Source organism: Cornus florida, unplaced genomic scaffold (assembly GCF_030987335.1).
Source record: "Cornus florida cultivar Cherokee Brave unplaced genomic scaffold, ASM3098733v1 CherokeeBrave_3.0.0_Hap2_Chr08, whole genome shotgun sequence".
In the NCBI taxonomy this organism is placed as follows: domain Eukaryota; kingdom Viridiplantae; phylum Streptophyta; class Magnoliopsida; order Cornales; family Cornaceae; genus Cornus; species Cornus florida.
In genome coordinates this window covers 72,540,678-72,612,766 of record NW_026775578.1, presented here as the reverse complement: position 1 = coordinate 72,612,766, position 72,089 = coordinate 72,540,678, and the positions used below count along the sequence as shown (strand labels likewise).

The 72,089-nt window shown below is 35.8% G+C and overlaps 1 protein-coding gene and 1 long non-coding RNA gene across 4 annotated transcripts; both read left to right on the top strand.

The window, feature by feature from the left end:
- The first annotated feature begins 20,577 nt into the window (after positions 1-20,577).
- Positions 20,578-27,325, top strand: LOC132268689 (endoglucanase 8-like). 3 transcript variants are annotated; one of them, XM_059769492.1, is made up of 8 exons: positions 20,581-20,742; positions 23,692-24,099; positions 24,305-24,397; positions 24,503-24,596; positions 24,657-24,718; positions 24,918-25,026; positions 25,179-25,342; positions 26,580-27,325. In XM_059769492.1, exons 1-8 carry the CDS (start codon positions 20,587-20,589, stop codon positions 26,907-26,909), a joined length of 1,416 nt encoding a protein of 471 aa, XP_059625475.1. In that variant the 5' UTR covers positions 20,581-20,586; the 3' UTR covers positions 26,910-27,325. The 3 variants fall into 3 exon arrangements, with proteins under 3 accessions (XP_059625473.1, XP_059625475.1, XP_059625474.1); XM_059769490.1 differs by having other exon boundaries at positions 20,578-20,742; positions 24,503-24,718; XM_059769491.1 differs by having other exon boundaries at positions 24,503-24,732; positions 24,947-25,026.
- Positions 27,326-38,318: 10,993 nt separating this feature from the next.
- LOC132268688 (uncharacterized) lies at positions 38,319-64,610 on the top strand. Its single transcript, XR_009469342.1, has 3 exons — positions 38,319-38,389; positions 64,372-64,479; positions 64,579-64,610. It is a non-coding gene; the product is annotated as an uncharacterized LOC132268688 (long non-coding RNA).
- Positions 64,611-72,089: the final 7,479 nt, after the last annotated feature.

The following is a 72,089-nucleotide window of genomic DNA, read 5'->3' as shown; positions in this document are numbered from 1 at the left end:
ATTTCCCTTTTCTTGTTCATTTTTGCCTTTTTGCCCGTTGAGGGGTCGAATTTTGTAGTAGTGGTATTTTTAAACCTTGGACCATTATAGCACATCCAAATAGGTAAGTTACGTTTGCGTGTATGGTCATTTCCGGGCAAACCTCCTTCTTTGGTGAAATGAGCCTCCTATGGACTCATTTTGAAATTTTGTTGTATAATTTGATCTAGGGGTATTCTAGACCTTTCACATAAGTTTTAATTTCTTCTTTTAACATGGTCGAATAGAAAATGTGATTTTAGGGGGGGTTTCTTCTTCGTATTTTTCTAGAAAATGTCGTCTTGGTACCAAAAATCCCTCATGAAGTTTCAGCTTCCAGTTTGCATTTTAGCAGCTTTTTGCCTCTCTTGACCAATTCTGATCTAGGGGCATTTTGGGCATTTTCCAGTGAGTTTTTTTTTTTAATTCTCTCACTTGTCACTTACAAAACTCAATTTAGGGGGGGTTTCTTCTTTGTGTTTTTCCAGAAAATGTCGTCTTGGTACCGGAAATCCCTCATGAAGTTTTAGCTTCCAGTTTGCATTTTAGCAGCTTTTTGCCTCTCTTAACCAGTTCTGATCTAGGGGCATTTTGGACATTTTTCAGTGATGTGTTTTTGAATTCTCTCGCGAGTCACGTAGAAAACTCAATTTTAGGTGGGGTTTCTTCTTCGTATTTTTCCAGAAAAACTCGTCTTTACCTCCGTTTCAAGCCTCAGTTCAGGACACTCATTTTTTTTTTTCTTTCTGCCAACATGTGCATGCCATTGGACGCCGACATGGGCACCGACATGGGCGCCGGGCGCGCATTGGGCATGTCATGGCCTTCGTCGGGCCGCCGTGACGTCAAAACTTCAAACACTCGTTTCTCCCTCATTCGGACTCCAAATCGAGTAAACTTTTTTTTGAACTTGATTAATTTTTCGCTGTCTTTCCAACGGTGTGCTCAGTTACACTTGGATCTTCTTGGATAATTACCAGTTTACCCTGTTAGCCTTAAGTGCTCATTTTTCTTCCTCATGCCATTTCTCCTTCGTCCGGACTTAAGACTTCGAATCATGCGATTCTTAAGTCCATCTTGATTAGTTTTTCGTTGTTCTTCCAGCGGTGTGCTCTGTGGCACCCGAGTCCACAGCTTTCAGAAATGACTATTTTGCCCCTGAGGGCTTATTTTTTATATTTTCGATCTTTGCTTCCGTATTTTGGATCTGTTATCGGGTCAAACTATGGTTCATCACAGGACGCACTGGCTTGAAAAACCAGGGCCGTCACAGGTGGTCTCAAAGCTCCTAGGTTTGAAAACCTTAGGACGACGGGTTTTTGGGTGCATATCATGTTTGTGTTGCCATGCTCTATGTGTTTAGTTACTTCTTGATAACTTGTTTACGTGCTTATATGGACGTATGTTTAGAAGTTTACCTTAACTATCATAGCATGATACATATGCTTGTTTACCTTAATACATTGTATATACTTGTAGATCTCAGCATGTTGTATGTGCTTGTCTGCCTTAGCATACGGTATATATTTGTCGGCTTCAGTACATTGTATATGCTTGTTTGTTTTAGCATATTGACTTATGCTTGTCTACTTTAGCGTATTGCATGCACTTGTTATTCTTAGTATGATAGTATGATGCATACATTGACATGCCTTATATGACTTTACTACTTGTGTGAGTATGTAGTCTATTGCTATGTTACATGTCAACTGCTTACTTTTATGTCTTGTTTAGGCATTGTGGGTTATTCCAGCTTGGTTGGTTGAGATTGATGCTAGGGCATCATCTCTTGGGGTTTCATAGTAACCTTGGTGTGGTGATGTCATTGGGGTCTTGTTTCTAACGTCATGGGACGACGAGTCGGATTGACTCGAGTCTTTCCTTGGGGATTGGAAGTTTTGTCTTCGTAGGCCTTAACGGCGAGGTTCCTGTGCCCTTTCTTCTTAGAGTGGTGGTTTTATTTTGTGTGGTGTTAGGATTCCACCTTGTGTTTGAGCCAGTCTTGGGAAAGACTTGTAGACTCTTTGTTTCAGGAACCTTAGTGTTCATTCTAGGAGATAATTCACTTCCTTGCTGTGAGGGATTGGACTCATCCGGGTTTTGGGATTCACTTTAGTGAGTTTGTTCTTCTGAGAGGCATTTCATCCCTTCTTGCTTGTGATTTTGCGGGATTGGTATTTGCATAGTCATTCCTACATGTTTATATGCCTAGTTGTTTTGTGAATACCTTATAAATATGTTAGGGGATTTGACTATTTGGTAGTTATGTGATGATATAGGTGATGTGTTTTCATTTACTATATCTACTTGTCATGCTAGCATCATAGGTGATGTGTAGCGTGTCTCTGATGCTTGACCCCTATGTGATAGGTAGCATACTTAATTGCCCTTGTACACTATGTGTTTAGTTGTTTGGTACATGGATTTTCATTACGTTTAGTATACTTGTACCTAGTATGCTTGTACGTTGCTTATTTTATTTCGTTTTGGTTTAGTATACTTAAGCCGTATACTTGTCTACCATAGATTTAGTACTGCTTAGTATACTTGTAAAGTGTATACTTGTGCATATACATATATTATATTTCCATTTTGATATTTCTTAGTATACTTATGAATGTATACTTGTATAGATATATATATGTTTCATGACTAATTGCTTAATTAGTTTATTTCTTTTATTATTCCTGCACTGTACTTGGGGTTGTATAACCTTGGTTGTCGGGATTGTGTGTGTGAGCTTGATCCGATGTCTTGATTCTTAGGCGTAGCCTTGTAATAGGTCAGCTTTAGCATGACGTGGAGGATTTTGGGTGCATTGTCTTATTGGGAGTCATTGTGACTAAGGCGATGATAATGTTGTTTGATTTGTAAAGTCCGATCCATTGGCTTGAAGGCATAGACTTGTCAGGCTTTGGATTCGTGACTGGTGTGGTTAACAACAGTGTTTTAAAACTTGTGGTTGTCACTTTTTCCAATATTGAGGATTTAAGGCCTTAAGCGTAGCGGTGCCTATAACATTGTTGTCAGAGTTTTGGATTGGCCAAAATGGTCTGGCCAGACATTTTGGACCATATTGCAACTCTCACAGAATGCCTGGTTTCCGTGGTGCTTTTGGTAATGATCATTTTGACATTGACGTCATTTGTATCGATAGGTTTCATGGGTAAGCTTGTTGGGGGCAGGTGATGAATTAGGGCTTCATACTGTCATGCTATCGTACAGGTTGTGTGTGGGCGAGTGTTGGTTGCCGTCGATGCTACCTTGCATTACCTAGCTAGTAATGTGAGTGTGGGCGGGCACTTGACACTGTGGATGCTACCACACCTTGGGTACGTTGTGGGTGGGTTCTAGTCAGTATTCGTGCTGCCATGTTACTTTTGGTTGTGTTCCTTGTTTCGATGTGTAGTTGCCTTGATCTCCTTGGGGTGGTTGACATTAGGTTAGTATGTCAATTTGTTGGAGAGGTGTCTCACGGTTCGTGGTTTCGTGTCCTTTCGTTGATCTTGAGACCTTTGGAGTTGTCCTTGGGTACTTTATGATCTATTCCTTGGTGTGACCTTGTGTATGGTCCTTTTTCGGTTCTTCTGGTAACGTTCCTGATTTCGGGGATGAAATCTCTTTAAGGAGGGTAGGTTGTAATGACCCGATCATTTCCTTCCTTTCCTTTTTCCTTAGAATTTTACAAATGAATTTTTTTCGTTGAAATTTCTTTTCTGAGTTCAGTTTCTCGTCGCCTAGTGTCGTCTCGAGTGCTCAAAAATGGTTTCTGAGACTCTTTCCTTTAGATTGACAACTTCCTTTGAGGACCGAGTCATTTTCACATTTTTTGTTTTTTGACACTATTCACTTTTCGTCTTTTTCCCTATTTTATCCTTTTCCCTATTTTGTCTTTTTCCTGTTTGTCACTTTCTTGGCATAACCTCACTCCTTGTGTTCGAAGTTGGTTTTTGACTTCACGTATCTTCATTCTAAGTGGTTTCTACGAAATACGTATATTCACTTTTGCAAGAAAGTACTCTGGTTGCTCCCGGTGTCCATAGGGCATGGATGCACAGTTTTTCAGAATCTTTTTCTTTTCTTGGGGTGTTTTTCGTAAATATCTTTTGAAGATATTTTGTTTCAGGGGTTCTTAAGAAAATATTTTTGGAAGATATTTTCATTCTGGGGCAGTTGGGCAGTTTTCACTTTTTGGAGGGGCCATTGTGCAATTAATGAAAGTTATTGCAAAATACCTCGTCTGGAGCCTGCATCCTCGTACAAGATTCATTTTCACATTTCATTGAGTCATGTACTCATAGAATTTCCTTCTGGTCATTTGTCTCCAGTTTCAGGGTTTCTGGCCCCAGTTGGCGCCGAACTTGTTCGGGGCATAACTCTCTCCTTGGGACTCAGTTTTTGACGCCGTTTCTTCCATTATTCATATTTTCTCATTTTCATAGAGTTTTAACATTTGAGCGCATCTGCTCAAATTTAACTTTTTCGAACCCGGCGGGGCCCGTTCGGGGCACTTTTTGAGATTTTCTATAAATAGGGGGACTTAAAATTTAAAAGTCATCTTCTCCCCTCTCCATGCACTACCAGAACCTGCTATGGCGGCCCATGGGGGCTGCCATCCTTCTTCTTTCATTTGAACCTTCTTCCCTTTGTTAAAAAGTCGAAGTGCCTTCGCGTTTTGTGTTTGTCTTGACCACGCGCATCTTTCCCCCTTATTAAACCCGTTTTTGGCCAAATTTTTAGTTCAGGTTTGAAGTCAAGTTATGATTTTGATGGGGCTTCTTGTGGGTTCATGTAGATCGTGTTGTCCCCGACAAAACCCTTCGGTATCGTCGAATTCGGAGCACTTTTTTTTCGGTGGGCTTTTGAGATTTTCATCTCAAATTGAGGTAGGGGATGTCTTAGGTTTATATTAATGTTGTATTGATTGTTATATGAGCATATACAACTTGTAAGCATGCCTTGTTCAAGTTATAGAATTTAATTTAATTATTTTCTTTGTTTAAGATTTAATTCTCATGATACTAAGCAACTTAGAATTAAATTGTGGCATGCTAAAAATTTAGGCCTTGGTATGGTGGTTGATATATATTAAATTGGGGTTATTTGAATAAGAAATGCAAATTTTATTTAACATTTATCTTTTGTGAAAGTTTAATTTACCTAGTTGTATCAAGTATGGAATCAACTTGTAATGTGATATTAAAGTAGGCCTTGGTAAGTTCTTTAACATATATTAAATTGAGGACATTTAGATATGTTTGAAAATCTAGAGAAAATTAATTAATTAGCTTAATTAATTTTATTTTTAAGTGTTGTAGTCACTTAAATTGATTTTGGGTATAATATATGTGAAGACTATGATATGTCCCTTGTCATATATTAATTTGAGTTTATTTGGGATTAATATGAAATCTAGAGACTTTTTATGTTAGGTTGAAAATTCCTTTTAATGTAGTGAAATTAATTACCTTGTGAGCATATTACTAATTCGATGTAGAATTAGTAGTTGGGGCCTTTTAAAATGGTAATTGGACTTAGCATGATATAGAATATCATTGACTTGTAAAGCTTGTTTAAATATATCTTGTATAGGTATATAGCTTGTTAGAATATTACAATTGTTTACCTTGAAAGCTTGTTACTAAATTGAAGCTTATTTAGTACTTGTGGCTTAGGATAGTAATGTGACTCAATTGTTGTAAAATATTCTTGCTTTGTATGTAAATTGCATATTGAGAACATGATATGTCATGTGCTATTTAGACTTGAACTCTAGGACATGGTTTATGTGAATTCAACCTTACTTGTGCTTGTAAATTGATTCCTAGACATTATTTGAGATGTATAAGTTTGGTTTAACTTATTGATTTTGCATAAGTTTTGAACTTATTATTTTTGGAGGCTTGTAGGGATCATACTCATGTGATGGCTAGGGTTTGGCACTAGTACGGATTCGTGAGTCTCTTGAGTCATATGAAGTGCGCAATAGGTAGTACCTTGTGGGTCGTAATTACCAGGAATAACTTATACACGTGCGTACTAGGTAATACCTTGCGGGCTAGTAACCAGGAATAACTCGATTGGTCTGCAGCCAAGGATCCTAGTCTTTCCACTATTTGATTTCGCATTAAATTTCAAGTTGTTAATCACAAATTACTTGTAGCTTGAGAATTAATGCTTGCTTTGGATATTTGAATCTTATTTAGTATACTTGAAACTGTATACTTGTTTTGTGCATTTAGAACTCGTATAGTGTACTTGAACTTGTATGCTTGCTCTGTGAATTTAGATTTCATTTAGTATGCGTGTGCCATGTATACTTGTCTGAGACGTATCTCTCTTAGCTTAGTATACTTGTGTCGATATACTTGATTTACAAGATTTTCATACAAAATGCATACTTGTGTAAATATGCTGAGACATCACATGACTTATCTTAATGTGGTTTACTATACTTGGAAATGTATGTTTGTATGTTGTATAACATGTTTAACATTGTTTAATATACTTGAGCATGTGTACTTGTATACCGTTGTTCACTTTGAAGTGCATGAGTAACTTAGGATGCTCCCTGAGTCTTATTTTGATATAGACGTTAGGTGGCATGAACCCCTTTGACATGTTTTCCCTTAAGGTGATATAATCGTAAAATGCTAGGTCGATGCATGCTCATTTCCTACGAGTAGCTTTATGTTATTCACCCACGTAGTGGGGACATTTTTTAGGTACAGGGACCTTGATTTGGGATGCATACTATGCCATGGAAGTTTCATAGACTTGAAGTATCTATTTCATGAAAATGTTAGCATGAAATCCTATTTGTAGCCTGATATGTCAAAATGTTTATATTTGATTCCATATATGTAATGTGTACATGAGTACACCCTTTACAATGTAGTTGACATATATGAGAAGAGGCCGGAGGCCAATGACATGTATTTTGTATCCTATGTAAATTTTGACTTCATGAAATATTATGAAAATATTTAAAAATGTTGAGTTTTTGCTTCACCATGGTTGCATCGGGTGTGGGAAATCTATTTTTATTCTATCATAGGGTCTTATAAATCATGTTTGAAATGTGGCCAAGGGCCAAACAGTAATTTGAAATCATTTGTTAATTTTGGTTTCCAAATTTCCCTTTTCTTGTTCATTTTTGCCTTTTTGCCCGTTGGAGGGTCGGATTTTGTAGCGGTGGTATTTTTAAGTCATGGACCATTGTAGCGCGCCCAAATAGGTAAGTTATGTTTGCGTGCATGGTCGTTTCCGGGCAAACCTTGTTCTTTGGTGACATGAGCCTCCTATGGACTCATTTTGAAATTTTGTTGCATAATCTGATCTAGGGGCATTCTAGACCTTTCACATCAGCTTTAATTTCTTCTTTCAACAGGGTCGAATAGAAAATGTTATTTTAGGGGAGTTTCTTCTTCGTGTTTTTCCAGAAAATTTCGTCTTGGTACCGGAAATCCCTCGTGAAGTTTCAGCTTCCAGTTTGCATTTTAGCAGCTTTTTACCTCTCTTGACCTGTTCTGATCTAGGGGCATTTTGGGCATTTTACAGTGAGTTTTTTTTTTAATTCTCATAGTAGTCACATTGAAAACTCAATTTTAGGTGGGGTTTTTTCTTCGTGTTTTTCCAGAAAATGTCGTCTTGGTACCGGAAATCCCTCGTGAAGTTTCTGCTTCCAGTTTGCATTTTAGCAGTTTTTTGCCTCTCTTAACCAGTTCTGATCTAGGGGCATTTTACAGTGAGTTTTTTTGAATTCTCCCACGAGTCAAGTGGAAAACTCGATTTTAGGTGGGGTTTCTTCTTCGTGTTTTTCCAGAAAAACTTGTTTTGACCTCCGTTTCTAGCCTTAGTTCTGGAAACTCATTTTTTTTTTTTTCTTTCTGTCAACATGTGCATGCCATTGGACGCCGACATGGGCGCCAGGCGCGCATGGGGCATGTCATGGCCTTCGTAAGGCCGCCGCGATGTCAAAACTTCAAATACTCGTTTCTCCCTCGTCCGAACAGCAAATCGAGTGAACTTTTTTTTTACCTTGATTAATTTTTCGCTATCTTTCCAACGGTGTGCTTGGTTACACCCTGATCTTCCTGGATAATTACCAGTTTTCTCTTTTAGCCTTAAGTGCTAATTCTTCGTCATGCCGTTTCTCCTTCGTCCGGACTCCGAATCACGCAATTCTTGAGTCCATCTTGATTAGTTTTTCATTGTCCGTCCAGCGGTGTGCTCGGTGGCACCCGAGTCCATAGTTTTCAGGAATGACTATTTTGCCCCTGAGGGCTTATTTGTCATATTTTCGATCTTTGCTTCCACATTTTGGATCTGTTATCGGGTCAAATTACGGTTCATCACAGGACGCACTGGCTTGAAGAACCAAGGCCTTAGGGCCAAATGCATACTTGGTGCAAAGTTGCATTTTTTTGAGTTTTTGACCCATTACTGAACTAGGGGCATTTTGGGCATTTTAAAGTGAGTTTTTTTTTTAATTCCCTTGCAAGTCATGTAGAAAACTCAATTTTGAGGGGGGTTTCTTCTTTGTATTTTTCCAGAAAAATTCATCTACTAGCCCGTTTTTACTCTCTGTTCTGACTGTTTCTGGAAAAAAAATGCTTGTAGCAGCTTTTTGGGTCCCTCTTGACCTACTCTATTCTAGGGGCATTTTAGGGATTTTTCAGCGTGTTTTTTTTCATTTCTTTCACGTAATCGGGTAGGAAACGTGATTTTAAGGGGGGTTTCTTCTTCGTGTTTTTACAGAAAAATTCGTTTAAGGGTCCGTTTCTAGCCTCAGTTCTAGAAAAAAAATTTAAAGGTTGCTTTCTGTCAAAACACTATTCCTGCCCAGATTTTCGTATCCGGAAAAGTTGGTTTTTTTTTTAAACTTTGAGGCTTCATATCTCCTTCGTCCCGACCCCAAATCAAGTGATTTTTGAGTCTAAGTTTATTAAATTTTGCTTTTATATCCAATGGTATGAATGGTTACATCCAATTCTATCTGCAAAGACCATTTTACCCCTTGCAAAGTACCCTTGCCACATTGATTTGAACCCAGAAGTCTATTTTTTTGAAACTTTGAGGCTTCATATCTTCTTTGCCCGGATTCTGAATCAAGTGATTCTTGAGTCTAGATTTATTAAATTTTCCTTGTCTATCTAATGGTATACTCAGTTGCATCTAGTTTTTTTTTTAAAAGACCATTTTACCCCTTATAAAGTACCCTTGCCGCATTGATTTTAACTCAAAAGTTTGATTTTATGAAACTTTGGAGTTTCATATCTTCTTCATCCGGACCCCAAATCAAGTGATTCTTGGGTCTAACTTGGTTAATTTTTTACTGTCTTCCCAGTGGTGTACTCAGTAGCACCCGATTCTATATTTTTAGAAATGACTATTTTGCCCCTGGGGGCTTAATCGTTATTTTTCCAATCTCTTGCTTCCGCACTTTATTTCATTGAGTTCCATGGCCTCATGGAAGGTCATCAAAGTGTCTTAGAGGTGTGTTGTGCCTTGGGAGATCGTTGTCTTGTTTCTTGCTTCCGCATTTCGGATCCATTACTGGATCATCCTTTCGGTTCATCCCTGACACACTCGCCTAAAAATCAGGGTCGTCACAAAAAGAAGGATTAAGCCTTGATAGAAGAGGTCCAAAATTCCAAGTCATTTTGCCGTGTTATTCAGAAAGTTGATGTTGTGGTGGCTTTTAGGGTTTCCACAACCTTAGAAAGTGAATATCCTGATAAGAGAAGTGCCGTCTGTGACGATGGAGACATCTCCAACACAAATGATATCCAACATCATCATGAGTAGCTAATTTCTCTCTTAGGGCACTGATGTAACCCAATCTAGTATTATGGTTTGATTGTTTTAGCTCTAGGATTATTTTAATATATTATGTTTACTTGATTATATGATTATGAGCAATTGAGACAACTCAATTGGTTTTCATGCTTTAATAAATTACAAATTGTTATTACCTTGTCTTAGATATAATTATTTATTTTCTATTCTTAACCTATCTTATTGTACGGTATCTGGCGGAGCCCTACCGAACATGAGAATAGAGGTTATATAATGGTGTTCTAATATTTTTTACAAAAGAATGTTTTCATAGTCTATGCTTAGGAAAGGTGGATTGTTTGCAACATAGTTAAAGTGGTTAGAGTAGGTAGGTGGATAGTCCATGCTAACCGCAGATAGGTTATAGTTAACTGAATTTTGTAAAACATCTTTCTTTAAAACCCGAATTGAACGAATGTTATTGAGTTCAATTCATTTGAAAAACATAATTGTTAAATCCCTATAGTTGGTACAATTAACCATATTATGATGATTGTGGTGAAGTCAAAGCCCTAAGATTTCTCTCTCTGATTATTTAATTTTCTTTAGTTTAATACTCTGCTTTAATTTTAGTTTGTTTTTAATCATAACAACCAACAAATTCTTCAACTAGTTACCTATAAATCAATAAAACTAAATTAAAAACTGAATACAAATCTTATCTCTCTGTGGGTTCGATACCTCTCTTTATAGCACTATCCTACACGGAATTGTACTATTGCGAGTGGTAAAATTAGACACATCATGGTGCTCGAGCCTTACCTCAGGGTGCTCGAGCCTCGGCCTTTAAGCTCGAGTATAAGCCGTCGAAATTTGAAGAGTTGATTTTAAAGGAAAAACCAAGCTCCCAGGGCCTCGTGCCAGACCTCAAGGATCGAGCACCATCATTCAAAGCTCAAGCCTTGAGTACTTAAAGCTCGAGCTTGGTACCTAAAGCCCGAGCCCTATGAAGCTTGGATTGAGCAATGTTAAAAGAAGAGAATCCCAAAATATTCTAAGTATTGAAGGAAAAGATACTTCGAAAAATAGTTGAAAAAATTTGACTAAGTGCAAAAGTGAAGATCGAACACCATCTTTTAAAGCTCGAGCAATAATTCAATGAAGCTCGAGCCTAAACCCCAAAGCTCGAGCCTTCCAAAACAGATCAAATTTAAAGTTACAGGATTATTCTTTTCTAAGTCATATTTCATTCTAGATGGGCCAGAAGACCTAAAAGCCCACTAAACCTTTATTTTCCTCTATAAAAGAAGGCACAGGCCTTGATAGAAAAAGCCCCTTTTTTCTCGTATTATTCAGAAGGTTGATAGATACTATGGTGGCGGCTTTTAGGGTTTCCGTAACCTTAAAAGGTGAAGATCATGAGAAGAGAAGTGCCATCCGTGACGATAAAGACGACCACAACACAGATGATATTCGGCATCGTCATAAGTAACTAATTCCTCTCTTAGGGCACTGATGTAACCCAATCTAGTACTATGGTTTGATTGTTTTAACTCTAGGATATTTTTAATATATATGATGTTTCTGATTACATGACTATGAGCTATTAAGACAACTCAATTGGATTTTAATGTTTTAAATACTTTTTGAATTGTTATTGCCATATCTTAGATATAATTGTTCATATTCTATTCTCAACCCAATTTTATTAGACGGTATCTGGTGGAGCCTTGCCGACATAAGAATGGAGGTCATGTATTGGTATTCCAATGTTTTTTATAACTGAATGTTTTCATAATCTATGCTTAGGAAAGATGGATTGTTTACAAAAATAGTTAAAGTAGGTAGGTGGATAGTCCATGCTAACCGCAGATAGGTTATAGTTAACTGTAATTTATAAAAACATCTTTCTTTAAAAATTGAAATGAACAAATGTTATTGAGTTCAATTCATTTGAAATATAATTTCTTAAATCCCCAGAGTTGAAATAGTTAACCATAGTATGAAGGTTATGGTGAAGTCAAAGCCCTAAAACCTCTCTCTTTCTGATAATTTTAGTTTAATTTCAGTTTATAATCGTGACAACCAATTAATCAATTCAACCAGTTACCTGTAAACCAAGAAAGATTAGTTAAAAGCAAAACAAAATACACTCATCTCCCTATAGGTTCGACACCCTCTCTATAGTACTATCCTTAAAGATTCGTGCTATTGCAAGTGATTATTTATTATTAAAGTAAAAACTGGCACAACAATACTTGAAGCAGAAAATGACGAATCATGGCTATTTGCTATGCAAGAGAAATTAAATCAATTTGAAAGAAATAAAAGTCTGGACGTTAGTTCCAAGACCAAAAACGAAGACCATCATTGGAACTAAATGGGTTTTCAGAAATAAGAAAGATGAATATGGAATGATTTTCCAAAATAAGTCCAGACTTGTTGCTTACGGATACAATCAAGAAGAAGGGATTGACTATGAAAGGCCTTCGCTCATGTTGCAAGACTTGAAGCAATTAGAATGTTACTTGCTTTTGCCTCAAAGAGAAATTTTAAACTATACTAGATGGACGTCAAAAGTGCATTCCTGAATGCATCTATTGATGAAGAAGTATTTTTTAAACAACCTCTTGGATTCGAAGACTACGCCAATCCTATACATATTTACAAGCTATCCAAAGCCTTATATGGTCTGAAACAAGCCCCATGGGCATGGTACGAAAGGCTAAGTGGATTTCTAATTCGAAATAGTTTCTCAAGGGGTACAATTGACAACACTCTTTTCACCAAAATCCCTGACCGTTAGTTACTAATCGTACAAATATACGTTGATGACATCATATTCGGATCAATAAATCAAAATCTGTGCAAGAAATTTGCCTCAAGTATGCAAAATGAATTTGAAATGAGCATGATGGGTGAACTAAACGTCTTTCTAGGGTTGCAAATCCTACAAACACTTGATGGCATTTTTATATGTCAATCCAAGTACGTCAAAGATTTGCTAAGAAATATGGCCTAGAGGAAGCCAAACATACTAACTCTCCTATTAGTCCAGTCTTAAAATTAGATAAAGATGAAAAAGGCAAAAATGTTAATGTCAAGAAATATAGAGGTATAATCGGAAGCCTTCTATACCCAATTGCAAGTAGACTAGATATCATGTTTAGTGTCTACTTATGTGCTAGATTTCAGTCATGTCCAGAGGAAACGCATCTCAGTGTTGTTAAACGAATATTTGAATATCTTTATGGTTCAATGAATCTCGGATTATGGTTCCCTGCGCACACGTCCTTTGAACTCATAAGTTATTTAGATGCAGATTTTGCAGGTTGTCGAATGGATCGGAAAAGCACAAGTGGAACGTGTCATTTTTTAGGCCACTCTTTAGTTGCTTGGTCATGTAAGAAACAAAACTCTGTTGCTCTATCGACATCCGAAGCTGAGTACGTTGCTGCAGGAAATAGTTGTGCACAAACTCTTTACAAAAAGCAAAAACTCGAAGATTTTAGGCTAAAATTTGATCACATGCCCATTCGGTGTGACAATACAAGTGCCATTAATATTTCTAAAAATCCCATTTTGCACTCTCGCACAAAGCATATTGAAATTCAACACCACTTTTTGCCCGACCATGTTACTAAGGGTGATATTTAGCTTCACTTTATCAAAACAGATGATTAATTAGCAGACATTTTTACCAAACCAATACCTGAAGATTGATTTTACATAATATGCAGACAACTAGGTATGATCATGCTATAAAAATTCTTATTTTTCTCATCTATATATTCAAAATGTTAATCTAATCGCACATCTCCTGGAAGAAATGAAAAATCTGCAATTTTATTCCATTTGATCGTACACTTGCACCAACTGTTTACAAATATTCCATCTGATCGCACATATTATGAATCTCATCGCATAGATCATTTCTAAGTCTGTCTGTTCGCACATTTCCTCCATCTATTCGCATACATAATTACTAACTTTTGGGTATCTAATCCCATAAATCATCAATATGTGCGCATAAATGCAGTTTAGATCTTATCCTATCGCTCAGATTATATCATCTGATCAATCAGATAAACTTAATATATAAGCCCATCCTTCATCTCTTTGATCATTTCCTTTGCTCTGTTCTCATCTCTCTCCTCCCCCTCTTCATCTTCGGCACATACTTACCTTCTCAGGCAACATCTACCATCCCTAATCCTTTACTCCATCACTAAAACTCTCATCATGGTTCGTACCAACCGTCCTCGCAACAAAACTAGACCTTTCACCTCTCGCCCTCACCCTACTGAGGCTCCTCGATCCCCACATGATTATGATCTAAGTTATGATCCTGATGCCGATCTTCCTCCACGTCAAAGGAGACGATGAGATGATCCTCCCGTCGCTCCTTCAACCATGGAGGAACAGTATAATACAAAGTTCCACAATCGTGAAATCGCACAACGTAGAGTTTTTTATCATGCTTTTTGTATAGATGAAAATCTTTCCTTTTTTAATAAATTTAGGAACATAGGATGGCACTCATTCATCAATATTGATGAATCATATTATCCAACTCTCAGTAAGGTTTTCTACAGTTTACTAACATTTGTTAATGGCTGTTTAGCCACAAATGTTAAAGGAATCAAAAAAAGCTTCACTTATCACCAACTAAACCAGATTTTGGGCATCATAGATGAAGGGGAATGTTTTTATGTTCATAAATCCACTATCCAAGCCCCTAAGTTTGTTGAAACAAAAGCTATTCAGCATCTCTGTGGAAACCCTAATCCCCCAAAAAATTTCCAATCTCTACTTCTGATCTTACTTTTGAAAATAGGCTAATTCATAGTGCATTATACTACAAAATTATACCTAGGGGCAGTGGCCGCTCACATGTCTCTCATCTTGACATATTTTTTATGTGGTGCATTTTAATTGGTAGGAAGCCAAACCTAGGGTTCATTATCTTCAATCGCATTCTTCAGTTTTTGAAACCAAGCTCCAAACCACTAAAGAACAATCCTCCCTCTCTACCTTATGGCATGATGCTAACCAGAATTCTTAAGTACTTTGATGTGCCACTTGACTCTAAAATTGATAAGCGGGATGTTACTGATAACGATCGTCTTAGTGCTGCACTCCTTAAGAAAATGGATGCCAACAAAGACAGTGGAGAATGGGTTCGAAACTCTATTCACCTTCCTATACCAAATCCAACTCAAAATCATCCACCATCACCCTAGCAGGCCAACAATTTTGGCTTGGATAATCTTGATGAATTTTTTCCTCCCTCCAACACCCCTCCTCCCATCCCAGCCACTGTTACGATTATAGAGTTGTTAAAACCTTAACATGCTGAAACATCTGCTAGAATGGATCAAATCCAAGCTACTGTTGAGTCCCTATCAAATAGGGTTACTATCCTTGAGCAGAAAGTAAGTGCAGCAAGTACCTCCATCACAAACAGCAATGATCAACAAGCTGTTGGCCTCCAAATTGTCAAAGAAAGGGCCAACAATGTTTATAAACTTATTGATCGGCGCACGGCAGTCAACAACATTCAGTTCGAACAAATAAATGACATGCTTAAAGCAATAGTCGACAAATTCCAGCTGTTCCCTTCAGGAAATCTCTCAAATGTGGGTTAAAAAGGTTAAACTTTTATTTCCTTATTGCTTTTTATAACTTTTGGCACTCTATGATGCTCTCAAGTAAGCTTTTCAATTGTATTTAGTTGTTTCTCTCACAATCAGTCTATGCATATCTTTATTCCTTTTTAATGATGTCAAAAGGGGGAGAAAACACATATATTTAGTTGTATGGGAAGATGCATGAATTAAGGGGGAGCTCTTATGAAATATATATATTCTTAATCATGCTTATATATATACTTAATTGATTTAGTGTTTGTCATCATCAAAAAGGGGGAGATTGTTGGCACAAGTGCCCTTAATTCAACTCTTACTATTTTAATGATAACAAATAAAGATAATAAGTGTTTTTAACATATCTCCATTTGAGATACAGTTAAGAAGGAGCACAAATAAAGAACAAGGCATGGATTCATTAAGAAATGGATGACAAATGGAAAGTCTCTCTTCTTATCAACATGGGTAGTTTATAAATGGTGAGAGTAGACTAAATGTAAGGCAAATAGATTATAGCCCTTTGGTTTAATCATACAAACTATATTTTTTGTCACTTGAACTAACCAAACAGATGCACAATGTGACCGATCAAATGGCTTGATAAAATGACAAATTATAATTGATATGACCGATCACTTCATCCATGTAAACGATCAGATGACCTCAAGTGATCGAACAGATCACTTCATGTTATCGATAGGATGCAGAAAACAGTGAATTTTGCACAAATTATCATGTAATTACCGATCACTTCATCTATGTAACCGATCAGATGACCTCAAGTGATCGAATAGATCACTTCATATTATCGATATGATGAAGAAAACAATATTTCTGGAAAAACTAAAAGTTTTCATATAATCAATCAGATCATTAATGTAACCGGTTATATGCGTTTAAATCTTGAAAGTGCGAGGAAATAGGATCTCATCTAACCAATCACATCATCAATATAACATGTCAAATGCTTCAACTGTCCGAACAGATGAAGCATGTGTCCGATCACTTGATCTCAAGTGATCCCACAGATGAATCATATGATTGATCAGATGGGCAAAAAGTCCGAATCTTTTTGAACTGTAATAGTATTCTTGGCAAGTTTCAAACCCTAATCTCTTACTATTTAAACTTCTATATAACGAGTTCAAGGTTTTCATTACAACGTGTGAAAAACATCAAGAGAGAAAAACCTTGTGATCAAAAAGGAACTTGCATTGATCATTGTTTCATTCATATCATTTAAGCTTTAACCTTTGTGCTATATTCTATATCTACAATAGGCTTGTGACCTTTGATCTACGTATTAATTCTGAGAGTTTCTTTATTTTTCATTTATATTATTCAAACACCATTGTAAGGGTTGGAGTAACCCAGAAGAAGTCTAAAAGATGTCTGTTCTCTTAGTAAGAAGATTTAAAAGCGATGTGCTTCTTGTACCATTTTGCTCTCCACCTTTAAAGAGAAGTTTTATTGAGTTTTGGGAAGTCTCAAGAAGGATCTTGAGTCAAGAAGTAGGAGTTTCCGAACCTCACTAAATCTTGATATTCTAAGTTTGTTATATGTCTCTCTCTCTTTACTTTATTGTTCAAATATTATTGCCTGTATTGCTTATTTATTACTGTGCTTTTAAAAATTGTTTATTGTCTATCTTATATAATCTTTAAATTCGATTATTTAGTATCATTCTGTTTATCCCCCCCCCCCCCCCCCCCCCCCCCCCAGAGTCATTTCCTGGGTTACAACAAGCTCCACCATCATCTCACTAGGACTCTAACCCAATGCAAAAGTAAGTTCGTTCATAGACTCCAACACATGGCATTTCCCTGAGCTGCTCACAATATTAATCCCTGAACTAAGGTTACTCAAGCCCCCCACCAATCATTGCCAGACACCATCTCTTGGATTCCAGGAAACACAGGGAAATATAACCTCAAGCATACCATCACAGCCCATCCCACACTCAAGTCCCATGGTCCAACCTTGTGTGGAACTCAATGGCTATTCCGAGGCAAAAGCTGATCCTATGGATTGCAGTCCAATCTAAACTCCCAACCCTCGACACAAAATGCATGTCTTACCTTCAAACGGATAACATCTGCTACCTATGCTGCTCCATACCAGAATCACAATCCCATCTATTCTTTGAGTGTGATTATGTATCACCCCTCTGGAGCTTCATTGAAGACAAATGTTGGTGCTATACAAGGAGCAACAATTGGCCCCAATTCGTTAATTGGGCCACATATCACTGAAATTAGGGAAGTACTTGGAATGAAGTATGTAAGCTCGCCTTAGCCTCCATGATTTACCATATTTGGACAACAGGGTCTTTAGCCGCCCACCCTTCACACAATCCTCTGCTTTGAAGCTAGTCTGCAATTCAATCTCAAGCTCGCTGCGAACCAGGAAGAATGGAATCCTCTCACACCTAGCACAAGACTGGGCTTACTCTCCGGCAAGCAATAAACCTCCTCCAATGCCCCCGGACTGATACAAGCAGAGCTATCATCTCTACGATATGGCTGTCAAGGTCTCTGTCACCGGAATTGTTGGGATATCCATTTATAACTGCCTTAGCATGTTGGGCCTGATTTCATTTACACAATTGTAATATTCATTTTGTGATGTTTCATTTTGGGCTCTCCTTGGGCCTACTGTAACCTCCATTTCATATATATATATATATGTGTTTGCTTCACTTTCTGAAAAAAATAAAAATAAAAAATAAATAAAATAAAATAAAATAAAATAAAATAATATGCTTGCAAGAAACAACACAAAAAAGGGAGAGAGAGAGAGAGAGAAGTAGGGATATATAAGAAGGATATAAACTTTTCTTTTGACTAGTTATTTTAAATAACCAAACATATTTAGTCTAATAAGTATAACTTTCCCATCCTGAAAGAGGAACGTAGGGATTTGAGCCCCGGTATGTGCAAAAAGTATTTTGAATATGTTTTTTGCCAATTAAAAAAAAGGGATAATTTTAATGTTTTTTTTTTTAGTTTATTTTATGATTTAAAATTGGGAAGGGGGAAATTGGGAAGTAAAGGGCAGAGAAATAAATTGGTTATTTACCTCTTTTTCTTCTTTTTTTATTATTAATTTTTTCTATTTTTTTTCCATCCCTCCCTCCATTGGCCTCACCTGGTTTGGTCCAATCCCTCATTACCAAAACATGCCTTTACCCTTTGGATAGCCATCGAACAAAGGCTCCCCACACTCGACAAAAGATACACAGCACACATTAATTCAACATTATGCCCTCTCTGCAACTGTGAACCAGAGTCCCAGAACCACTTATTTTTCAAATGTGATTTTGTCAAACCATTGTGGACATTCCTTCAAGCACGTTGTGCGTACCATATCTTTCCATCTTCTTGGTCCAACTTTGTTCAATGGGCTGCACACCACTGGAGAGGCTCATCTGGAATCACAAGTAACTTGATCTCTAAGCTATGTCTGGCTTCATTGGTCTACAACATTTGGCTGGAGAGGAATAGGCGAATTTTCAAAAAGAAATCTCTTACAGCAAATTCAATCCTTCATCTCACATTAGAATCTGTTCGAGAGAAGATTTTGGTCTCAACTATCAAGGATGCTTGCAATTGCAGAAGAATAGCAATTGAATGAGAGGTTCCTGAATCATGTGTGCGTCCACCAGCTAAACCTCCTGATCAATCAAGGCGAACCTCAAGGAGATGAGGTTGGGGCTCAAAGCCATGTATTCCGGATTGTTGGCTGTCATCGGCCATTCCACAATTGCTATCCATGTGAGGATTTTTGTGTCTTTATTCGTTGAGGGCATGGAATATGTGGCTTTGGGCCTTTTTCTTGAAGTTAGCCTGGGCTAACTGCACTAATTGACCTTGGTTTGTAATCCATTTCTCTATTTATAATATTTATTTTACTTTTCAAAAAAAAAAAAAAAAAAAACACCAAGAGTAATAAATTGGATATCTTCCTATTGTTCACCTTCCTAAGAAATTGAAAGTTCAGTTACAAAAGCTTGTATTTACTGTATATCTGTTTTTTTTTTAAAAAAGGTACATTGACCGTCTGGGCCATAAATATAAAAGAGGTAAAGTATCTGAATTTTTTTTTTTTTTTTTTTTTTTAGAGACAAGCTAAAGATGCAAATTCATGAAACATGTAGCACAATGTGTTGGAACTAAAATTCTATCATTTTAGAGAAATTATTGGGTACTCTTAAAGCATTTACATTAGAGTGGGTTATTATATATACTATTTTGCCAGGGTTATGCAATTTTAACTAATAATTTTTCATCCAACAATATTTACCTACTCATTGAAGAGTAGATATCCCACTCGCCAGTCACCACTTATGTGGTCCACTTATATATACTATTAATATAAAATTAGGAAAGTATTAAATAAGAAAAACAACTTAATTTTGTAATTACAGATGATATGTGTATTTATGATTCAATCACATTAATGATCAATGAAAATCACCTGGTTAACCATTTGTCAGAGTAAGAAAATATTGTATCTTTCATCATCTAAGTATAGGATCAAAATTCTAAATCATTTGGAGCCCTACAATACATTATATAGTATTTGTTCCCCGAAAGTGAGGAGAATGTTAAAATGCTCATCAGAAAAATATTAAAATGCAAGGCAAGGCTTACGTTATAACATTTTGTCACTAATTTTCTTCAACCGGCCAAATACTACTGGAGTGGATTTTAATACATATAACGTCTGCAAACACGTCCCACCAATAACTGCAATAGGTTTAAACAAATGGTTAAGGCATTTTTATTGTGTTACGAATGGAGTTAAGTTAAATACATAGTAACTAACACTTCAATCCTTACACGGAGGTTTCGGAAGTGCACACCTGACATCTCTGTATAAACTTTCCGTCTCCTCTCTCTCTCTCTCTAAAAACAAAAGAGAGTCGTCCATGTTTCTCGCTCAAGTAATACAAAATACATGCTCTTAGACTCCTGCATAGGATCTACATATAGGTTTATATCAGTATGTATCGATCATGTATGTACGGAGAGAATTTAGTTGTAGAGTGATATATATATATATATATACACATATATATATGATGGGATATATTGGATTTTTATTGAGTGAAAAAGTGATGAGGTTGGTATTGGTGAATATGATGGTAGTGAAGGCGTTGGCTTCACAAGATTATGGAGACGCATTGTCCAAAAGCATTTTGTTCTATGAAGGCCAAAGGTCCGGCAAGCTACCACCTACTCAGCGTATGAATTGGAGGGGAGACTCTGCTCTTTGCGATGGCTCTGATCTTAATGTAAGTCTCTCTCTCTCACGCACATACACACAGTCAGTCATAGTTGTTTAATGGTTTGTAGTTGATGCATGCGGTACAACATATTTTTTAAAATAATTTTTTTTTTTTTTTCTTTTTTTCTTTTTAAATTTCTTGTTACATGTTGAAGAAAGTGTTACATTTCCTAATAGAACCAATTCAACCAAAGCCCTTCCCTACCTGATTGAGTCCAATTATTCTAAAATCACGGTGACCTCTCTAATTAACCAATTCAACCAAAGTCCTTCCCCACCTGATTGTGTCCAATTCTAAAATCACGGTGACCTCTCTAATTTTAAAATTAGGAAAGTATTAAATAAGAAAAATAATTATTTTGGTACAAATTCAGCCACCTTATATATTTTTCTTATTTTACTGATTTTGTAATTATCGATAATTTGTGCACAATTTGTGGACTTGGTGAATAAGTAAGTATTATTCTAAAATTAATCCCTTGTGAGCAACTACAACTGTGAAAACAATTGCTTGAATTTCCAAAAAATAATAATAATAAATAAATAAATAAATAAAATGATTGGACCAAGACAGTAAAGTAAATCTACCAGTGGGATAATAATAATGAAGAGAGTAGGACAGGTAACGAGGATGTTTTATTTCAAAATGTTTAAGGAAGGTAATTAATATATGACTCTTAATCAAATGTATACGTTACTATAAATATTCAAATATATATATATATAATCTAATATCCACCTATATATGGAAACTTATATATGATCTTTCAACTGTGTTTCCCCTGAGATTTTAGATAGCAACACAAAGTTGAGATTTTCTTTTTTTTTCGAGTAAGGCAAGTGATTTAGTCATATCATTAATTATACTATTCTATTCACGACTAATGGTCTGTTGCAACAATTTAGTATAAATTTGTGTGCGTAGTATGTACCTCGAATTGTATAGAAATAGATATAGAGATAGAGATAGATATAGGGGTAGAGAGAAAATGAGGGCGATGAGGATGTTGGTTTTGGTGTGCATGATGGTAATGATGGTCATGAGGGTGGCTTCACAAGATTATGGAGAAGCCTTGTGGAAGTCTATTATGTTCTATGAAGGCCAAAGGTCCGGGAAGTTACCCTCTGCTCAGCGGATGACTTGGAGGAAGGACTCCGGTCTTCGTGATGGCTCTGACCATGGTGTAAGTCTCTCTCTCCCCCTCCATAGTTATAAGGTTTTTTTCGCAAAATCACATTGGATTCCATAGTTATAAGTTTATATGCTAAGGTTGTAGGATTATTTATTTATTTTTGCTTCTTCTTCTTCTTCGATAATTGGGGTATTCGGAGCAAAACCACATTGAATTCCATGGTTATAAGTTTATATGCTAAGGTTATAGGTTTTTTTTTTTTTTTTTTTTTTTAATACAAATAATATTTAATCTCATAGGGGACTAAATAAAAAAAAAAAACAAATTTTTCCTTCAACTTGAAAGACACATTTTGTTGTAGTTTTTTGAGGGTTTGGAATGTGACTTTTAGAGTCATTATAAAAAATGTAAGAAAATATAAATGAATTCCTTTTTCTCCGTAGAGTAAGAGATGACTACTCTATATACGTAATACCATAAATGTAAATGCTATTTACATGTGAAAGAAAACGTAATTAATACGAAACACTATAGGGGAGACAAATAATTGATTTATGTTCATTATAGATAAAATGAGTATATATAGCATGTAAATTAATTTTGAAATTTGTATCTTTATCAATTATTTCCATCCATAGAATGTTTTTAATAACCACTCAATTCAAAGGATGACACGGGTAATCTTTAATCATGTAATTAAGTGCGCCCTCGCCATCCTAATTTTCCACCACAAATTAGTAGTTATATATGAGGGATCATTTATTCTTCCAAATCTCGATGATTTTGACAAGAAACAATATTTGATCAACTTTTCTAAGATTGGAGAGCTAGAGATGGTGTATAGGTCGTGCACATATAACACAAATATATATTAGTTTAAATTTATACCATTTCTACGAAATCATTGTTCAACTGCATCTTTTTTTTTTTTTCTGTACTATTGATTTTTAATTCTTGCAAAAGGAAATTATTTATAATCGTTGATTATCATGTCAATTTATCAAAATTCATTAGATGAATTCGAGAGTAAGAGCGAGAGCGTAAGGGAAAATTAAGTCAAAAACATTTAGAATTGTTTTCTTTTTCAAAATGTGGGACCTGCATGATTTGTTTGGAAAATTATTAACTTATCCTTTTAAGTTTTGAATATTTAAATTTAAAATTTTAAACTTAAAGGGTATATATGAAAATATGTAAAATGTATTTTTTGAAAAAAAAAAGTGGACTATTATTCTGGGAAAGATTAAAGCATGACACTTATTTTGGAACAGAATGAGTATTATTACAAACGATGGGTGTGGGACACAAATCTTCATCTGCCCCAACTTAATAGTTAATAGTTAGTACTGCCCTACTGGACCAGGAAGCTGTACCAGCTTTAATAGCTACACTTAATTGATCCCAAATTACAAATATATATATGTATATATGTGTATACCGTGTACACACACATATATTTATAATTATTACTTTAGAGAACCCTTTAGATAAAACATAATTTAGATAATTGTTTCCTTTCCAAAAAGGAAATTGACCAAGAAAAACTTCTTGCGTTTGGAAAGACCGAAAATTTGACAGGATTTGATTCTGAAATGGAATTATTCATATTGATGAATAAATGAAGTAGAAATTGGAATTGGATTCAACAGAATTTCTAATTCAAAAATATAGTGTATTGAAAAATCATCAAAAAGACTAGGGTATATAGTTTAGTGGTATTTTCTCATCTTGAACCTTCCTTTAAATTTTCGGAAGGACTTGTGGCTCATGTGTGAGTTTGGTCGGATTTTATGTGCAATATATAACACTGGTACCATTCTCAGGTGGATTTGGTAGGGGGCTACTACGACGCAGGTGACAATGTTAAGTTCAACTTTCCAATGGCATACACAACAACCATGCTGGCTTGGAGTGTATTAGAATTCGGCAGGTTCATGGGCTCAGACCAGCAACATGCAGTTGATGCTCTAAGGTGGGCAACAGACTACTTCCTGAAAGCCACAAACATCCCTGGCGTCGTCTATGTTCAGGTTGGTGAACCCTATGGTGACCACAATTGCTGGGAAAGGCCCGAAGATATGGACACCCCCCGAAACTCCTATTTGGTTAATGAAACCAACCCTGGTTCGGAGGTTTCAGCTGAGATAGCTGCTGCACTAGCAGCCTCTTCCATGGTGTTTAGGTTCTTTGATCGCAAATACTCCAAATTGCTTCTTCAAAGGGCTACCAAGGTAATCTGGATTGATTAGGCTTTTTTTTTTTTTTTTTTTTTTTTTTCTAATTGATATTCACACGCAGCATGCCTACTTGGAGGCTTGAACCCTTGACCTTCCATTGAAAAGTAAGGACTTGATACCGCTGGGCCACTGACCCATTGATAATGAACATTTTGTTTTTTATGACAATAGTAACTAATTATGGACATCTGTGGATTAGGTTTTTGAATTTGCAGACAAGTATCGAGGATCTTACAACGATAGCGTTGGCGAGGCAGTATGCCCATTTTATTGCGATTTCAATGGCTACGAGGTAAGCATTAGAACAAGTTTCTAAAGTTCAAATGTGCACAATAACACACACATGAAAGTAACTTGTCATTTGCCAATATCTTATGGATTAGGGTTTGCATTGCAGGATGAACTGATATGGGGAGCAGCATGGCTACACAAAGCCACTAAGTCTAAATTTTATTGGAATTATGTTGTAGACAACATGCATACATTGGATAGCAATAATTTGCATAGCTATATTATATTGAATATAAATGGCCACCCATCCAAATTCCAAGGTGGCTACGCGGAGTTTGGATGGGATGCAAAGCATGCTGGAATCAACATACTCGTTTCCAAGGCATGTACATTACCGTTATCATCTTCTCATTTCTTGAATTACTAAAGAATAATAATTTAGAGTCTGAAAGTCGGACAACTCCGACTGATTTATATGTGTACGGCTGACATTATCATGATATCTATCAGATATGTTCGATAATTGGACTTCCTATAATTACTCTTCACTAAATTTAATTTCTCTCTTATCGTGTTAGTAGTTTGTGTTAAATGGCAAGTTGGAATCGAGTTCCTTTCTTCCCTACGCGGACAAGTTTGTTTGCAGCATCTTGCCTGAATCACCTAGCAAAACTGTCTCCTACTCTCCAGGTGCCTAGCTAGTTCTCTATATCTTTTTCTTCTCGATCTTTTCTTCTTCTTTTTTCCCAAGCTTAAATTTAGGTCGATTTGTGTTTGTTTTTGTTTGTGTTCTGAACAGTGTTAAATTTATCTTGACCAACACTATAATGTTTGAATGTTAGGTGGGCTTCTATTCAAGCCAGGGACCTGCAATTTGCAGCACACAACAGCTTTATCTTTCCTTCTTCTCACTTATGCTCGATATTCGAAGCAGTCCAAGAGGATGATTCACTGTGACAATGTTGTTGTTCCTCCATCCAGGCTTATACATTTCGCAAAAGGCCAGGTATGCAGTATGTTTTGTTTTTCGGTAGAAATGTGTATGTTGTGTGTGTGTGTGTATATATATATATATATGAATAATGATAAGTAGCACAAAAGTCAATGTGACGTCATCTCTCACTAAGGTAAATATAGTCCCATGCGACCACTCTTGAATTCGGTATTAAGCCACTAATGTTTAAATTTTGGTCATTAAGTTTGAAAAAATGATCATAGAAGAGCTTGATGTCACTATTTGTTTTCAAATTTGGCCATGTGCATGACATTTTTAAAATATAAAATTTAAAAAATACTATTTTCTCTTTCAATAATACCCTTATATATAAGAAGAAAAAAAGGAGGGAGACACTTGGTCACTTCACAAATTATAGTCAATGTGACGTATATATATGAAAAAATTCATATAATGTCCCCCCAAAAATTTTTATTTTCTAAAATTATCTCCTAAATTTTGTATATTTTCTTTTTTTTACTCTTTAAATTCATTTTTTTAATTTCCTTTAAAAAAATTCAAATTTTCCTTTTTGAATCAAACTCAATTTATTTAATTTTTTTTCCTTTCAAAATTATCTCATTTTTCTTTCCTTTTTAAATTTTTTGTTAACTATTTAGTTTTCTTAAACTACTCATTGATTGACATATTATTTTGAGTAACTTTTCTTCTTTGTCTCTTGATGTGAAGAATCTATATTTATTGTTGTGTTTTTTAATTTTTTAATTTTTTTTTTTACACTATGCCTAGCTGCTCGGTTAGAGCATCTCCAACCACTGTATAAATTGGATGTGTCATGATAGATTCGCACAAAAATTTAGGTTATTCATTTTTAGTTCCAATGGTTATTTTATATCTTTTGTATAAAAATATATTTCCAATAACAATCCACCAGTGTCATGCCTGAACCCCACATAATTTTTACAAATCTACTTAATATAGGGTTGATTCGTTAATGGAATGAGAAAGAAGGAGAAAAAAGCAAATATGCCAGGTTGTGTAAAATACACAACAATTTTACACATTTTTGATTTGTGTATCGCGGGAGATAAAAAAGAATTTACACATTATACGTGGCAGTATATGTTTTACACAAAAAAGTGTTTTAACATACTACTGCTGGAGATGCTCTTATATACGTATAACTTTAAACAATTAACCTCAGAATATATATAATTGTTGCTTAGATTAACATAAAGATGCAATATATAATTGTTGCTTAGATTAACATAAAGATGAAAAAATGCAGGTGGATTACATTCTGGGAAAGAACCCATTGAACATGTCATATATGGTGGGATATGGCGAAAAGTTTCCTCAAAAGATACACCACCGGGGTGCGTCGTTACCTTCGGTTGATCAACATCCACAACACATCGACTGCAAAGGCGGAAGCCCATACTTCGGAAGCAGCAACCCTAACCCTAACGTGTTGACAGGAGCTATTGTTGGAGGGCCTGATATCGATGATTCATTTCAAGACTCCAGAGCTGAATTTGGGCAATCAGAGCCTACTACATACAACAATGCACCTTTTATAGGACTACTAGCTTACTTCAAAACACATTTTGTTAGATGATTTATAGATAAACATATTTTGATCATTTTATTTTATTTTTTTTATTTTTTCCTAGTTGATACACACACATATGCTTCCACCGAGTTTTATACTACTTACCTCCCATTAAAAAGTAGCAGTCTAGTACCGTTAGGCCGCTAGCCTGTTGGTATCTTGATCAGTTCAATTTCTTGTTCACTTAATATTTATGATTGATGTTAAGGAGTATTAAGAAGTAATTAATTGTTATTGCAGCTGAAATCAACTAGAGTACATTTATTATTTGGGGTGTATCAAAGATCATCCGCCACATTTTATTTATTTCTTATTATTATTTTTTTGAATGGTAAAACCTTGAAGGTATAACGTGTACATGCCCAAGTAGAACAATTGCATAGCCCAGCATCTCTTATTATTAATTTGATTACTAAATTTGGGCTGGTAATTTTTAATGAAAATATTTTTATTAAATATATCATTTTTTCCAACAAAAGTTTTCAAGTGATCAAACAACTTTAATCATGGAGGCAATAATAGGGAATAATTTAGGGCCTGCTTGGTTTGTAACCTCTAAGAATAGTTTTTTATTTTCAGAATTTTTTGAAAATTATTTTTTAAAAACTCCTTTAAAAAAAATGTCTCTTTTCAGATAACTGTTTTTTATAGACCTGCTTGATTTGTAACTTTGAAAACAGTTCTCAAAAACTCAAAAAATATAGTATAGTTTTCCGAGAATAATATAAGACTTCTCTAAAAATAAGCCTTTTTTAATTGAGTTTTTAGAAAATTGAACCAAACTGAGGGCCTGCTTGGTTTGTAACTTTGAAAACAGTTTTTTGTTTTCAAAAAACTAAAAATATAAAATTATACAAAAAACTCTCCTTGGTTTATTTTTCTGAAAACTCAATTATAAAAATGTATATTTTTAGAAAAGTTTTTTATTGTTCTCGGAAAACTATTCTATATTTTCTGAATTTGCGATAATTATTTTTAGAGTTACAAACCAAGCAGGGCATAGAAGGGCTTGAAAGGAAAAGTCCCGATTTGCATGCAGCTCGAAAGAGTAAAAGAAAAAAGAGAGATTTGTCTGATTTTCCTGATGCGTGACAAGCAAGTGCTTGGGAATGTGGGGTAATTGTTAAGGGAAAAAGATAACAACAATGCAAGTTCAAATCGACAGTTGAAATTCAATGAAAATAACGATTAGATGATCCCTCTCCCAAAATCTCTCCCAAGATCGTGACAAGGAGGTTGGTTAACTCTTTACCAAAAAAAAAAAAAACGAGGCCAGTCCATTAATTATGTATGCAAAATTAAATATAGAATTTATTCTTTAATATACAAGGTCCTAACACTGACTTGATCATCAAAGGGTACTCGGCTGGCACCCCACCGGTGTCAAGTTTTCATCTTCATGTCTCTCTTTCCTTGCAAGAAAAGCCTCGGCTCCAGATCATGCAGATTTACACATCAACATGATAACTTAAATTCATTTCCTCATGCTTATAAAATTGCATTTTTATTAAGCATATGTACAAACATTAAAAACATTTTATACATGCACACACCTATAATAATAATATGTAAGAGTGGAAATGCTATGCAAACGCTCTGCTCCTACTCTGATCAAATTTTAAATTTTACTAATTTCATGCTTCTGCTCTCACACTCGTTGTGGCTGCTGCTATGGTGGCACTTGTGATTATACAATGGCGAATAGTCTTAACCTTAGTCACACAATTCGTCCAAAGAGGGCCCGCTTTCAAGCTCTGCACGTGAATTTTCGATTTGGGAGTGAATTCGCATAAAATCCGCAATTCAATTTTTGCAATTCGTGAATTCCATACGAATTCACTTTATACAGCTAAATTTGTTAGAGTTCTAGTAATATGGAATACCTATATTACCACATATGCATTTATTACTTACACTATTACTCGATATATGCTCCAGCTATATGGCATTGTTATACTACCATATATATATATATATTACACATGTTTGAAAATATACTACAAGAAATGTGGGCTTTTACGACATAATATTTACGGGGCTTCTTTATTTTGCCTCGTGATTACCACCATTTACGGAGTTTTTAAAAGAATCCTCATTATAGGACATGCTTTCACGAGGATTTAGTAAAATCCTCGTAGAAAAATATTTTTACGGTGTATTAAAAAGCTCGTGAATATTTTGATATATTTACGGCATATTTGTACACCTTTAACGGGATAAATGTTTCTCGTTGATAAAACACTCATTTAAGGCCTTTTTTTTTCCCCGTAAATAAGCAATTATTAAAATTAGTTATATATATATATATATATATATATATGAACTTAAGTTCTTTTACAGTGTATTGAAGGGGCCGTGAATAAATTTCACATTTAAGGCGCCTTTTTTGCCCTGTAGATAAGCCAAAAAAAATTTGAAGCCAAAAAAAAATTCCCCCCTCCATGCCGTTGGCGGGAAATTTAGCGCTAAATTTTTTTAATGGTGTATTAAAGATCCCGTGAATAAATTTCACATTTAAGGCAGCTTTTTTGCCCCGTAGATAAGTTTCACATTTAAGGGGGCTTTTTTTCCCCATAGATAAGCAATACTATTTTACTAAATAAAATTTTCCCCCCTTTGTGCCGCTGGCGGGAATTAACTTTGCGCCAAATAAATAATTTTTTTTAATAGAAAACATAATGAAAAATTAGTCTCACCTTATGAAACGATGTAGTTTTTATCAATAGTGCGTCCAACTCTGCTCTTTCTCCTCTCTCTCTCTCTCGTCTAAGCCCTAGATTTCTCTCTCTACTCTCTCTATCTCTCTCTCTCACGTCAAAGCCCGCTTTCTCTCTCTTCTCTCTCTCTCTCGCATCTAAGCCCTAGCTTTGTCTCTCTGCTCTCTCTCTCTTGCGTCAAAGCCCTAGCTTTCTCTCTCTGCTCTCTCTCTTTAGATGAAAAAGATGCGGACAAGATGATGTTGTAGATTCGATATAGCCTCCCTATTCGAGTTATCTCTCTGGTTCGCCTCTCTATTCAAGTTCTCTCTCTGGTTTGGACACGAGAAACAACCATTTGGAGCCACAATTTCTTCGAATTTCAGATGGCTTTACACATCAATTTGGAGCAAAAAATTGAGGTTCGTCTATCTCTTTCTATATATGTATCTATTAGTTTTGATTTTTTGATTAAGAGTGTTTTATTTAATTAATTTATTTTTTTGGATTTTTCTGTAGTTTTTATTTTTATTTTTATTTTATGAAAATACATATTATAAGGTTTCAAAATTGCAAGTGAAATTGTAGATTTATTGCAAGTGAAATTGCAGATTTGGAAGAACTTGGTGACTAATGAAAAGTTTTGCTTGTTTGTTGTTCTTTCATTTGCTGATTTTTGGTGTCAATGTGCAGATGTAGTCCGCTTTCCATGGTTGCTTTCACTTTCTTAAACGGTTATTACCAACTGAGGATAAGTTAGTAAGTTCTTCTTTTTCCTCTTTCCTTGGGTAAAGTTGTCGTCTTTTGCTATACAAAGTACCTTATCTATATGTCATTGTGTTCCTGCTTTATATGCTTATGAGATTCCAGATTTTAATTTTTTTTTTCTCTTGGTTATGTATAATGATATATTTATGCACTCTTCTGTATCTATATAGCATAATATATGGAATCTTAAACAGGAAGAGGTGATATCACTTGGTCTGAGCCTTTGCTATGAAAATTTGTCCATGGAAGTAAAAACATGTATTATATTTTTGTTTTCCTAAACAAATTATTTAATAAAGCAAGATATTTGAATATTCCATTTAGAGAGTTCTGCCTCTTCCCTTCAGTTATGTCCCTGAGAGGCTTCAGCCCAATCCTTCTCAAGTCAATTTGTGCCAAACCCTTGTATAAGCAAGGATATAAACAATGGAGCTTGAATGAAGCAGCAAACAGCTTATAGCAGACTCAATTTTGCTGCTTCTGTGATACCTCAAATCAGAGGGTATAAATGACAATTTACAATGTCTCAGGCCTTGAACATCCTCTCATAACCTTGTATCTTCTTCACACAGAAGCTTAGATGATAAGCAAATCAATAATTAAATTAAATTCAGTTCCAAAATCTGCTCATAATAGGTTTCTGCAGAACCTAAACAAGCTGAGGGTAAAACTGTAATTTTGAGGTTAGACTTCCTTGGATATAGATCCCACACCACTGAATTAACATATTACACTTGCTCAAATCGTAATATCTCAGTTTATAGCAAGGTAATATCAAATTACAAATCAAAGTGAGATTCACAGGTTGAATTCAAGAGCAGCACTGTTCTTAGGGACTTAAGGTTATTTCTCAGCTACATTATTTTGTTTTTGATTTTCTCAGTCATGTAATATCAAATTACCATTACACAGATAAAGAACATAGCAATGAAACAGTTGAATTTCAGTCATAGCACTCACAGCACACACTCAGCAGGCTTTTTAAACTTAAAACCTTGTTTAGGGAGGTTTATGAGGTCAAAACAAGAACAAACCAATTTTCTGGTTTATAATCAACTTCAACAGCTTCAAATCATCAATACAATAATGCTCAGATGATGTACAAGCATAGTATAGCAAGATTATATCATGATAAACTCAGTTCCAACAGTATAAACCAGAAAAACAAGTTAAATTGAGGGTTTGAGATATGAGATTCTAGACCAGCTTTGATATGTGTTCCCTAATGACTTCAGCTAATATAAACCACCAAGATACACTTGCTCACCCCTTGTTCTAGTTTAAGAAATAGCCATAACAAATTTTCACCTTCTCAGCCTCATTTTTCACCATAAATCATCTTCACAGTCCCTTATAGTCTTCATTAGATCAGCACCTTTGTATGTTGATTCCAAAGGTCAAACACAGCATAACTCTTCAAAGAATCACTTTGAAATCATCCTGAACTATTAGCTTTCGAGGACCTTTTCATTTTCAGCTCATGAGGTTCATTTTTGGCTTTCAAAAAGTGCACTCTCAGTTCTAAAGCTTATTTTCAGTTTCTCTCTTGTACACCCTTCTACTGCTGCTATAGCAGCATATATATATCAAAGAAATTGCTGCCCTAGTATGGATGAGTATTCTCCATCACTGGCCAATTGTAGATACTGATATAATCTGACATTGCATACACTAAATAGACCAAACAACCCCTGTGCAGCCCTAGCTTGTATCACACAAACCACCTTTTCTGCAGCTTACATTGTCATTGTACAATGTTGATACATATACAGCTGAGAGCTTTATTTTTCTGTCATTATCCTATCACTCTAGGACCACTGTTCACGTGGCTCAATGTAGGGGTCCTTTATTGCACAATGAAAATACTAAGAAATACTAAAATTTCCCTCAACAAGGATATATATTGCTGCAATGGCTATGATGTATATATATACCTGATAATAACCTCTGTGGTGTAATGCAGCATATAGTAAGAGTATAACACATACACACTCATGAGTATAATGACTGAAATGCCCTTGTGACTGAATTTCCCTTGTGATACCAATACAGATAGAATAACCATGAACCCTTTTGGTTAACATTTGACATTAAAAAGGCAAACCTCACTTAGAACCAACAAATATAAGACATTTTTCAATCCTTCCATCTAGAATTCTCCAAGAAAAGGGGGCTCCAATGCATCCATTAAGAATGATGAACTTGGACTGTTGCTTGAAACCCCATTCGATCGCTCCAGTAGCCTTTGTATCTCCTTCTCTGCCTCAGTGAGCTATTCCTTGAGCTTTAGTACCTGTTTAAATATCAAGTCTTGTGTTAATTAATTATGAAATTAATGATTTTAAAAACTTAGGAGCTAAAAATTATAATATGGGGCCATAAAATGCCATGTGCTGCTCCACCCAACTACCTTAAAGAACTATGTACGGACTCTTGTGAATTGATGAAACATGTAGAACTGTTTTGATTTCTAGTGCCTTGGGAGACACTTGTGTTCTTATCAACATTCCTTTTCTCTTGTTGATTAGTCTATTTTTATAACAATATTAGCTACCTTAAACAAATATTACTTCATAAAAATAAAAAATAAAAATATAAAAAATATAAAAATTATGGTAGGGCCTAGGGAGTGGAGTGCAAGAGGTTTCTTTTATGTGCGAATATAAATAAATTTTTTCTAACAATAAATGATAGTGCTTTGGTACTAGGAGACCCACTTAATTATTTTTAGTATAATTTTTTATAGGATTATTAAACATTACTATATGGCAGGGTTCCTTTAACTTATAGGCCATGCATTTCTAAACATAGTGTTGTTAATTAATTGTTGTTAATTTATAGTGACTAAAAATCTCTCACAGTTGAACTTGTAGTTTTTGAAAAACTGAGAAGTTAATGAAGTATATACCATAAAATTAAAAAATACGAAATTTAAAAATTTCACGAGAAAATGAACCTATTTTTTTTTTTTTTTTTTTTTTTTTTTTTTTTTAGTGAGTTCAAAAAAATATAAATGAAAAGAAAAAAAACTTAGAATATGACAAAGAAGTACTCCAGACCACAACCAATCTGGATCCCATTTCCAAATTATCCCCAACAAAAGGAAAATAGTGCTTTCTTTTCCCATGGTTTCTCTACATCCAAACGGGGGTACTAGAGGATAATATTAGAGAAGTTTAGTAGAGACATAATAGACTTTATCATGAATATAGCTATATATTCTTCTTGCTAGAATTTTGACAATTTTTTGTTTTTTATCTTTTATGATAGGTTACTAGACAAAATAATTAAGCAAATGGTGATGGATAAAGAATGGATGCACATGACTTACAGGTTATTATATGTAGTGGAGTGTGCTTATAAAAGTTAATATTGTCTACACGAATTTTATGTTTAATTAAATGTTAAAGCTTTAATTTTATAGAGTTGATCCAAAGTATTTAGAAGGAGCACAGAGGTTTGCTGATTAGGCGCAAGCGAATGCGGGCCATCCAGAAAAGATTTTATGCCCTTGTAATTGTTGTCTAAATGCAAAGCACCAACACTTCGACATGGTGCTTAGTCATTTATTGGAAAATCGAATGGATCAATCATATACGATCTGGTACTTTCACGGGGAAAATCTGAGTGAATCTCCCTAACATGGAAGTGATGTAAATGACGTTGAAATGCCAGAGACGTATTAGATGTATAGAGATATTTTCTTTGATGGTGGTGATGATGTTTCGGATCCAAACTATGAAATAAGAGAGGCTGAGTTTAAAAAGGAGTTGGAATATGTTGAGACCCCTTAATTTCCAGAGTGCACAAAGTACACGGTTATGTCTGCAATTGTTGCCTTATACAAGCACAAAGCAACAAATAATTTATCCGACACTGGTTTTGATGGACTTCTTCAAATGTTTGGGGATATGCTTCCAGAAAATAACAAACTTCCTAAGAGCTATTATGAAACGAATTTTTTTTTGAAGACATTTGATTTAGGATATGAGAAAATAGATGCTTGTAAGAATGACTATTATCTATTTAGAAAAGAGAATAAGCACATGACTAAATGCCCAAAATGTGGTGTTTCGCGGTGGAAAGAGAATGAGCGTACTAAGAAGGTTCAAAATGGTGTCCCAGCTAAGGTGTTGCGGTACTTTCCAATAGTACCAAGGTTTAGAAGAATGTTTTGATCCCCTGAAATAGCAAAACAACTAACGTGGCATTCAACTCATAAAAGTGGGGATAGAAAAATACGACATCCGGTTGACACGCCTGCATGGCATACGATAGATAAAAATGGCCTTCTTTTGTATCAGATTCACGAAATTTAAGACTTGGCCTTTCAACTGATGGGTTTAATCCATTTGATGACCTTAGTTCGGTATATAGTTGTTGGCAGTAACATTGGTGGTATATAATCTTTCGCCACTTGAACTCATGTCTAAAGAAAATATGATGTTGACATTACTAATCCTAGGGCCGAGGAAACCGGGGAATGATATAGATGTGTATTTGGAGCCACTTATAGATGATTTGAAAGAGCTATGGGAGAAAGGCATGGAAATTTATGATGCATTTGCAAAGTCCACATTTAATTTGAAGGTAATCTTGATGTGGACAATTGATGATTTTCCAGCTTTTAGTAACCTCTTTGGTTATGTTACAAAGGGTAAAAAAGCTTATCCAACATGTAGTGATGACACATGTTCAAAGAGGTTGAATTATAGCACCAAGACCATTTACTTGGGTCACCGTCGATGGCTATCTCCTACTCACCCATTTCGAAAAAAGAAGAGTTGGTTTGATGGGAGTGAAGAACATAGGTGGAAGCCTAAAATATTGTCTGGGACTGAAATTCTTCATGCTATGAAAAATATTAAAAATGATTGGGATAAAAAAGAGGGGAAAATTACATATCAAACCAAAAAATTGGAAAGTGGAAACAAAAGACAAAAAAAGGACGAAAGTGTGGCGTGGAAGAAAAAATCCATATTTTTTGAATTACCATACTGGGAGGTAAGTATTTGTTATAGAAAGTTGTTTATTTAAAAAAAAAAAAAAATTAAAATTAAAATATTATTTATTTAAGTTTATAATATGTTTAAAAAAAAACTATTATTCCATTATTTGTGTTTTAGGTATTACTCGTTCGCCATGACTTAGATGTCATGCATATTGAGAAAAATGTTTGTGAGAGTATTATTGGCACCCTATTGAACATAAAAGGAAAATCAAAGGATGGACTCAAGTCTCGTATGGATTTGGAGGAAATGGGCATTAGGGGGGATTTGCACCCACAAGATTCAAAAGGGAAACATTTCTTGCCACCAGCACCTCATACACTAAAGAAGGAAGAAAAACAACTTTTTTGTAAACGATTACAACAATTAAAGCCACCAGACAGTTACAGTTCAAACATTGGGACACATATATCATTGGATGAATGCAAGGTTGTAGGGTTGAAATCTTATGATTATCATGTCCTAATGCAATAATTACTACTGGCAGCGTTACGAGGAATTCTACCAAAGGGTGTAAGGAATGCCATATTTCGCCTATGTGCATATTTTAATGAAGTATGCCAAAGGGTGATTGATAGGAACTCAATGGAAAGATAGGAAAATGAAATTGTTGAGACATTGTGTATGTTAGAAAGATTTTTTCCTCGATCTTTTTTCGACATTATGATTCACTTGACTATTCACATCGCACGCGAAGCTCGTATTTGTGGACTAGTACAATTTCGTTGGATGTACCCATTTGAAAGGTACTAATATCAACTTTTCCTTCTTTTATGTAGTTAGATATTTAATATTATAACATATATATAATTTTTTTTTTTTTTTTTGTGTTTTAGGATGATGAAGGTTTATAAAGGATATGTTAGAAATAGGGTAAGACCTGAAGGATGCATAGGTGAAGGATATTTGGCTGATGAGTGTGTGCAATTTTGTAGTGAGCACATCAAACAAGCTTCTAAAATAGGGGTGAGACATTCTCGAAATGAGGATTTTGAAGGTGAGACAACAATAGATGGCCGTCCAATTTCGAAGGGAATTTTGAAAATCATGTCGAATGACATGTTACAAATTGCTCACCGTTATGTCTTATTCAATAATGCAGAGGTGGAACCGTACATAGGGTAAGTCTGATATCTTCAGGACTTATTAATTTGTTATTGAAATAACAATGAAAACTTACCTATAGTGTTTGCCTTACAGAAAACATTTGGAGGAGCTTAAGCAGATGGACAGGCATCTCATAAGGAATGTAAGCGCATTACAAAAGAAACATATGGAGACTTTTTGTTTGTGGTTTGCAAATGAAATTAGTGTAACTGGTAGTGATGTGTCTGATACACTTATGTGTCTTGCAAATGGGCCTAGAAGAGAAGTCATTTCAAATTCGGGATATATTGTTAATGGACAACGATTTCACACCAAGGATGTGGAGAGAAGCACACAAGATAGTGGTGTTTCACTTGAAGCGGAAACTATATGTCAATCTAGTGCAAGAGATACAAATCAAGTTCTAGGAAAAGTATCTTACTATGGTGTTTTAAAAGATATACTTTTGTTAGATTACCACACATTTAAAGTGCCAATCTTTGATTGTGAGTGGGTAAACATTAGAAATGGCATCAAAGTTGAAGATGGATTTGTATTAGTTAACCTCCATGAAGGTCAAAGTTAGTTTCAAAGTTATCCCTTTATTCTTGTTTCACAGGCTAAGCAAGTTTTTTATTCAAGGGAAGATGAAACATCAAATTGGTATGTTGTACTTAAAACGCCGCCAAGAGGTTTTAATGACTTGGAATCTTTTGAAGAAAATACTTATGTGTCTTCTATGCCATTAGATGTATCAAGATTGGACTCAAATGATGATGATGATGGCAATGAAGAGTATGTGTGGTTCGATTGTGAGGGCATGACCGTGTCGATGTATCAAGATTTTACTGGAAGTCATTTTATTTTATTTTATTTTGGAACTTTGTTTATGTAATAGCCTTTTACTATCTTATGTTACATAAATCAGGTTTTTTGCATTCTATTGTAGTGCTTTATGACATGTCTTCTTGTAACTTTACACCTCATTCACTCTTTTTATCTTTTAAATACTACTCCATATAGGCTTTACTTTTGTTTAAATAACTTATACACATGTTTTGTGGGTCCATCTGAAGGTGTAGAACACCCTCAATATCATCTATATTTGCAAGAACATATATGTATTTTTTATATTTAAACATTCTTATGCATCTTGTATTGTCTGGACCCTGAGTTCTATCACCAATACACTGATATGCAGGGTAAAAATGACATGTAATGTTATGCTTGAAATATCTATGGCTTGAAATACTTTGTTTACTTTTTTTTCTGGAACTTTTTGTTTTTAAAAATAGGTCATTCTCATTAGAAGAGCAAAGGAGTAAGAATTGAAGAGGGAAAAAGATAGATAAATTTCAGCATGCGTGGTCCCGCAGAACTAAGTAATTAATACATCGATTTTAAATTATATTTTTGTTGCCTCGTATTAAATTTTAATGGTTTTTCTTATTTTCTTATCTTGCATATGTTCTCATATAAAGTCCTTTAAAGTGGGTGCAAAAAGAGGACTAATAGAGAGGAATTGTATTGTGGCTGCATTAAGGACTTTGGGAAATGAGGGAATTACTATATCAGATCGAGATTCAAACTCTCCCCATACACAGTTAGGTGGACAATCTAGAGGTTCTAGTGGGGTTCCAATCGATCATGATAGTGGAAGCACCTCAGCAAATGATGCTTCACTAACCCCCTCTACTCACAAGGGTCCTCGTAAGGGTAGAGGTCCATCAATATTAGCAAATGCGTAAACGATAACGAGTCACCACTTCCGATTGAATTCAATTAAAAAGGGCAACCAATTGGTGAGAATAGTAAAAAAATTTCTACTGGCATCGGAATAATAGCACGACAGAATGTTCCAACTAGCTCAAAAAAGTGGAAAGAGGCTTCAGCTGAGAAAGAACGACTCATATGGACATCTATAAAGGTATGTTCTTTCATTTTATGTGATATATTTGTTTCATTATAGGTGTTTGTCCTAAGATTCAGTTTTAGAATTATAATTGAAATAAAAGTGATGACCAAATTTAATAGCACAAACCACCATTCATAATTGGACCTAAGCCATTAATGATAGGAAATTTTCCCAAAAACTACTGATTTTTTGATTTTAACACTAAATGCAGCAAAAATTTGAAGTCCCTAATTTTCATAAAAAGGATGTTTTTAGAAGAATGGGAAAGAGTTGGGGTGATTATAGAACACGCCTTACAACCGACATATATAAGTCAAATGGAGATACAGAGGCTATTGATTCATTAAAGCCTAACAATATACAATCAATCGATGAGTGGCACCAGTTTGTGAGTTATCGACTTTCTAATGACCATAAAGTAAGTAAAATATTGATCAAATTATTTTCTCTAATAACTTATTTTTCTTTAGAAATTAGTAATTATATTATTTGTCTATAGCGAAAGAGAGAAAAATCTCAAGAATTGCGAAAGAAGCAAAAGATGTCTCACACAACAAGTCGTAAGGGGTATGCTCGTCTAGAGGATGAAATGGTAAGTAGAACTAATTATTCCATCTTTCTTTTCTTCTTTCATCCCATGTAAAGATCTTGTTGTTTGATTTTGTACATGTATCAGACATATTTTGTATCGATATTTTGTATTTAATCATGTGCTTTGGAAGCTTAATGGTGCATTATTAGTGGAAATTTAAGGAATATAAGTTATACAACTAGAAAAACAGTAGAGAGAACCCACAGTATTTGCAAGGTTTGGCCATAAAGGCCTGTGTCCATGATAGGAAACCAATATTGTTATATTTTAAATCCTCACGACCATACACACCAAGGTATCAACACACCAATTACAATATACTTCAACTATGCCACAAGATAAGATAGAATTTTCAGCTCAAAGTATACAAAACAGGAAATCTTAGCTTCAATTCTCTACACCAATAGGGATACAACTTTCAAATCACAATGCAGCTTCTCTTGATGCTTAAAATAGATTCCTACAACTTTGTCTTAACCAAAGAAACTTGCTTGTATGTATTATACAATTAGATAAGCAAGGTAGAATAATGATAGCTCACAAAAGACTTAAACCCTAAAACCAAGGGTAGAAATGTCACTTTATAATTCAACTTCAATTCAGACCTGTAATGTACTTCCACTGTTATATATATCACCAATGTACACTTGCTCAATAGAAAAGACCAATTTGAATAGCAAGGTAACACAATGTAACCACACAAAAAGTTTCACCTTGATAAACCTTAACTTATAAGCTTCCATGGGCAATTCTGTAATGTAGCCTCAAGGATAGTCCAACCTTCACTCCCCCAGTCTTCAATAGATTAATTACACTTGCTCAGTTGATAGGAGCAACACAGATAGAAGGGTAAGGCATTATACAACTGGATACACACAAAACCCCAAATAAACCCTAGCTTGGTTGTAACGACCCGGTCATTTGCCTTCCTTTCCTTTTTCTTGAAATTTTATGAATGAATTTTTTTCGTTTAATTTTCTTTTCTGAGCTCTGTTTCGTGTCGCTTAGTGTCATCTCGAGTGCTCGGAATTGGTTTATGAAATTCTTTCATGTGAATTGACAACTTCCTTTGAGGACCGAGTCATTTTCGCATTTTTCATTTTTCGACACTATTCATTTTTCGTCATTTTCCCTATTTTGTCGTTTTCCCTATTTTGTCTTTTCCCCATTTGACACTTTGTTGGCGTAACCACACTTCTTGTGTTCGGAGTTGGCTTTTGACTTCATGTATCTCCATCTTGAGTGGTTTCCACGAAATACATATCTTTACTTTTGCAAGAAAATACTCTGGTTGCTCCCGGTGTCCATAGGGGCATGGATGCAAAGTTCTTTGAAATTATTTTCTTTTCTTGGGGTGTTTTTCATAAATATATTTTGAAGATATTTTATTTCTGGGGTTTTTAAGAAAATATTTTTGGAAGATATTTTTATTCTGATAAGTGCAGTTTTCACTTTTTGGAGGGGCCATTGTGCAATTAATGAAAGTTATTGCAAAATGTCTTGTTTTGAGCTTGGATCCTCGTACGGGATTCATTTTTACATTTCGTCAAGTTGTGTACTCTTAGGATATCCTCCTGGTCGATGTTTTCCAGTTTCAGGGTTTCTGGCCCCGGTTTGCACCAAACTTGTTTTGGGCATAACTTTCTGCTCGGGACTCGGTTTTCGATAAAAGGGGGGTGAGATATTTCATTTTTCATCTTCTCGGGACTCGCTGTTTCTTCCATTATTCATATTTTATCATTTTAAATCTTTTTTGTTCGCAAAGTTTTGCCATTTGAGTTCGTCTGCTCAAATTTTACTTTTTCAGACCCGACGGGGCCCGTTCGGAGCACTTTTTTTTTTTTTTTCTATAAAAGGGGGGTGAGATATTTCATTTTTCATCTTCTCCCCTCTTCATGCATGACCTGGAGCTCCCATGGCAGCCCAAGGGGTGCTGCCATCTTCTCTCTGCTCTTTTGGTTCACTTTTCCTTGATGGAAAGTCTTCGGCCTTAACATTTGTTGTTCCCCTCGCCGTGCTCTACCTTTCCCCCTTATTAGAATTCAATTTTGACCATTTCTTGAGTTTGGTTTTGAGGTCAAGTTATAATTTTCATGGGGCTTTCATGGGGGTTATGTTCACGGCGTTGTCTCCAACAAAACCTAGTAGTTTCGTCAGATTCGGAGCCGTTCCATTTTGGTGGGCCTTTAGGATTTTCATCTCAAATTGAGGTAGGAGATGTTCTAGGTTTAAATTCTTGTTATATAGCATGCTTGTGATGCTTATACTACTTGTTTGCATGATTAAATATAAAATCTAGAGATTTTATTATTTATTTTTCTTGTACGCGATCTAATTTTTCCGGTTACTCATGACTTGGTTTAAACATGTAGCATGATTTTATATTGCCTCTTGATATGCTCATTGGCGTGTATTAAAATTGAAACATTTGAATAAGTATTAAAGATTTTATTTAATATTTATCTTAGGTGAAAGATTAATTCACATGGCCTTAACTAGCTTAAAATCTATATGTGTTAGCATATTAAATTAGGCCTTAGCATGCTCTCCAACATAGTTGAATTTGAAAGTAATTGGAGGGGTTTTCAAAATTAGTAATTATTAATTAATTTAATTAATTAATTTGCCCCGAGTGCACTATTCACTCTATTTGAATTCCGACTTGATATTCTTGATTTACATGCCATATAGCTTCACATATATTTGATTTAGAATATTCGGTTATGTTTTGAAACCTTTTATTTAATTAAATTCCATGTTTAAGATTTAATCCTCGTGGTGATATACAACTTGGAATTGAATTCTGGCATGCTAGAAAATTAAGCTTTGGTGTGGTTGTTCACATATATGAAATTGGGATTAATTGCATGAGAATTGCAACCTTTATTTTATATTTAACTTTAGCGAAAGTTTAATTTACATAGGTGTAACTTGCATGAAATAAGCTTGTAATGTGATATTACATTAGTCCTTGGCATGTTCTCTAAGATATGTTAAATTAAGAGCATTTGGTTAAGTTTAAAAATCTAGAGATTTTAATTAAAAGAATTAATTAAAATCTATTTTGTGGTCCTATTAGCTTAATTAAGGTTTTAACTTAATGTTTGTATTGGCCATGACTTGTTTACTACTATATATTAATTTGGGACTATTTGAAGTTGTTTTAGAACCTTGGGATTTAAATTACTATGATTTAATTAAAGTTCTACTTTGTTGTTCTAACAACCTAATTGAGTTTTAGAATGGATATAGGTGATGACATTGCCATGCCCTTTAACATGTATTAAATTGAGGTTAATTGAAATTGAATCAGAAATCTAGAGAATTTAATTATACTTATCTATTTAAATTCTTTCAATTTGCTCCATGATCTAGTTGTGTTTTAGAAGTGGTTTCTATATTCAAATCATGGACTTAGACTTGTTGTATATTCATTTGGTTATGTTTTGAACATTGGCTAACATAGTTACTATGTTTGTATTCATGAGAATATGTTTTCGTTATTGAATATATTGTTGCCTTGTGTAATGATTTGCAGACTTCATGTTTAACATCTTTCATGCATAGCGTGTAACGAATTGCACACTGAAGATTCGACATTCATCATATAATATTAGTTGTGGATTTAGAGCTTGTATTGTATAGGTTTCCAAAGTTGGTTGTGCTTAGTAGATAGTTGATTATCTTGCATATTCCTGTTGATATATGCGTTGTTGCATAACTTGTTGATTTTGGAAACTTAAGGATGTCGTTGTTTGACTATGGCTAGGACGTGGTTCTGGTATAGGGGATAGTCCCTTTATATATAGTCTAGTGCACACATAGGGAGGTTACCTATGGGCTAGTAACCCTAAAGTAACTATGTTGTCGGTCTGATCCGGCGTGACGTCCGAGTATCCACTTTGTTTGATTTCGCATTTCATTTTCAAGTTGATAACTAGATGATGTTGTAACTTGTTGTTTCTTATTTGTCATTCCATTTTAAGTTATAGGATGTTAACTTTGCGAAATTGTGCTTTATGCGTTGTATTGGAAGTTCCAATGTTGGTTAAATTGCATCGATATTGAAAATTGTGTTTTGACGTTCTAACAAAGCTTAGGATTGATCCTATTAATTCATTTATAACTTAGACGTTAGGTGGCATGACCCACTTCTGTTGTTTTCGTGCTTTAGATTTCAAGCTGATAGCTTTAAGAAATTGTATTTTGTTGCATTGTATAATATGCTTTTATGTGGTTAGATTGCAAGTTAATACCATTAAGAACCTATATCTTGTTTCTTTGTATAACGTGCTTCCATATTGTTTAAATGGCATAGATGATGTGATTTATGTTAGAAACACTCTAAGGTAGCTTAGGATGCTCCCTGAGTCTCATTTCGATATAGATGTTAGGTGGCATGAACCCCTTTAACATGTTTCACCTTAAGGTGATAAATTTGTAAAATGCTAGGTCGATGCATGCTCATCTCCTACGAGTAGCTTTATGTTACTCACCCCTACGATACTGGGGCATATTTCAGGTACGAAGACTTGGTTCGTGACGCCTAGCATTCCTTGGATGTCGTGTAGCTTTCAAGTTTCCATTTCATGCAAATGTTAGCATGAAATGTCATTTTGTAGACTTATATGTCAAAATATGCATATTTGATTCCATGTATGTAATGTGTACATAAGTGCACTCCTTTCAATGTATTTGACATGTATGAGATAAGGCCGGAGGCCAATGACATGTGTATTGTATTCTATACAACTTTTTAACTTCTTGAAATATTATGAAAACCTTGAAAAATCGCAAGTCATTGCTTCACCATGGTTGCATCGGGTGTGGGAATTCCATTTTCATTCTTTCATAGGGTCTTATTAATCTTGTACAAAGTGTGGCCAAGGGCCAAATGGTCATTTGATCCCGTTTTATATTTTTGGATTCCGAGTTTTCATTCCAAGTTCCATTTTTGCCTTTTTGCCCGTTGGGGGGTCGAATTTTGTATCGGTGGTATATTTAAGTCGTGGACCATTGTTGTGATACCCCTCGGATCCGAGACACGGGTTGATCAGGCCCAGGCCTAAACCCGAGGGAATATCAAACAATTAAAGTATTTTAAAACGAACACAGATGACAAAACCAATAAAGATAGAATAAAACTAAAAGAAATAATAACACTAAAATCCTCCATGTGTAACTGAAAATTTAAAACTCCAATCCTCCAAAACTTCAAAGTTACAACTTGGGAATCCACTGATGGACCCCTAACTAAAGATTCAACTGAGACTGAAACTGAAAATAGATAATACTAGAAACATCGGGGAAAGTCCTACGTAATCCGATGAAAGTGAGACTGTCCTCGACAAGCACGATCAAGCTCTAAGGCTGGAACCGTCCTGTACCTGAAAAGAATAATAAAGGAGTGGGTTAGACCCATGAGCAATTTCTAATCTAACTGCAATTCATACAGTGACCCGATACGCAGATACACTGTAGACACCTCACAATATCTATCTAGTCCATACGTATAAATATATCCACACTAAGGGACATTCACTAGTCTATAATAGGGGTCTCAACCTGAATAGAAGGCAACATGCGAATACGCACCCAAAGGTGGGCATGAGCACCTAGACCTAACAGGGTACACCTCAACCTATTATAACCAGCTACGTGTCCACTGCATATACACACCTTAACCAACGAGTCTGAGAATCAAGCTCAACTCGTGGTACCATAAACGTATATATAAAGTCTGTCCAAATCCAGGGTAAGTAGTTCAACTATTTATTAAACTGACCTACAATAAACCAACTAGTTAGTCACTCAACTTATTCAGTGGATATGACTTAACTACCATTCGTTAATCCAGGAAGTCATCCAACTTGGTTATAGCTGGTCTGACTTAGTCATAATTAGGATTCGATATCTTTCAATCCATTCCATTAATCCATTAGGTTAGGTTTATGCATTTTGAGCTAAACCGTCCCTAGTATGTCACCGTCCCATACCGGTACATACAATCCTCCATATCCAGGTAAATTACATCATATATAACAGTTTAATAATTTACGGACCCAAAAACCACCATCCAAACAATTGCAGAAAAATATTTAAAGCTTCAGCAATTTAAATCTAAGCATTTAACCATATAGTTGCAGAAGATGATTTAACAAATCAACAACTAACATCCAGAGCATGCATAAACCAAATTTAATATGTCAGGAACTCCATCATGCATGTGAATAGGTTAAATAATCCTATTATTATCCAATAAATTGCTAAAACAATTTCAGAAGATTGTTAAATATTTCGGCAATTTAAATCCAAGCATTAACTATATAGTTGCAGGAAATGATTTAATAATTCAGCAACTAGCCTCCTAAGCATGCATAGATCAAAATTAATAATTAAATGACCTTATCATGCACTTGAATGCATTCTAAAACAAGTTTTATAAACACATTATATTCCATCAAATTGTTGAAATTAAATTCAACAATTAATTCAACTTCCATTTGTTAAGTGCCTTAATTTTTACACTGTTTGTCCCGACAATTTAGAATTAAACTTTAATCAATTTAGGGTCTTAATAACACTCAAAATTAATTCCATAATCACTCTGTAAAGTTCCAAATTCACTCAAATAGTCTCCATGCTCCAACAGTGAACATAGTACGTAGAAAATTAAAAAAAAAACTTAAAATAAATCAAAAATAAAAAGGGTGCTTGCCCTAAAGTTTGGAGCAGGCTCTTTTTCCAGCCTAGAGCCAGCTCTAGGACTCCTTAGACCTGGCTCTACTTTGTTGTGGGAGCCGGCTCCCACTTCTATGGAGCCGGCTCTCACCTCCTTTGAGAGCTTTCGTCCCCGGTGCGTTGTTTCAGCTTTTGTGCTCCTTCTCCGGCTTATTCCTAACACTCTGTTAGTTTTTAAAACCAAACTTAGGTGTCATATTAATACCCAGTAGCATCCCAATGGCTTGATGACAACAATTAAAATCAATTACAGAGATTAAATTTGCTACCGAACTAACCCGCGTTAGGAACAAAACTGAAACTATAATTCTATTCCAACCTCTCTGTTTCTCTTCACAAATTGATCTTAGGAGTCTTATATCATACCATTAACATCCCCAGGGTTTGTTTACAGAAGATAGAGGCAAGAATCGTAACTAAAATCTCAACAGATTTTAATATGCTTTAATGAACAGAACAATACACGAACTGTAAACAGATTTGGATTCAATGCAAACAAATCATCAACAAGCATACATTAAACACATAAGTTTCATTTACTAATTAGTTAATCCCTAGAGACTATCTAGGTGCACAGAATACGAGCCAAAGAGAAGGAGGATGATAAGAACTTACCTGTGATTTCAATTTTGAAATCCCTGTGTCGTCTCTAAGTTTTCCGGCAACTCTGAATGCCGCCAAGCTTCCTATAACTCTGTCTCTAATCCTTACTCAACCTCCTTGGTCCTCTCTGTACAATTCCTCTTAAGCCTCACTCTGTTTTCCCACAACTGCTCTCCGTTTCTCTCTCTGTATCTTTGGTACGTGAATAGGGTTTTTTTCCAACCCTTGATACAGAGTATAACCGTATATATATATAGGCGTAAAAGCACAAACCCTAATCCGTGTTTAATCAGAGACAGAGCCCTAATTCTAAACCTAGTCGGCCCATGAAACTACCTCTGTTACGGCTTACCTATACGTGAAATTCCAACCCCAAAGTTAACTGTAACTTAAAACAAAATTAAATAAAAAAAACAATTAAATAATTAAATCCACTTAACTAATTAATTCCAATTAAAAACCCAATTAAATAATTAAAAACACTTAATCCACTTAACTAATTAATTCCAATTAAAAACCCAATTAAATAATTAAAAACACTTAAACAATAAAATGCCAATTAAATAATAAAAGATAACTTAATTCAATTTAAAACACATGACACATAGGTAAACAATAATTAAACCAAATAATCACATAAAACCAATTTAATTCAAATTTCAAATAACCAATTAAACAAATGAAAAAAATAATAAAATAAATAAAAATGCGATAAAGACAATAAAATAAATTAAAAGGCAATACAATAAATATTAAAAATGCTGAGACTATCCTTTTTAAAATTAGGGGTATTACATTCTCCCCCCCCCCCCCCCTAACAAAAGGAATTCCGTCCTCGGAATTCGCTCTTACCTTCTTCCAATATCTCAGGAAACTGCGAGCGAATGACATCCTCCCATTCCCAAGTGGACTCAGCCTCATTGTGATGACTCCACTGCACACGAACCATAGGGATAACCTTATTGTGAAGGATTTGATCCCGACGATCGACAATACGACATGGTGGCTCCAAATAAGTTGCATCCGGCTGCAACTCAACCTCTCTAACATTGATATGCTGATACCGATCCTCATCTCGCAGAAATTTCCGCAACATGGACACATGGAATACATTGTGTACGCGGTCCAAATTATCTGGCAGTGCCAACCGATAAGCAACAGCTCCAACTTGATCCGTAATCATGAATGGACCGACAAACCGCGGAGACAACTTCCCTTTCTTCCCAAAGCGCATAACACCCTTCATAGGAGATACTTTAAGAAGAACCTGATCCCCAACCTGAAACTCCAAAGCACGAGTGCGACGATCAGCATAGCTCTTCTGCCTACTTTGGGCAGTACGCATGTGATCTCAAATAAGAGTAATCTTTTCAGAGGTATCCTTGATGAACTCAGGACCTAAGAATCGATTCTCTCCAACCTCCATCCAACAAACAAGTGATCGACACGGTTGACTGTATAATGCCTCAAAAGGTGCCATCCCAATAGTCTTCTGAAAACTTTTGTTATAAGCAAACTCCACAAGTGGCAAATATTCCTCCTAGTGGCCCTTGAAATCCAGGACACACGACCGAAGCATATCTTCCATAATCTGATTCATCCTCTCAGTCTGTCCGTCAGTCTAAGGATGATAAGCAGTACTAAGGTGTAACTCCGTACCTAAAGCCTGCTGAAAACTCTTCCAAAATCCTGATACAAAGCTCGAATCCTTGTCCGATATAATAGACAATGGAATGCCATGTAGCTTCACAATCTCTGAAATGTAAAGCCTCGCCAACTGCTCCGAAGTGTAGTCAGTGCAAATAGGCAAGAAATGAGCTGACTTAGTCAACCTATCCATAATGACCCATATGGAATTATGCCCCTTGAAAGAATTTGGCAACCTCTCCACAAAATCCATAGATATGCTCTCCCATTTCCACTCCGGAATTGGTAGTGACTGTAGAGCTCCTAGTGGCCTCTGATGATCAATCTTAACCATTTGACAAGTACTACATTGAGAAACAAAAAGAGCAATATCCCTCTTCATACCTGCCCACCAAAACTGCCGCTTCATATCTTGATACATCTTATCGCCTCCTGGATGAACAGAGAACTCAGAGTGGTGAGTCTCAGTCATCACATCCTTCCTCAAATTATTAGCAGAAGGTACCACTAACTGTCCCTTGTACCTTAAACCTCCATCAGCCCTAACATAGTAGAATGGAACCTCTCCGGAAGCTATCTCTGCGACCTTGTCGACACACTGCTGATCGGTGAGTTGTGCTTGTAAAACCTTGCGAATGATGGAAGGTGTAACCACCATGCAAGCCATAAAAGCATCCGATAACTCATCCACACTCTTCAAAGCATTCCACTCAGTAGTGAATAGAGCAGAAAGACTACCAACAGGTCAGCGACTGAGTGCATCCGCCACCACATTCGCTTTCCCTGGATGATACTGTATAGAAAAATGATAGTCTTTTACAAACTCCAACCATCTGCGCTGTCTCATATTCAGCTCCCGTTGAGTGAATAAGTACTGCAGACTCTTGTGATCACTGAATAATCTGAAGGACTCACCTAACAGATAATGCCTCCAAATACGCAAGGCAAAGACCACTGCTGCCAACTCCAAATCATGTGTTGGATAATTAAGCTCATGAGGCTTAAGTTTCCGAGATCTATAAGAAATCGATCGCTCCTCCTACATCAATACACATCTAAGACCCTGCAACGAAGCATCCGTGTAAACAAGATACTCTATCCCGCTCTGCGGAGTAGCCAAAATCGGTGTAGAAGTCAGCTTCCTTCTCATCAAAAGCTCGCTGACAGTGTTCATTCCACACGAACTGTACATCCTTCTTGGTCAGATGAGTGAGTGGTCCTGCTATCTTGGAGAACCCCTGGATGAATCTCCTATAATATCCTGCTAGACCGAGAAAACTCCGAATCTCAGTAGGTGATGTAGGCTGTCCCCACTCAACCACAGCTGAAACCTTGGCCGGATCCACTGCTATCCCCTTTTCTGACACTACGTGACCCAGAAATTTCACCTCCTGCTGCCAAAATTCACACTTCTCGAACTTGGCATATAACTGGTGCTCATGAAGCGTCTGCAAGACTATGCGAAGATGTCTAGCATGATCGTCCTCCGACCGAGAATAGATTAAGATGTCATCAATAAAGACAATAACAAACTGATCCAGATAAGCCCGGAAGACTCTATTCATCAAGTCCATGAACACTGCAGGTGCATTAGTTGTCCCAAACGGTATAACACGAAACTCATAAGAACCATATCTCGTGAGAAATGTTGTCTTAGGAATATCCTGCTCCCTAACCCTCAGCTGATGATACCCAGAACGCAGATCAATCTTGGAGAAGTATATGGCTCCCCTTAACTGATCAAACAAGTCATCAATCCTGGGCAAAGGATACTTGTTACAAATCATAACCTTATTCAACTCTCTGTAATCTATACACAGACGAAGCGAACCATCCTTCTTCTTCACAAATAGAACCGGTGCTCCCCAAGGTGATGTACTCCTACGAATAAAACCCTGGTTGAGTAACTGCTGAATCTGATCCCTCAGCTCTCTCATCTCTACCGGTGCCATCCTATAGGGTGCCCTAGCAATAGGCGCAGTGCCTGGAGCTAAGTCTATCACAAAATTGATCTCGCGACTAAGTGGCAATCCTGGAATCTCCTGAAATACATCCGGGAAATCCTGTATAATTGGTATGTTATACAATGACACCGTAATCCCCTCATCCTTTTTCTCCTCCATATGGAACAAATAGGTGCTACCGCCTCCTTTAGAACGTGGCATAGCTACTACATACATATCCTGACCAGGTATGGTAAAAATAATAGATCTATCAAAATAATCAACTTGGGTATGGTAGTGAGACAACCAATCCATCCCAAGTATCACATCTTAAGTGTGCATGTCCAGGACTAGTAGATTGGCTAGAAATCTGAGTCTGCCAATATCTAATGTCACAGGCCCATCATTCTCATGTATAATAGCTGTATCACCCAATGGTGTAGAAATACCCTAAGGTCTAGCGCATACTCTCGTCCTTATCCCAGATAAAGCAACAAAAGTCCTAACTACAATTGAGTGTGTAGCACCTGTATCAAATAAAACACGTCCACGCAAACCATGAATAGGATACTTACCCTCAATAGTCTGAGGTGCCTGAACATCCTGTGGCATGGGGTTATACACCCTGCCATAATGTAACTGCTGTAGTGCATGTCCCTGAGTCTGCGGCGGTGCCGGTAAAGCCAGATATGTCTGTCCCTGAATCCATGGAACCTGTGGAGCTGGTAGAGGCACTGATGCCCTCTGTCCCTGCTGCACATACTGTCCCTGTCCCTGTCCTGCTTTAGGACACTACCTGGTGGTATGACCATACTCTCCACAAGTGTAACAACTACCCTGGAAAGTACCAAATGGCCTCCTCTGTCGGTTAGCCTGTGGCTGACCCTGTCCTGCCTGTGGTCCCCCATTCTATTGCCTCTGAATAGGTGCCCCATTCCGATGAGCATCTGAACCACCCTTGTGCTTCTTCCAAGGCTGTTAGCCCTGGAACTTGCCTTTGTCATTCTGCCGGTGACCATTGCCATTCCCCTTTTCAGGTGACTGGTTAGTAGAGTCTTTATCACTCCGCTTCTCACCACGAGCTTGTCTGATGTCCACAGTCAACTGATACTGTTGTAGAGCGGCGTCTACCACCTGAGCATAGGTAGTATAGGCTGGACTACCTGTAATAGCTCTTTTGATAGACCACATCAGTCCCTTCACGAAACTGTTACGCTTCTTCTCCTCTGTATCCACCTCCTCCGGTGCAAAGAGAGACAAGCGTGTGAACTGCTGCTCATACTCCGCCACTGTCATGTTTCCTTACTGCAGATTTAGAAACTCGGTCTTCATAGCTGCCCTGACTGCATAGGGAAAATATTTCTCCTCAAAGCGAGCACTGAACTCATCATAAGTCAATGTCATCCTCTCCTCTGGGGTGGTAACTGACTCCCACCACTGTAGTGCATCCCCAACTAGCTTGAAAGTAGCAAGCATCTGCTTTTGAACCTCCGTGCACTGAACCAAACGAAGATGATGCTCAATGTCTTGTTTCCTCTGGTGAGCTGCTCTCGCATCGGTGGAGCCTGAGAACACAGGTGGACTCCCCTTTGTGAAATAGCTCCTAGCCTTTCTCCAAGAATCCGTCTGAACCACTGGTGCCGGTACAAGTGCCTGCTGAACCTGTGGTTGGCTCCGGAGTGCAGCTGTTACCCCAGCCTCTAGAGCCCGAGCAACAAGGTCATTGAGGTGTGGAGGAATCTCTGGATCTCTGACCCGACCCTGAGCTTGTTGAACATCCTCCTGCTCCTCCTAAAACCCTGGCATTTGCTGCTCTTCTTCCATTTGCCGACGTTGTAGACGTTCCTGCTGTCTACGTGCCGCTCTCCTCTATCGACTGTTCATGTTCTGTCCTCTTCCAGTGTTAACCATGCTGTTAACATAGAAAGACAGACATCAGTACGAGTTTAAACGAACCGTAAAAGAATTCAACGAATCCTAAACATAAGCTCTATATAAAAAAAATGTTACGCGGAAGTCTTAATACGAAACGTCCTAGAGACACTTGAACCTGGAGTGCTCTGATACCAACTGTGATACCCCTCGGATCCGAGACACGGGTTGATAAGGCCTAGGCCCAAACCCGAGGGAATATCAAACAATTAAAGTATTTTAAAACAAACACAGATGACAAAACCAATAAAGATAGAATAAAACTGAAAGAAATAAAAACAATAAAATCCTCCATGTGTAACTGAAAATTTAAAACTCCAATCCTCCAAAACTTCAAAGTTACAACTTGGGAATCCACTGATGGACCCCTAACTAAAGATTCAACTGAGATTGAAACTGAAAATAGATAATACTAGAAACATCGGGGAAAGTCCTACGTAATCCGATGAAAGTGAGACTGTCCTCGACAAGCACGATCAAGCTCTAAGGCTGGAACCGTCCTGTACCTGAAAAGAATAATAAAGGAGTGGGTCAGACCCACGAGCAAGTTCTAATCTAACTGCAATCCATACAGTGACCCGATACGCAGATACACCGTAGACACCTCACAATATCTATCTAGTCCATACGTATAAATATATCCACACTAAGGGACATTCACTAGTCTATAATAGGGGTCTCAACTTGAATAGAAGGTAACATGCGAATACGCACCCAAAGGTGGGCATGAATACCTAGACCTAACAGGGTACACCTCAACCTATTATAACCAGCTACGCGTCCACTGCATATACGCACCTTAACCAACGAGTCTAAGACTCAAGCTTAACTCGTGGTACCATAAACATAAATATAAAGTCCGTCCAAATCCAGGGTAAGCAGTTCAACTATTTATTAAACTGACCTACAATAAACCAACTAGTTAGTCACTCAACTTATTCAGTGGATATGACTTAACTACCATCCGTTAATCCAGGAAGTCATCCAACTTGGTTACAGTTGGTCTGACTTAGTCACAATTAGGATTCGATATCTTTCAATCCATTCCATTAATCCATTAGGTTAGGTTTATGCGTTTTGAGCTAAACCGTCACTTGTATGTCACCGTCCCATACCGGTACATACAATCCTCCATATCCAGGTAAATTACAACATATATAACAGTTTAATAATTTACAGACCCAAAAACCACCATCCAAACAATTGCAGAAAAATATTTAAAGCTTCAGCAATTTAAATCCAAGCATTTAACCATATAGTTGCAGAAGACGATTTAACAAATCAACAACTAACATCCAGAGCATGCTGAAACCGAATTTAATATGTCAGGGACTCCATCATGCATGTGAATAGGTTAAATAATCCTATTATTATCCAATAAATTGCTAAAACAATTTCAGAAGATTGTTTAATATTTCGGCAATTTAAATCCAGGCATTAACCATATAGTTGCAGGAAACGATTTAATAATTCAGCAACTAGCCTCCTAAGCATGCATAGATCAAAATTAATAATTAAATGACCTTATCATGCACTTGAATGCATTCTAAAACAAGTTTTATAAACACATTATATTCCATCAAATTGCTGAAATTAAATTCAACAATTAATTCAACTTCCATTTATTAAGTGCCTTAATTTTTACACTGTTTGTCCCGACAATTTAGAATTAAACTTTAATCAATTTAGGGTCTTAATAACACTCAAAATTCATTCCTTAATTCCTCTGTAAAGTTCCAAATTCACTCAAATAGTCTCCATGCTCCAACAGTGAACATAGTACGTAGAAAATTAAAAAAAAAAACTTAAAATAAATCCAAAATAAAAAGGGATCCTGCTCCAAAATTTGGAGCAGGCTCTTTTTCCAGCCTAGAGCCAGCTCTAGGACTCCTTAGAGCCTGCTCTACTTTGTTGTGGGAGCCGGCTCCCACTTCTATGGAGCCGGCTCTCACCTCCTTTGAGAGCCTTTTTCCCCGGTGCATTGTTTCAGCTCTTGTGCTCCTTCTCCGGCTTATTCCTAACACTCTGTTAGTTTTTAAAACCAAACTTAGGTGTCATATTAATGCCCAGTAGCATCCCAATGGCTTGATAACAACTATTAAAATCAACTACAGAGATTAAATTTGCTACCGAACTAACCCGCGTGAGGAACAAAACTGAAACTATAATTCTATTCCAACCTCTCTGTTTCTCTTCACAAACTAATCTTAGGAGTCTTATATCTTCCCATTAACATCCCCAAGGTTTGTTTACAGAAGATAGAGGCAAGAATCATAACTAAAATCTCAACAGATTTTAATATGCTTTAATGAACAGAACTGGGAGCAACAATACACGAACTGTAAACAGATTTGGATTCAATGCAAACAAATCATCAACAAGCATACATTAAACACCTAAGTTTCATTTACTAATTAGTTAATCCCTAGAGACTATCTAGGTGCACTAAACACGAGCCAAAGAGAAGGAGGAAGATAAGAACTTGCATGTGATTTCAATTTTGAAATCCCTGTGTCGTCTCTAAGTTTTCCGGCAATTCTGAACGCCGCCAAGCTTCTTATAACTCTGTTTCTTACTCAACCTCCTTGGTCCTCTCTGTACAATTCCTCTTAAGCCTCACTCTGTTTTCCCACAACTGCTCTCCGTTTCTCTCTCTGTATCTTTGGTACGTGAATAGGGTTTTTTTCCAACCCTTGATACAGAGTATAACCGTATATATATATAGGCGTAAAAACACAAACCCTAATCCGTGTTTAATCAGAGACAGAGCCCTAATTCTAAACCTAGTCGGCCCATGAAACTACCTCTGTTACGGCTTACCTATACGTGAAATTCCAACCCTAAAGTTAACTGTAACTTAAAACAGAATTAAATGAAAAAAACAATTAAATAATTAAATTCACTTAACTAATTACTTCCAATTAAAAACCCAATTAAATAATTAAAAACACTTAATCCACTTAACTAATTAATTCCAATTAAAAACCCAATTAAATAATTAAAAACACTTAAACAATAAAATGCCAATTAAATAATAAAAGATAACTTAATTCAATTTAAAACACATGACACATAGGTAAACAATAATTAAACCAAATAATCACATAAAACCAATTTAATTCAAATTTCAAATAACCAATTAAACAAATGAAAAAAATAATAAAATAAATAAAAATGCGATAAAGACTATAAAATAAATTAAAAGGCAATACAATAAATATTAAAAATACCGAGACTATCCTTTTTAAAATTAGGGGTACTACAATTGTAGCACGTCCAAATAGGCAAGTTACGTTTGCGTGCATAGTCGTTTCCGGGAAAAACCTTATCGTTTGTGTTTTGAGTCTCTTGTGAATTCATTTCGCATTTTTTTTGCATATTCTGATCTAAGGGCATTATAGACTTTTCACGGCGGTTTTATTTTCTTCTTTCAATATGGTTGAATAGAAAACATGATTTTAGGGGGGATTTCCTTTCCCTTTTTTTCCAGAAAATGTTGTTTTGATATCAGAAATCGCTTACGAAGTTTAGCTCTCAGTTTTCCAACTTAGCAGCTTTTTGGACCTCCATGACCAGATTTCATGGAGGGGCATTTCGGGTATTCTACATTATGTTTTTTATGAATTCTTTCATGAGTCACATAGAAAATTCAATTTTGAGGGGGGTTTCTTCTTTGTGTTTTTCCAGAAAAATTCATCTTCTAGCCCGTTTTTGCTCTCAGTTGCAGACAGTCACTGTAGCAACTTTTAACCCTCTTGTTCAGTTCTGATCTAGGGGCATTTTGGGGATTTCACAGTGAGATTTTTTTTATTCCGTCCGTGTTGTTGGGTAGAAAAATCAATTTTAGGGGAGGTTTCTTCTTCGTGTTTTTCCAGAAAAACTCGTCTTGACCTCCGTTTCAAGCCTCAGTTTTGGGCAGATCAAAAAAAATGTAGCAGCAGCCAAGGGCTGCCACCAGCCATGTCTTTGGACACCGGCATTCGCGCCGGTGGTATCGCGCGTGGGCGCCTTGTGCGCCATCGCCTTCATCGGGCCGTCGCGACGTCTCAACTTCAAACCCTCGTTTCTCCCTCGTCCGGACTCCAAATAGAGTGAACTTTTTTTTGAACTTGACTAATTTTTCGCGGTCTTTCCAAAGGTGTGCTCGGTTGCACCGGGTTCTTTCTGGATAATTACCAGTTTACCCTTTTTGCTTTAAGTGCTAGTTTTTCTTCGTCATGCCGTTTCTCCTTCGTCCGGACTCCGAATCATGCGATTCTTGAGTCCATCTTGATTAGTTTTTCGTTGTCCTTCCAGTAGTGTGCTCGGTGGCACCCGAATCTACATTTTTCAAAAATGACTATTTTGCCCCTAGGGGCTTATTTGTCATATTTTTGACCTTTTGTTTTCGCATCAGTTCTTGTTAAGTTCTACAACCTCATGGAAGGTCACTTTGATTTCTTAGAGTCTTGTTTTCTATTTTCGCTTCCGCATTTGGATCCGTTATCGGATCATCCTTACGGTTCATCACAGGACACGCTGGCCTAAAAACCAGGGTAGTCACAGGTGGTATCAGAGCGTCCGGGTTCGAATACCTTGGACGACGGGTTTTGGGTGCATATCATGCTCATGTTGTTTTGCTTTGATTTGTCATTTGTATCTTGATAACATGTCTTGTATGATAACATGTTCACATGTTTAGGTGTTTTGAGACATCTATCATTGGTTGAGCATGCTTTTGTGTATATATGCTTCCTGATAACATGTTCTGTGTCACTATCATATTCTGGTGTGATAACATGTCTGCGTGCTTCTTGATAACATGTTTGATTTGATAACATGCTTATTTGTTTGTATGGCAACTTGTTTACTACTTGTGTGAGTAGATAGTTATGCTATATTGCATGCTACTTGTTTACTTTATGTCAGGTTTTTGCATTGTCTCTTAGGATCTGTCGTATCCCTTAGATGCGTTCTTGTTTCACGAGTTTCTTCCTTGGATAGGAGAAATTCATTCTGTGAGGACCCATGTAGGGAACCTTCTTGTCTGTTCTGTTGGTTGATGTGAGTGAGGCTCATGTGAGCGTAGATGACTGCGATTCATTTCCTTTTCCTTGCCTGGTGGAGTGAGACGTGGGCCAGGGAGGCACCGTTTCATTTCTTTTTCCATTGTGGCTTTTAGATCTAAGGCCTTAAGCATAATGGTGCCAGTGTCATTGTTGTCAGAGTTTTGGGATTAGCTACCCCAACTCTTGCAGATGCCTGGTTCCCGCTGTGCTTTTGGTAATGATCATTTTTGACATTGATGTCATTTGTATCAAAAAGTTCCCTTCCTGAGCATGTTACAAACTAGTGCCTTATACTGTCATGCTACCTTACTGACGAGTAAGTGTGGGCGAGTTTTGGTCACTGTTCATACTACCGTGTTACTCTCTTCTTCTATCATGTTTCAAAGTTTTGTTGTCTTGGGATTCTCTAGGTAGTTGACGTTGAGTTAACGTGCTGATTCGTATGAGGTGTTGTCTCAGTTCATAGTTTCGCGTTCCTTTAGTTGATCTTTAGACTTCAGGATTTGTCTTTCAGTGCGTTGTGAGCTGTCCTTTGATTTGAGCTTTTGTTCGGTCATTATTCTATTCTCTCTGGTATGTTCCTAATTTCGGGGATGAAATTCCTTTAAGGAGGGTAGGTTATAACGACCCGGTCATTTACCTTCCTTTCCTTTTTCTTGAAATTTTATGAATGAATTTTTTTCGTTTAATTTTCTTTTCTGAGCTCTGTTTCGTGTCGCTTAGTGTCATCTGGAGTGCTCGAAATTGGTTTCTGAAACTCTTTCATGTGAATTGACAACTTCCTTTGAGGACCCAGTCATTTTCCCATTTTTCGTTTTTCGACACTATTCATTTTTCGTCATTTTCCCTATTTTGTCCTTTTCCCTATTTTGTCTTTTCCCCGTTTGACACTTTGTTGGCGTAACCACACTTCTTGTGTTCAGAGTTGGTTTTTGACTTCATGTATCTCCATCTTGAGTGGTTTCCACGAAATACGTATCTTTACTTTTGTAAGAAAGTACTCTGGTTGCTACCGGTGTCCATAGGGGCATGGATGCAAAGTTCTTTGAAATTATTTTCTTTTCTTGGAGTGTTTTTCATAAATATCTTTTGAAGATATTTTATTTCAGGGGTTTTTAAGAAAATATTTTTGGAAGATATTTTTATTCTGGGCCATAAGTGCAGTTTTCACTTTTTGGAGGGACCATTGTGCAATTAATGAAAGTTATTGCAAAATGTCTTGTTTTGAGCCTGGATCCTCATACGGGATTCATTTTTACATTTTGTCAAGTTGTGTACTGTTGGAATTTCCTCCTGGTCGATGTTTTCCAGTGTCAGGGTTTTTGGCCCCAGTTTACGCTAAACTTGTTTTGGGCATAACTTTCTGCTCGGGACTCGGTTTTTGACGCCGTTTCTTCCGTTATTCATATTTTATCGTTTTAAATCTTTTTTGTTCACAAAGTTTTGCCATTTGAGCTCGTCTACTCAAATTTTACTTTTTCAGACCCGACGGGGCCCGTTTGGGGCACTTTTTGAGATTTCTATAAAAGGGGGGTGAGATATTTCATTTTTCATCTTCTCCTCTCTTCATGCATGACCTAGAGCTCCCATGGCAGCCCAAGGGGTGCTGCCATCTTCTCTCTCCTCTTTTGGTTCACTTTTCCTTGATGGAAAGTCTTCGGCCTTAACGTTTGTTGTTCCCTTCGCCGTGCTCTACCTTTTCCCCTTATTAGAATTCAGTTTTGACCATTTCTTGAGTTTGGTTTTCAGGTCAAGTTATGATTTTGATGGGGCTTTCATGGGGGTTATGTTCACGGCGTTATCCCCGACAAAACCTAGTAGTTTCGTCAGATTCGGAGTCGTTCCATTTTGGTGGGCCTTTGGGATTTTCATCTCAAATTGAGGTAGGAGATGTTCTAGGTTTAAATTCTTGTTATATAACATGCTTGTGATGCTTATACTACTTGTTTGCATAAGTAAATATAAAATCTAGAGATTTTATTATTTATTTTTCTTGTACGGGATCTAATTTTTCCGGTTGCTCATGACTTGATTTAAACATGTAGCATGATTTTATATTGTTACGCTCATTGTCGTGTATTAAAATTGGAACATTTGAATAAGTATTAAAGATTTTATTTAATATTTATCTTAGGTGAAAGATTAATTCACATGGCCTTAACTAGCTTAAAATCTATATGTGTTAGCATATTAAATTAGGCCTTAGCATGCTCTCCAACATAGTTGAATTTGAAAGTAATTGGAGGTGTTTTCAAAATTAGTAATTATTAATTAATTTAATTAATTAATTTGCCCCGAGAGCACTATTCACTCTATTTGAATTCTGACTTGATATTCTTGATTTACATGCCATATAGCTTCACATATATTTGATTTAGAATATTCGGTTATGTTTTGAAACCTTTTATTTAATTAAATTCCATGTTTAAGATTTAATCCTCATGGTGATATACAACTTGGAATTGAATTGTGGCATGCTAAAAAATTAAGCTTTGGTGTGGTTGTTCACATATATTAAATTTGGATTAATTACATGAGAATTGCAACCTTTATTTTATATTTAACTTTAGTGAAAGTTTAATTTACATAGGTGTAACTTGCATGAAATAAGCTTGTAATGTGATATTTCATTAGTCATTGGCATGTTCTCTAAGATATGTTAAATTGAGAGCATTTGGTTAAGTTTGAAAATCTAGAGATTTTAATTAAAAGAATTAATTAAAATCTATTTTGTGGTCCCATTAGCTTAATTAAAGTTTTAACTTGATGTTTGTATTGGCCATGACTTGTTTAATAGTATATATTAATTTGGGACTATTTGAAATTGTTTTAGAACCTTGGGATTTAAAATAGCATGATTTAATTAAAGTTCTACTTTGTTGTTCTAACAACCTAATTGAGTTTTAGAATGGATATAGGTGATGACCTTGCCATGCCCTTTAACATGTATTAAATTGAGGTTAATTGAAATTGAATCAGAAATCTAGAGAATTTAATTGTGCTTATCTATTTAAATTCTATCAATTTGCTCCATGATCTAGTTGTGTTTTAGAAGTGGTTTCTATATTCAAATCATGGACTTAGACTTGTTGTATATTCATTTGGTTATGTTTTGAACATTGGATAACATAGTTGCTATGTTTGTATTCATGAGAATATGTTTTCCTTATTGAATATATTGTTGCCTTGTGTAATGATTTGCACACTTCATGTTTAACATCTTTCATGTATAGTGTGTAACGAATCGCACACTGAAGATTCGACATTCATCATATCATATTAGTTATGGATTTAGAGCATGTATTGTATAGGTTTCCAAATTTGGTTATGCTTAGTAGATAGATTATTATCTTGCATATTCCTGTTGATATATGCATTGTTGCACAACTTATTGACTTTGGAAACTTGGGGATGTCGTTGTTTGACTATAGGTAAGACGTGGTTCTGGTACGGGGTATAGTCCCTCTATATATAGTCTAGTGCGCACATAGGAAGGTTACCCATGGGCTAGTAACCCTAAAGTAACTATGTTGTCGGTCTGATCCGGCGTGACGTCCGAGTATCCACTTTTTTTGATTTTGCATTTCATTTTCAAGTTGATAACTAGATGATGTTGTAACTTGTTGTTTCTTATTTGTCATTCCATTTTAAGTTACAAGATGTTAACTTTGCGAAATTGTGCTTTATGCGTTGTATTGGAAGTTCCAATGTTGGTTAAAATTGCATCGATATTGAAAATTGTGTTTTGACGTTCTAACAAAGCTTAGGATTGATCCTATTGATTCATTTATAACTTAGACGTTAGGTGGCATGACCCACTTTTGTAGTTTTCGTGCTTTAGATTTCAAGCTGATAGCTTTAAGAAATTGTATTTTGTTGCCTTGTATAATATGTTTTTATGTGGTTAGATTGCAAATTAATACCTTTAAGAACATATATCTTGTTGCTTTGTATAACGTGCTTTCATATTGTTTAAATGGCATAGATGATGTGATTTATGCTAGAAACACTCTAAGGTAGCTTAGGATGCTCCCTGAGTCTCATATCGATATAGACGTCAGGTGGCATGAACCCCTTTAACATGTTTCACCTTAAGGTGATATATTTGTAAAATGCTAGGTCGATGCATGTTCATCTCCTACGAGTTGCTTTATGTTACTCACCCCTACGATACTGGGGCATATTTCAAGTACGAATACTTAGTTCGTGACGCCTAGCATTCCTTGGATGTTGTGTAGCTTTCGAGTTTCCATTTCATGCAAATGTTAGCATGAAATGTCATTTTGTAGACTTATATGTCAAAATATGTATATTTGATTCAATGTATGTAATGTGTACATAAGTGTATTTAACATGTATGAGATGAGGCTGGAGGCCAATGACATGTATATTGTATTCTACACAACTTTTTAACTTCGTAAAATATTATGAAAAGCTTGAAAAATCGCAAGTCATTGCTTCACCATGGTTGCATCGGGTGTGGGAATTTCATTTTCATTCTTTCATAGGGTCTTATTAATCTTGTATGAAGTTTGGCCAAGGGACAAATGGTCATTTGATCCCGTTTTGTATTTTTGGATTTTGAGTTTTCATTCCAAGTTTCATTTTTGCCTTTTTGCCCGTTAGGGGGTCGAATTTTGTATCGGTGGTATATTTAAGTCGTGGATCATTGTAGCACATCCAAATAGGTAAGTTACATTTGTGTGCATGGTCGTTTCCAGACAAAACCTTATCGTTTGTGTTTTGAGCCTCTTGTGAATTCATTTCTCATTTTTTTTTTGCATATTCTGATCTAGGGGCGTTATGGACCTTTCACTATGGTTTTATTTTCTTCTTTCAACATGGTTGAATAGAAAACATGATTTTAGGGGGGGTTTCTTTTCCGTGTTTTTCCCGAAAATGTCGTCTTGATATCGGAAATCGCTTACGAAGTTCAGCTCTCAGTTTTCCAACTTAGCAGCTTTTTGGACCTCCATGACTAGATTTCATCGAGGGGCATTTCGGGTATTCTACATTGCGTTTTTTTTTAATTCTCTCGCAAGTCACGTAAAAAATTTAATTTTGAGAGGGGTTTTTTCTTTGTGTTTTTCCAGAAAAATTTATCTTCTAGCCCGTTTTTGCTCTCAGTTGCAGACAGTCACTGTAGGAACTTTTAACCCTCTTGTTCAGTTCTGATCTAGGGGCATTTTGGGGATTTGACAGTGAGATTTTTTCGATTCCGTTCTCGCTGTTGGATAGAAAACTCAATTTTAGGGGGGGTTTCTTCTTCGTGTTTTTTTCAGAAAAACTCGTCTTGACCTCCGTTTCAAGCCTCAGTTCTGGGCAGATAAAATAAAAAAATGTAGCAGCAGCCAAGGGCTGCCACTAGCCATGTCTTTGGGCATCGGCATGCGCGCCGGTGGGCTCGCACGTGGGCGCCGTGTGCGCCATGGCCTTCGTCGGGCCGTCGCAATGTCTCAACTTCAAACCCTCGTTTCTCCTTCGTTCGGATTCCGAATCGAGTGAACTTTTTTTTGAACTTGACTAATTTTTCGCGGTCTTTCCAACGGTGTGCTCAGTTGCACCCGGTTCTTCCTGGATAATTACCATTTTACCCTTTTTGCTTTAAGTGCTCGTTTTTCTTCGTCATGCCGTTTCTCCTTCGTCCGGACTCCTAATCATGCGATTGTTGAGTCCATCTTGATTAGTTTTTCGTTGTCTTTCTAGTGGTGTGCTCGGTGGCACCCGAATCTACAGTTTTTAAAAATGACTATTTTGGCTCTTGGGGCTTATTTGTCATATTTTCGATCTTTTGCTTCCGCATCAGTTCTTGTTGAGTTCCACGACCTCATGGAAGGTCACTTTGATTTCTTAGAGTCTTATTTTCTGTTTTCGCTTCCACATTCAGATCCGTTATCGGATCATCCTTACGGTTCATCACAGGACACGCTAGCCTAAAAACCATGGTCGTCACATTGTAGCTTGGCAAAACAATTCTGCAATGTAGCTTCAGTGTGAGCCCACACTCCACTTTCATAGGCTTTAATAGACAAAATATACTTGCTTAAGAATTAAACACAATGAATCAAGCAAGATATAACAATTTCAGATGCACATCAGTCTTGAGAACTATCATAGTCAAGGTTTCAGCCAGATAAGGGTTAATCTAAAATTTCTTTGGAATCTTAAGCACAAGAGACTTCCCACAGACACAATATAACTACCCAATCTTGCTTAGATGAATGTTCACAATGAAGCAGCAAGATATCAGTTAACACAGCTCACAGCAGCAACTTTGAAGATAAAAACCCTTGTATTCAGTTTTGATAAATATACCCTCTAGAAACTCCAAATGCACAACAACCAAGGAATCCCATAGCTTGAAAATTATATTTTAAACTTGGACAATAGCTAGAACAAACTCTATTAGCAGGAACACAACAATGCAGCACAAATAGCAGCAAAATAAAGACCCACAGCAGGTGTATTTGCTGCTACTGTAATTTTCTCGATTCTCCCATTCATATAATATCAAACTAGATGTGCTCAGATGAAAATTACGTTAACTACACTCAGGTATGACAGTCACAGTACTCACAGCAAGCCATTAAATTTAAACAAAACCTGATTTGTTAAGTCTATTAGGCCTGAAATTGTAAAGGTTATTTTTCTAATATGTAGCTTAGATTGTACAGCTATGTATCATCATTATAAGCATGATCAAGCAACAATAATGTATGTAACATAAAGATGTATCACTTTTAAGTTCACATATAGCTGCAATGCATTAGAAATTAAATATAGAGCAAGTTTGAGATCTGAGAATTGATACCAACTCTAGAGTTGTTGTTTTTGTGCTTCCTGCAGATGTAAATCACCAACTTATACTTGCTTAGCCCTTGTTTCAGCTCCAGAAAAGACCACAGCCAAATTTCACCTTCACAGCCTCTAGATTTACACCAGCAAAATCAGTATACTCTCAGCCCTTTTTGATTATCTTTGAGACCCTCATTTTATACTGAATTTAGGGTTGAATTTCAGCTCAAATGATCATATAAAATCTCTGTGAACCTCTCTTATTCTTTAGTCTCGAGTCCTCTTTAGCACAGCCTCTCAAATGTAGCTCAAATAAAGATTATAATACACATTTCTGTCATTTCTTCTCCCTCTAGGACCACAGTGCACGTGGCACACTATAGAGAGTCCTTCATAGCACACTGAAATTCCAGAATTGCCCTCACAATGGACTTGTAATTGTTGCATCACTTATCTATGTGTGTAAGTATTTAAATATAAACTCTGTAATGAATTTCAGCATATGGAAGGAGAAAAACACATAAATACACAAGAGTATAATGATTGAAATACCCCTGTGACACCAATATAGCACTTATCTATGTTTTCTTTTTGGTAATATTTTTTTATTAGCAAATTTTACACAAATATTATACTAACTTGTACGATATTAACATGTTCTATTATCTGTACATAAATATTGTTCCTGTGTAGAGAAAAAAAAGTGATGCACCTGACTCTATAACAAGAGTTGATGTATGGATCGAAGGTCACATGAGGAAGGGTGGGAAACCTTTGAACGATGTGACAGAAGAAGCAGTGGTAACATATCTTTCCTACTTATCTTATATTTTTTAAAATTCCATTTATAAACATGCTTAAATGTATAACAACAAACATATTTAAAATATGAAATTTCAGAAACAAATGAAAGAGTACACCAAAACCCAACCTAAATGCACAAGCTCTCTTTGAGATAATGGAGTCACTCATGTACTTGGTCCGAAATGTAAAGGCCGAGTTAGAGGCCTTAGTTTTGGAGCAACAATCTCTAAAATTGAGGCAAATGGTTTTCAAATGGTGCAAGCAAAAAGAGTAAAAGATATAGTTGAAGAAAGAGTAGAACAAATCAAGCATGAAATGAGAAATGAGATTATGAATGAGATGAAATCTGAAATAATGAATGAGATGAAAGCCTTGTTGGTAAGTGTTACAACAATTTATATACGTATTATTTTTTGCCTATGTAGCATTTGAATTTAATGTACTAGTTTTTTTTAATCCATGTTTTTATTAATTGTAGTCCCAATATGCTAGCACTGGTTCTCAGTCTAATGCTATGCCAAGTCCTATTATAGAAGATCTATAAGGTTTAAAATGTGAGTTGTTACACTGGAATGGGTCAGGTGTAGTTGTTACAAAGGATGAGATTGCAGCAACGGATCCTAATGCGTTAGAAGATCATTTTCCAATTGGTCTAGATTGTTGGAAAGTATGGATTGATGATATCTTAGTCGACGACTGTCCTTTGTATCGAGCAAGCCTAAATGGAAATTTTTATCTTCGTTATACTAACACAAGCTCGGTTGTATGGCCTAAGAAATATGTAAAAATTATTCAGGTCAATTAGTCATTCATTAACTTATTATTATATTTCTTAAATTAGTCATACGATCTGATTTTTTTATGTATTTGTTGGCATTACATTTTTGAAATATTTTTTCCTGACAGGATTGATTATCACCAGTTCATTAGGAGCAGAAGAATCAGAATTTTTATGATTCCAGTCTACAATAAAGGTCAACTACTAAGCTTCTTTTATGATTGCACAATTTTAATGCTTTTTATACTCATACTTAGGGAGGTCACGTGCCTTTAAGTGACCAATTTTGCGGTGTATCTTGAACTTTATTACCTTATTGGTACATCGGCCCGTGTGGAGGCCATTTTTATTTCTTGTTTTAAAATGTTGAAAGCATGGGAGTATGGGATCATCGTATGTGGAGGTTTTGATTGATTGTTGTGGAGGAGAAGTTGTTAATATGTTGTTTATACCTTTACTTAAATTGGAGAACAATATTTATAGGTAAATTGGAGAATGACTTCTCCATATTCTAATTATTTATGACCATATACTAATGAGCAGACATATACTACAACCAAAATCCTCTGGTCCAATATGGATGGAAAATTGGCAAGGTGGGATAGGCACTGGAAGGTACCAAATGTGGGTAAAAATCATCTATAGTTTATACTATCCACTTGTTATACAAAAGATTGAAATTGTAAACAACAATTTGTATGAGAGGCTCCTTAGCACTAAGAAAGGGAAATACTATAGAAACTATATATCATTTTTTAATCTGTCAAACAATTTAAAAATTAAGATTAGAACAATGCGAAAACAATTTAAGAGGTTAAGAACTGAAGCAATAACAAACAAGGAATTATCTCTATGAGGTAATTAATACATACCTGAAATAACACTTGGGGCTCAATTAACTAACCTTATAAAGTGTGTCCAAGATAAGAGATCCAACTGTTTACATAGACTATCATTTTTTCGTTTTACTTCTGACACAAAAACAAAACTTGTGTTGATAATAATCTTGCAAATTATGAAAAATCAATATGGAAGAGCTGCCTTGAAAATTTACAACTCATTTACAAATTATTAATTTCTCCCTTCTATTGTTAGGGCCTTTTGCAATTATTCACAATGAAATTGCTGATCCATAAAAATATCATATATATTAATTGACTTAATTAGTAAAATGTTGAAGAACTGCTACACGTGATTTTTAAAAAATTACCTTAGACAAAGAAACTTATATAGCAACCTGCTAACTCAAGTCACCTGAAGTAAAAAAAAATTATTTTCACAACATCAAGAACCATATCGATATATATAAAGAGAAAGAAATACTTGGAGCAATTCGATCTGATGTCGAGTACAAATATTGAATGAAATGTGAGTGAAAGTGAAAGTGAGGTATTAGGGCTTCAACAGGAAACAAAGAGATTGAGAGTGATAGTACACATGAACCATAACTTTGGTTGTTTGGGTGATTTTTGGTATGCTATGAAGTGAATAATTAAAAGATGGAAGGGTTAAACCTATAAAAGAGTAGAACGATCACCCTAGATTCCCATAACCATCACACTTAAGGTTTGTTGGAAAATTCCTGTAAAAGATGTTCTCTACTTAATTGAAGCACTCATAGCTAAGATTTGGAGTCTTATTTAGAAACTTGAGAACTTTGTTTAGGGAAAAGAAATAAATAAAAACATATAAACTTTGACTAATTAAACTAATATAGACCAACTAAAAACCATGAACAAAGGTTCATTACAATAATTTGGACCAAAATATGACTCATAAATACTACTGCAGCCCAAAAACAGAAAATTTGAAAAATTATTAAAATAGAACATAAAAAGAAAACATATATAAATTAAACTAGCAGCAAACTGAGATTATATATATATATATATATATAAGACTTGACTTGTATTCAAAGTTTCAAATTTGGTCATAATCGTTGCACCAAAAACCTACAATGTTTAAGATTTGTTTCAGAATGTTTCAGATTTGCTCATAATCATGAGATAAAGAGACTACATATTATGATATTATAGTGTTCATGAATATAAAGAGATTATGATATTGTCTGTTCTCATACATCCTTGCAAAAATCTAGTATTCAATTAAGGAATATTATTTGCAAAAATTCTTAGCAAAATATTTGCGTTTGATTCATAAATGATAATCTTGTTATTTCCCTTTTTTATTAGCATTCTGAATTTGAGACTTATGTGATACAGTTACTTTCTTGGATTTTGTACCGTGAATTTTGCAGCTACTTCCTTGGATTTTGTAAAGTGAGGTGGTTTTTTGACAAGTGTAGACTAAAACTAAAGTGCTAGAAGGTTTATCAATTTTTCAACAGAAGTGTTAAGAAATTGATGATTTTCTTGACAAATGGATGTAGTTCCTGTTTTAGAACATTGATAAATGATGAATTGTAAAAATGTTTTAACTCTTTTGATATATTTAATGGGAAATGTATGTTTTTTTGAATTGAATTATAACTGAAAGTGATGTGAATTATAGGTAGTAGATGATTAACTGGAATTAATTAAGGGTGTATTATTTATAAAATATATATACATATATATTTTATTTACGGGGAGCTTGAAATACCGTAAATAAGTGAAAATCCTCCTAAATAACTTTTCTACGGCATACATGTGAGAATTGTTTATATTATTTATGGGTACCTAAAATTTGCCGTAGAAAAGTTTTCTACGGCATGCTTCAATGCCTCGTGAGATTATTTACGAGTAGTTAAAATTCGCCTTAGAAAACTTTTCTACGGCATGCTTCTGTACCTCGTCAGATTATTTACGGGTAGTTACAACTTGCCGTAGAAAACTTTTCTACGGCATCCATCGTGAGTTTTCTACGGGTAGTTACAATTCGCCGTAAAAAACTTTTTTACAACATGCCTCGGCACCTCGTAGGTTAATTATTAATGGAAAAATATCCATGTTGTAAATAAATTTAATATATATAAACAAAATTATTTTTTGCAGCGAATCTATTATTTTTCTACGAGATAGATTTTTTCCCGTAAAAAAAATTGAGTATTTGCGGAATCCTCATACACGAGGGCATAGAATGCGCCATGAATATGTTTCCACGGTGTTTTTGGCCCCTCGTAGAAGCCCTTTTTTCTTGTAGTATATACCAATAGTTAGCTTATTATTACATATATTATTAATTGAATAAATAATAATAAATATATTTGCATATGAATTTAAATAAATAAAAAAATATAACATATATATGTCATAGACTAATATAATTTTATGGGCAAATTACACAAAGGACCCTTCAGGTTTTCAACTTGTACACGTAGATAAAAGATGGCCACAATATAACAGAGAGACCCAAATTAACTGTTTGTGGTTAATGGATTGATATGAATTTACATTTTTATCCTTACAGTTAAACTATTTGTTTAATGAAAATTTTTTTTAAAAAAAATTGTGTATTGTTAAAGTTACGATTTTGCCCCTAAAGCATATCCATATCAGTTCTACAAGTAAAATTTTAAGGTCATTATACTAAAGCATATCCATATCAATTCTACAAGTTAGCATTTTTCCATTAAATCAGCCAAAAATAAGAGATTTCTAGCCCAGAAAGAAAGAAAGAAAGGAATAAATAATTAATGCAATCAACAAATTATACCATCCTCACGTTTAAAATTAAACATTCAAACCATACCATCAACAAATTTTCTTCATCATACTCACCAAAAAATAAATAAATTGATAAATAAAAGAGGATTAATCATTCCATAACAACTACCAATGAATCAACTAATAGACTTACATTATTAAAAAGAAATATGAATCATATACAAGAATTGATAACATACCCATATTCAATTGCCGCTTTATCTTAATACACCCCTAAATAAGATCCTCAATTTCCTCGTTTGTCAATGGCTTCCCCAATATCTCCTCCCTTAACTAGACATACTTCAGACTAGAGCCGGCCAAGTACGGCCTTAGTGCCTGCACCGGCTTAACCCCCTTCTTATGCGGTGGTAGCAGCTGAAATGAATCAAATTCCACCTTCTTCTTACTTGGCGGAAGCGGTTTCCGCCCCGTCCATGGCCGCAGCATCGTGCCAGGCCCAAACGGTGTAATCGGCGGCTCTCGCAGCTTCACGTGCTTCTCTTTTGGGGTCTCGGTATAACTATATTGAAATGCAAATCTTCACCAACATTGATACATGTTTCGGCCTTCTTGACCTTGTTAGGAACCTTTGTGAACCTTAGAATTGGACGGAACGCAGAGTGTGAACGTGGGTCTTTAGGGCTTTAGGAGTACTTCGAGGCTTTGCCGGGAATTGAGGGGTAAGAGGGAGTGGAGGGTGTTCAAATAGACCTAAAGGTGGTGCTCAGTCAAATCTGAATTCTAGGGGGGAAGCTTTCAACACAACTCACAAGTAAGTGATCCAGTCCAGTTAAGGATAAGCGGATCCTACCGACTCAGCGGCTCATGAGAAGCTTCTTCATCCGAAGAGCTTCTGATTAAATGGTGTACAAGGTTTAGATCTCGAAGTTAGTTTCATTTTAGCAAACATTATATTGTAAAATATGTAGAATCCACGCCTTTTGGCTGGACCGGGATCCAATGTGTTGCTATCTAAGCCAACTAAAGAAATGATAACATCCTTACCCTCAAACTAGCATACAAGTCTAGTCCCAATCATCAAAACAAAGCCAACAACTCTACAATATTCTCGAACTCTTAATGAAACACAGATGATGTGAGAAAGGAATTTCTAGTCAAAGAAAGCCGAAGCTATGAAAGCAATCGCCCAGAATCCTAGTCACTGGATTCGGCCCATAACTCTGAAAATTATCCAAGTACTCTCTCACCTGTTTCTCAAACTGCCCAACCCCGAATTCAATGGACCAACACGAAGAAGTGTGTGTTGTAGAGGAGTGTGTAAACCATGAATTTGATAAAGTTAAGTCTTTACTTGAGGTTAAACATTTCCATGGTTTGTGTACCAACTTAAAAGCACAGAAAGTTGCATTGAAGTCAAATGTTCCAAGGGTATGGAAGCCCAAGAGTTGTTTTGACCAAGGACCGTCAATGTCATTTGAATCAAATCCAATGAGTTCCTTAGGGAGCAATTTGTTAGGTGGGATTCAAAAATCCATTCACCCCGTTAAGGAGGGGTTGCATAACAAGATATTTGATCCAGGCTAAAAGAGCCCAACGTCTTACTAGAGACGTTAAAGACTAGTACATGCTTCATAGGGTTTACAACCCTATTCCTCCCTCATTTCTATTTTACCTTTCATTTCTTGCGTTGTCTAGATATGTTTTGGGGTTTATACACATTGATAGGAACTATGATTGAGAATGCATGCACTTTCATTTTGAAAATAGGCATTTTGTTCATGTTCAATCAATCTCAAAAGAAGTTCGATCGATCGAACATCCCTTCCTGCATCCAATCATTTCTCTGGTCCATCGATCGAAATTTTCCTGCATAAATCAGTTCTCTGTGTATCGATTGAAAATTTCTTTGGATCGATCTAAAAATTCCTAGATCGATCCAACTTTTTCTTGGATCGATCTTCACTCCATACTTAGAAATTTTTTGAGATTCATGAAAAAGGCTTCTCTGTGCATCGTTCGAACTTTTTTGCAGGTTTTCACCTATTTGATCGATCGAAGTATCTTTCAGATCGATCTTGCATTAATCGATCTGTACCCCCTTTGTTGACTTTGATTTGACTTTTGAACTTTAATTTCATAAAAATCCAAAAAATATTTTAAATTTTTAGTTTATTTCATTTTATTCTCAAAAATTTCAAAAATATTTTTAATTTTAGGAAACTTTTCAAAAATCTAAAAATATTTTCATTTTATCTTATTTTTATTTTTTATTTTTATTATTTATTTTTAATTTTTAACTTAACAATATTTTCAAAAATTCCAAAAGATTTTTATTAATTTTATTATCCAAAAATCCAAAAAAAAAAATTCAAATATACTTAATCATTTCGAAGCATAGATCGATTTATGTTCCTTTAAGATCAATTTATGTTCGATCGATCTGAGATTTTTCCAGATTGATCGAACTTGTCAGGACAAGTTTTTAAAATAAAACCCTATGGTCATTTTGATCGATTTGTAAATCGATCTTAGACCTTCATCTTTCTCGCCGCTGCAACCCATCCCTCTCAACTCCGGCGAACTCTTCGGCGAGCTTCCCGAGCCTCGAATCTCTCTCTCCTTCGATTCATTTATCTCGCTAGTTTGGGTAAGTTGTGTTTCATTTCCATTTCGGAGTTTCAATCCTATATTTTTTATGTTGCCATGTTAAATCTGAGCTTCCCATGTTTGATTCTTCCCATTTTTGAGTTGATGAAGCATGAATATATGTGTATATATATGTACATAGATTTTTGTATATATTTTCATTTCCAAATTGATTTTGGGGGTCACGTGCCAAGACAAGTGACCAATATTGTGTTATTGTTGTGTGAGAGGGCCCCACAAGCTTGCTTGGGTGCCACAGTGCCATCCACGTCACAAATCTATGACTGTTTGCATTCGTTGTAGAGTTCGATCGATCTCTGCTTTTCTTAGATCAATCTGGTAAAGATCGGTCTCACTTAAGTCCAGATCGATCCGACTTGAATAGATCTCATATTTTCCTAATCGATCGAACATCACAGATTTGCATTTACGCTTCACACACCATCTTTTGTGTTCCATACTATCTTGTTTATACCCAATGCCTGTGTTTTCCACATTGGATGCAATTTATACTTATCTTGTTTAGCATGTTTCACTTGGTCAGTGTTTATTTGGCTGCGTCATCACTTGCATAG

What these genes read in the sequence shown, in the direction of transcription:
- LOC132268689 (XM_059769490.1), top strand. Translation starts at nt 20,587, where the DNA reads ATGATGGTAGTGAAGGCGTTGGCTTCACAAGATTATGGAGACGCATTG. An exon ending in GCGATGGCTCTGATCTTAAT is followed by an intron (nt 20,743 to 23,691) that starts GTAAGTCTCTCT and finishes TACCATTCTCAG; the next exon opens with GTGGATTTGGTAGGGGGCTA. An exon ending in TTCTTCAAAGGGCTACCAAG is followed by an intron (nt 24,100 to 24,304) that starts GTAATCTGGATT and finishes TCTGTGGATTAG; the next exon opens with GTTTTTGAATTTGCAGACAA.